Genomic DNA, 64516 nt, shown 5'->3' with positions numbered 1-64516 from the left:
TGGACAGACTGCGACCCCGCTCAGGCCCGCCCCGGACCGGGCGCATGACAGCAGCGCCCTGGGAGCAGTCCTGGGCTGGCGGGCACATCCCCCGCTGTGGCCGTCCCTCGGGCGCCCGTCGGTGTGAGCCCTGGCGCCGCGCCCGCCTGGGGGCCCAGTGAGGTGTCCGCCCACGCTCCCGGCCAGGGGTCTGGCACCAGGCGGCCGCTCCTGGGGGGGGGCTGCGCCCCCCGCCCTCCCCGCTTCCCCTGCAGCTCCTGCCTTGGCGGGTCCCGGGGTCTGGCTGCCCAGCGAGCTAATCTCCAGGGTCCTGAGCCCCGCTGGGGAGCCCATGTCCCCCGGGGCCTCCCCGCCGCAGGCCTCCTCCCGCCTCTCCCACCTGCCTCTGACGGGACCTGGGTGCTGCAGGCGGGCGAAGGCCAGCCCAGCCCCTTCCCCAGCCCTCTGGCCTGGCGTCCTCGCCCCCAGCGCTGAGACGGTCGCGGGCGTCCCTGGCACGGCTGAGGCCCCTGCCCCCGTGTGTTGCAGGAGTACATGGACCCCATGAATGAGTACAGCGCCCTCAACGAGGCCAAGCAGATGATCGCCATCGCCGACGAGAACCAGAACCAGCACCTGGAGCCCGAGGAGGTGCTGAGGTACAGCGAGTTCTTCACCGGCAGCAAGCTGGTGGACTATGCCCGCAACGTGCACGAGGAGTTCTGAGCCCGCCGCCCACCGCTTCCTCGAAGACTGAGATCGCGGCGAGATTAGGCTTTGCTGGAAGCCGGGGCCCTGCGGGGCGGCCCCTGGGGCCGGTAGCCGCGGTCGGGCTCCAGAAAGTGAGATGCTTGTGACGAGAATCGCGTTCATTTACTTTAAAATATAGCCGCTGCCTTCTTCCAGCTTCACTCTCTGGGGGAAACCACTTCACCTGAATGTTGGGGACAGATGGTGGCCGGGAGGTTTCCCTGGACGCGTCCAGGCCGGCCATCTGGCCACGGGGCCTGGCCTGCGGCGCAGGGAGGTCTGCGGGTGCCTGCCAGGCTGTGCTGGGGGGTGAGGGGAAGGGCCCCGGGGGCCTGTGTTCTCTGCTGACCACAGGCCTGACCGGCGGGTGGCACATGGGCCAAGCTGCGAGGGTCCACGCAACCTGACCGCCGACCCCGCGCCTGCCTGCCTGCTGCCCCCCTGCTGGCCCCGGGACCCCAAGGTGCGGCCTGTGGTACCGCCATGGACACAGCCATTGCCAGAGGAGGGGGCCCCAGAGGCCGGGGGTCCTGCGTGGGCACCAGGCCCCGAGCCACCCGTCTCAGGCTGCCGTTGACTTCGATGCAAGCGTGTGGCATTGGGTGGGCTGTGCTGGCCAGGCCGTCCCGTGCAGCCACCGGGCGGGCAGAGCTGGGTGGAATTTCCCGCAGGTGGGCCTGCGGTGCCGCCTCCTACCTGAGTGCCTGGGCGGCGGGGGATTTCCACGCACCCGTTCCGCCCGGGAGGCCCCTCCCCGGGGCTAAGGTATGAGGCACGGCCGTGAGGCCAGGCCTGCACGCAGGCGTGTGCAGGCGTGAGCGCCGTGGACCTGCGTGCCCCATCCCCGCTCACGACCGCCGCCCCGCCCCAGGGCCTGGTGCTGTGGGAAGAGACGCGGGCCCTACCCAGACCAGGCAGCCGGGCTGCGGGGCCAGGCCAGACCCTGGTTGAGCTAAGCTGATCGCTCATCCTCTCGAGTCTCCTGCCTCTGCCCAGGGCGCCCCGGGCAGGCGGGTGCCCAGGCCTGGACAAGCAGGTGCGGGCAGGCTGGGCCCTGCAGGCCGCTCCACTTGGGGTGCAGGAGGTGCCTTCTCTGCCTGGCAGGGTTGTCCCTCTGCTGCTGTAGCCTCAGACCCCTGCTGCGGGGCTGTCTGCGGCCACACGCTGCTTCAGTTGCTCCCTGGAGGCCCCCCCTTCCAAGCAGCCATTTGGTGGGCAGGGCTTCCACCGGGAACCTGGGCTGTGTGGGAGCCCCAGTGCCTGCCATGCCTGCCACGCGCTGCGTCCATCACAGCTGCTGCCCCCTTCACAGCTGCTGCCCATGTGCGGGGCCGCCCTGTCTGGGCCTGAGAACAGGCCCTGGAGCCCGGCCGGCGCCTGGGCAGGGTCCTGCTGCGGGTGCTGGCCTCCACACACGCTGGCCTCCGCATGCGCTGGCCTCCATGGGTGCTGTGCCCCAGCCGAGGGCTGAGGCAGCCCCTGCAAGACCCTTGGGACAGAGGGTGGGGCCAGGCTGTGAGGAGGGTGTCTGGGGCCCGGCCACAGGGCTGCCCTCTGGGCAGCGGAGCAGGGATCTGCTGGGGGCCAGGTGGGGCCCTGGGGATTGGCCCCGCGGCTGGGACTCTGCGTTGGTGCTGTGGGACTGAACCTGAGGTCAGAGGCCATGGCCGAGGGACAGGGTAACCGTCAACCTGGGTTGGTGGTCAGTCTGCAGCTCTTTCTGGGGCCCCTTTTCTTTTGGTCCCACCTCCTGCCCTCCCCGCCCCTTCCCTGCAACCCTTATAGCCACATCCTGCAAGAAAACCCCAGACTCCCGCACCAGCCAGAGGAGGGAGGATGCACGTGGGCAGGAGACAGCCCGGGCCCTGGGGCCCCGGCGCCACCCTCCACCTGCTGGCGCTCCTGCCGCTGGCGCTCCTGCTGGGCTCTGCGGAGGCCCCAGTGCCCCAGTGCCCGGAGCACACATATCCCCAGGGTGGCCGGTGCTGCAAGGACTGCCCTCCAGGTGAGTCTAGCACGGGCGGGCGGGCGGGCGGGCAGCTTGGTGGGTGATCAGGTGCGGGGCTGGGGTGGCCGGCCGGGGTCTGGTCAGGCCAGGGAGCCCAGACGACCTCTCCCGCAGGCCACGGGATGGAGAGTCGCTGCAGCCTGGACCAGGACACCGTGTGCAGCCCCTGCCAGACCGGCTTCTACAATGAGGCCCACAACTACGCGCACTGCAAGCCCTGCACACAGTGCAACCTGCGTACGCCCCCCATCCCGCCCCGCCCCTGCCCCACACGTGCCCCCTGCACACGGCGCTGTGTACACCCCCATCCCCCCCACCTGTGGCCACAGAAACACCCCAAACCCCAAACCACAGGGGTCCCCGGAGGCGGCCCCGGCACCCCCCTCCCGCCCTGCCACGTGGCGTCGGGGCTGCCGGTGGGTCACGTGGGCTTCGTGGTGACACCCGGCACCAGGGCCCGGAGGGTCCCTTGTAGGCCAGGGTGGTGGGAGGGGGGAGCAGAGCCAACCTGGGCCTCCCTGCGGCGAGGCGGGGCCTCTGGCCTGGGTGCCAGGCTGGGCGGGGCCCTGCGCCTGCAGCCGCAGCCCCAGCGTCCTGCGATGGTGCCCCCACAGGCAGCGGGAGCGAGCCCAGGAAGACGTGCACCCCCGAGCAGGACACTGTCTGCGTCTGCAAGGCCGGCACCCAGCCCCAGGGCGGCTACAAGCTGGGAGTGGGTGAGCCCAGGTGTACCCCCCGGGCAGCCGACAATCCGCACCCCACGGGGCCTCAGGCTGAGCCTATCCCCTGGTCTCTTGCAGACTGTGTTCCGTGCCCAGCCGGACACTTCTCCAGGGGCGATGGCCAAGCCTGCAGACCCTGGACCAAGTGAGGGCTGTGGGCTGGCGTGGGCTGGGGCTCCGGCGGGGCCCAGAGCTGTGGGGCTGGGGCCTGTGAGCCAGGCTGGCTGGGGTGTCCCCCAGGGCCTGCCTGCCGGGGCGCCAGGAAGAGGGGGGAGGGCTCGGGGTGCAGGGCGCAGGCCAGCGCGGGGGCGGCGGGAGTGAAGGGCAGGCGGCAAGGGTCCGGGCAGTGCTGGCCGCAGGCCAGGCGGGCCCTATTCGGTCACTCGGTCTGGGGGCTCTCCTTCCCTGGCCTCCCGGCCTGGCCAGGCTGGGGCCTCTGGCCTGACCGCTCCTACCCCCCAGCTGCACCCTGGCGGGGAAGCGCACCCAGCGGCCGGCCAACAGCAGCGCGGACAGTGTCTGCGAGAGCGGGCGCCCCCCGCCCACGCTGGCCTGGGAGACCCAGGCCACCCCAGCTGAGGCCACCACTGCCAGCCCCACCACTGTCCAGCCCAGGGCCTCCTCAGAGCCCCCCCCGGGTAAGGGGGCCTGGCCTCGCCTCACAGGACCCACCCCTAAGTCAAGAGAGGTGGAGGGAGGAGGTGCTACCCTGTGACTTCGCTGGGGCCTCCCTGGGGTAGCCCGTCCTCTGGTGAACCCCATTCCCTCAGGCTTGCCTCCCCACAGGCCCTGAACTGGCCACCATCCTGGGCCTGGGCCTGGGCCTGGGCCTGCTGGGCCCCGTGGCTGCCCTGCTGGTCCTGCTCCTGTGTCCCAGGGCCTGGAGGCTGCTGCACAGCGCCCCCAAGCTCCCGGGTGAGTGCCCTCGCGCGGACAGCCGCCTGGGGTGGGGGGCGAGATCCCGCCCCCTCACGCTCCTCTCTTCAGGGGCCAGCGTCTTCCGGACCCCCATCCAAGAGGAGCACGCGGATGCAGACTCCCCGCTGGCCAAGATCTGAGCAGCGCCCAGTGGCGGGAGCTGCTGCCCCCCAGGCTGGGCCCAGACGGTCTGCACCCTGGGGGCCGCGGGGCCCACTGCCCGACACCCTGCGTCCTGCCCTGTGCCGTTCTAGGTGCTCACGGGCCGGCCCCGGGCCCTATGTATGCTGTGTGTACGCCCTGCCTGGGCGCCCCAATAAACCGTGTTGGCCAACGTGGTCCCTGACTGGGCACCAGTGGGTGGGGCGGGCCTGGCCCGGCTGGGGTGCGGGGCGGCGGCTTGGCTGGGCGGGGTCTCTGGGGTCATGGGCCCCGGTTGCCACTGAGGCCCCCGACTTCCCAGGGGGCCAGTCTGGAGGGGCTGGCCAGGCTCCTGGGCTTGGCACCCATGGGAGCAGGAGGGCCCGAGCGTCCTCTGGAGCCCCTTGGGGTGGCGTGGGGCCCAGTCTCCTGGGAGGCAGGACTCTGGTCTCGTCTTCCTCCCGGGGCCCTCGCACCCCACACCTTGCTGGACCCGTGTGCGGCGGTGACCCGGGACCACCTCCACGCGTGCTGGACCCCCTGGCCTCCGGCGGGACTCTGCAGGACTGGCTCGCGCCCCTGGACAGAGACGTGCCGGCCGACGGTGCCCGGCAGCGGCGGGGCGGGAGCAGCCACTGGCCGGGGCAGAGGCACCGGTGGGGGCTGTCCACTCCCGGGGCCCGCAGGTCAGGGGCCCTGGCGGGCCAAGGAGGGCCCTGCCCCCCACCGAGGCAGGCAGGCCCCCACCTCCCCGCGAGCCGCGACCCCCCACGCGGGAGGCGAGGGGTGTGTCGGGGCCGGGGGCTCAGAGGCGCCTCCGGGGCTCCTGCAGCCCCTGGCGCGAGCTCGGGCTCCTTCCTCCCGCGCGGGCCCCACTCGGCCTCCGGCCCCGCCCCGCGGGGGGGGTCAGGCCCCGGGCCAGGCCTGGGGCCCCAGCCCCCCAGGTGGGCGGGGGTGGGCAGCGCCCCCGGCCCCGCCGCCTGCCCCCTCCCCGCGGTCTGCTGGGCTCTTCGGAAGGTTTTGAAAAATCCACTTTGTTTTGCACAGCGGCGTCGGCGCGCGCGGAGGGGCAGGCGGGGGGGCTTCCCGGCCCTCGGGGCTCCGCGGCCCCAGCACCCCGGCTGCCGGCCAGGGCGGGGCCCGGGCGGGGGGCGCCGGCCACGCACCTGCTAGTCGCTCACCCGGCGGCTTCGCGCCCTCCAGGCCGCGGGGCGGGGCGGGGGCGGGGGGGGGGGCCGGGCGGGGGGGGGGGCCGGGCGGGGGGGCCGGGGGTGCGGGGCGGGGCGGCGGGGGGCCGGGGGGGGGCCGGGCGGGGGGGCCGGGCGGGGAGGGGCGGGGCGGCGGGGGGGCCGGGGGGGGCCGGGCGGGGGGGCCGGGCGGGGAGGGGCGGGGCGGCGGGGCGGCGGGGGGGCCGGGCGGGGCGGCGGGGCGGGCGGGGCGAGCCTCCTAAAACCCGGCGCGGGCGCGGGCGCGGGCGGGCGCGGGGCCATGGGCGCGAGGGCCGCCCTGTGCGCCCTGGCGCTGCTCTGCGCGCTCGGCCGGGCTCAGCGCTGCGGCCCGGGGCGCTGCCTGCTCGGCGCCGGGACGGACGAGCGCTGCTGCCGCTCGCCAGGCCGGGGTAAGGCTCGGCGGGAGCCGCGCCCCGCCCGGACCCCGCGGTCGCCCCCGCGCGCCTGGACCTGGTTCCAGCGCAGCCCTTGGGGGCAGCTGGGGGAGCGGGGAGCGGGACCCCCGCCAGGGTTGGGGTTCCCAAGGTGGAGGGGGCCGCCGCGGAGCCCTGTCCCGCGCCTCCCCCCCCTTGGGCCTGCCCTCGACGAGCCGCTGCACGGCGCCCGCTCGGGCGCAGCTCCCGGGAAAGCAGCCAGAGCATCGCCCCGCAGGGGCCGGGCGGTCCCCACTCAGAGCCGCTGCGGGCCGGCTCCGGAACCGCACGGGGGGGCTGGAGAGGGAAGGCAGGGTCCCTCCTGGGCCCCCGGGTAGGGGCCGCTCCCCAGGAAGGTGGGGGGAGAGCAAGATAGGGCCTGGCACCGCTGGGGGCTCAGGTGCTGGTTTGCCCCACCCAGCCCAGGACTGCGCCTCCGGGGACGCCAAGAACTGCTCCTGCCTGCAGCCCGAGTTCTACTGCGCAGACCCCCAGTGCAGCAGCTGCCGGCACCACCCCTGCCCGCCCGGCCAGAGGGCGCAGGCGCATGGTACGCCTCTGGCCCCAGGCCCCGGCCGACCGCGTGTCCTCTGGGCGCGGGGGCCCAACTGCCTGGTCTGGCGGTGCCCAGATGGGTCGGGCTGTCCTGGGGCTTAGCTCCAGGGCCCACATTTAAGTCCCGAGGCTTTGGGGAGCCCTGCCCTCTCTGTGGGGTTCCTCTGGGCTGGCGCGAGGGCCCGTGGGGAGTCTGGAGCTGGAGCTCAGGCCCCGCACTGCCCGCACCCACGCCCCCTCCAGGAGGCGGCCCCAGCCCCGGAGCCCCCAGCTCAGATCTGGGTCTGCTCACCCGATGGTGGGGCTGGGTCTCGGGTCAGCCGGGTGCCAGCCCCTGCGGCCTGCCCCCGCTCTGCAGCCCCCGCCCTGCAGCCCTGGGGGAGGACAGGCAAGGCCGTCCTGGTGGCCCAGAGCCAGTGCCCAGCCCACCGTCGTCTGTTTGCCAGGGCGATTCCTTTTTAACTTCAACTGCGTGGACTGCGGGCCGGGCACCTTCTCCCTGGGCCAGGAGGACCACTGCAGGCCGTGGACAGAGTGAGTGTGGGGCTGCCCCGAGGCCGCCTGCCCCCTCCGCGGGCGTGCGCCACAGCTCTGTGGGCAGAGTGGGGCAACCGGGCAGGCTGACCGTGGCTCTGTGTCCTTATGTCCAGCTGCTCCCAGTTCGGGTTCTCCACTGTGTTCCCCGGGAATCGGACGCACAACGCGATGTGCAGCCCGGGGCCCCCGCCTGCTGCGCCTGCCATGGCTGCCGACCCCCTGGCCCTGGCCATCCTTGCCATGGCCGCCTGTGCCCTGGCCCTGACCGCCGCCCAGTTGAGTCTGCTCCTGTGGTGGCTGAGGCGGCTGCGGCTCCCGGGTCACTGGAGCCCTGCACCTGTCGGGGAGGCCGGCCCCGGCCTGCTCACGGACGGCAGCCACCCCTCAGGGCCCCTGCTGCCCACCGAGGATGCCTGCAGCTGCCAGTTCCCTGAGGAGGAGCGGGGGGAGCCGCTGGCGGAGGACAAGGGCCAGCCGGCGGACCTGTGCGTATGAGGCAGGTCGGGCACCCCGGCCAGACCACTCAGCTGACCAGAGCCTGCTACAGAGCCAGGACTGCGTGCCAGCCTGCCCCCCCGCAGCGGCCGGAGTGGGGGCGGCCGTGACCCGCCCAGCCCACAGGAGAGGCGGCAGTTGCGGGCCCCGGGAGACAGGGACATGGCTGTGACGGCCCCTCCCAGGCCAGGGTGGGGGGCCCTGCCCGTGGGGGTTCAGACCCAGCACAGGGCCTGGCTGCAGGCCACACTCAATAAACTCCTGTCCAGTGACCTGCGTGGACGTGTGCTGGGAGCTGAGGGGGGCAGCTGAGGAGGGCGGCTGGGAGCTGAGTGTGGAGCCCAAGGTGTCCACCCAGCCTGGGGTGGGGTGCACAGAGGTCACAGAGGCCCTCCAATCCCTGCCCCGGACGTCTGCCCAGTACCCCGGACAGCTGCGTCTTGGCCTGTGTGCAGCCTCCGGGCTGCTGCTCCTGCCCCCATGGCCACCTGTCCTGGCTCCCTTGGGCCTCGAGTCCAGCGTGAGGTGAGTGTCCACTGCTGTCCCCGGGGGCCAGCCCACCGCCTGCTACCCTGGCTTCCAGGCCCTGCCCCTTGGGCAGCCCCCCAGCCGCAGGAGCCCCAATAAGGCCCAACGCAACCAGGCCTGCGTGGCCTTGGGGACTGGTCTCGGCAGGTAAGCTGGCTCCCCGCCTGGCTGCGGCGCCCACGAACCCCTCCCGCGCGGGCTGCCTGGGGGACGGGAGGCCCCAACTCGCCTGCACTGGCCTCAGCCCTGTCCCCAGGGCCTGGCTTACGGGGAGGAGCGGGCGGCTGCGTGGCGCCCGGCCCGGCGGTCCTGCCTGGAGGGGCGCTCTGGGACCACAGCCCATCTGCCCTCTACTCCTGGGGACACCATTTTCTGGGCGCTCACGCCTGTCACCCAGGTCCCCAGCCACCCCCCAGGAGCCAGCTCGGGCCAGGGGCTGGATGGCTCCCCAGGCCCGGGGCGGCGGTGGTCCAAGGACCTGCCCGGAAGCCACAGAGGCTGCCCACGCCCAGGTGTCCAGGGGCCTCTGGCTCAGCGAGCAGGTGGCTGACTCAGCCCGGAAACTCCCCGTGGGCGCCGCGTGGGGCCAGGCACGTCATGCGGGGGCAGGCTGACGCAGGCAGGATGGGGTTCCCGGAGCAGGACCGGACAGGTGTGGGAGAGTGAGCAGGCTGCGGTGGGTGGGGGGATTTGGGCTCGGGAACTCGGGCTCCAGAGGGCTCCCCTCTTCCCTGCACACACCGGCCCCTTCCCCTCATCCGCCTGCCCCGCCTCCCCTCGCCGCCTCCTCCCTGCGCAGTCACCTCTGCTGAAGACACCCAGCCCAGGGCTCGCCCCCCTGCCCGAGTGGGGCCACGGTGGGGCGCTGGCGCGCCGGAGCCCGGTGCAGACACCCCATCAGCGCTTCTGAGCCCCGACCCCGGCAGGGTCAGCCCCAGGGGCGGCGCTGGGGCCGCCATGTGGAGCCCCAGGTGAGCCTCTGCCCAGGCCGGCGCCAGGCCCCTCCACTCCCTCCTGAAGCCCCAGGAGCTGCTCTCCCGCTGGTCCAGAGAACCGCAGCCCCCACCCGTCTCTGTCTGATCAACCTCAGATAAGGACCCAGAAGCCACCTCTGTTCCCAGAAATGCTTCCGGCCACAGCTGCCCTGCCTCCCCCACCCCTCCCCCTGCTGGGAAAGCCCCCCCCAGACCTCCGGTGGGGGCAGGGGGCTCATGGGGCGCCCAGGCCCGGGGCAGGGCTGCTGGTGACAGCTGCGGCGCTGGGGGCGGCTGCCCCACTGGCCCAGCCCTGACCCCGCCTCCAGCCAGCGAGACCCGCGACCCCCGAGGTGGAGGGTCCTGGGGGCGCAGACCCAGCTCACGCTCACGCTCGTCCCTCTGCAGGAAGCCAGGCGGCTTCCGGAGAGCTGGGCGCTCAGATGCCTTCCTGGAGACTCAGTCCAGGGGAGAGGGCTGGGGTGTCCCCCCGGGCCCCGGGCTCTGGCACAGCTCTCGTCTGCCAAGCCTGAGTTGGCCTCGGGTGGGCACCCGCTGCCCCTGGGTGTGGGCAGTGCGGTGGGGTTTTCTGACCCCACCTCCTGCAAAGGGGCAGGACCCACCCCTAGGGGAGAGGGGAAGAGGGGTGGCGGGGAGGCAGGGGCGGGCAGGGCGCCGGTCTGGAGCCCGCCTCACGTTGGCTTGCACGACGGGCCTGGGCAGCCTGTCAAAGCCTGAGGACACCTCCCTGCACCCCCCTGTACCGCCCCGCGCAGGGGTCCCCATGTGCCTGCTGCCTGCCATGTCCCTTGAACATCAGGGTACGCTTCATCTCCAGATGCCTAAGTGCCGCAGTGTGCGGGCGTCCCCTCCGCACAGCCCCCAGCCCACTGAGCCGGGCCCCAGGGGCAGTGCCCATGTCACAGGCCATGCCCAGACCTGAGGCCGCGCAGGGGCTCGCTGGGGGTGGGAGAGGCCAAGGGGGTGACGGGTGCAGAGGCGGGGCTGGGAGCAGAGCGCTGGAGCTGGCCCGGGACGTGGCTGCGTGGTGGCTGCGCAGTGGCCTGGGGCCACGGGCTCAGCCCGCCAGCCAGCTTGCCGGGCACCAAGGCCACGGCCCCTTGAGGAGCGGCTGTCCGCGTGCGGGAGGGGCCTGGGCTGCCCGGCGTCTCTCATCAAGGGGCGGCCGGCGGGTGGTGGCCTGGAGCACACGGGGCGGGGGTGGGGTGTGTGGGGTGCCCGCATGGCTGGCTCTGGGCACGTGTGGAGGGAGCCTGGACACCCAGCCCAGGGCTCGCAACCTCTGCCCGAGTGGCCCGGGCGGCCCCAGGCCTCTGCAGCAGGAGCCGGGTGGGGGCCAGCGGCCGGCAGCTGCTCTCACCTCCCAGGGCGGCGCTGGTCCCTGCGAGGGGCGGGGGTTGGGGCGCCCACTCTGGGGCCGCGCGTGTCTTGTGGTGTGGGACATGGACCATCACGAGCCGGGTCACGTGGGTTGCGACAGGCCAGGCCAGCCGTGGCGGCCTGCGGGTGGTGGCTTCTGCCCCAGGGGTCGCCCTGAGGGCAGCAGGGCAGGGGACGTGGGCCCCACCTGGGCCCAGGCCTCGCCTGCGTCTGCCCTGGACAGGCACTGCCCAGGCTTGGGGGCCTGTGGGGCAAAGGGAAGGGCTGGGGCCTGGCTAAGCGCCGGGAGGGCGTCTTGGGCCCCAGGCGGGCGCCGCGGCGTCCTGGGGGGGCGGCGCGGGGCTGGGGCGGGCGCAGGCCCAGCAGCAGAGGCGGTGCTTGTCACAAAGTAGCCTTTATGCGCGCGGGAAGGCGCGGCCGTGAGGGGGGGCTCGTGGGGCTCGCTGCCTAGGAGCCCCGGTGGTCGCGGGGGCCCGCGCCCTTGCGCTCCCCGGGCGAGGGCTCCTGTGCCAGGTCGCGGCCTCCCGCTCGTGGCCGCTCGGGCCCCGGAGCCTCCCGGTCCCGGGCGCCGTCGGGGCTGGAGACCCGCGGCTGAGGGCGCCGTGGTGCGGGGGGGAGCGGCCCGGGGCCGGGGGCGCGGAGCGGGGCCGGCGCGGGGGCCGCGGCGTCGCAGGGTGGCCGGGGGCGCGGCTGGCAGGGGCCACCGCGCGCTGCCCCCGGGCTGGGCCCCGGGTCCGGCTCGCCGTTGTGCAGGAGCACGAAGCGGCGCTGCGCCAGCAGCGGCAGCATCTTCCTGCCGGTCAGGCTCTTCTGGAAGGTCTCGAGCGCCAGGTCTGGGGGCGGTGGGGACGTTGCGAGGGGCCCGGTGCGGGCGCGAGCGGGCGCGGCCACCCGGGCAGGGAGGGCGGCGCGGCCCGCGCTGGGGAGGGGCTGGAGCCGCCGGCGGGCGCGGGTTGCGGGCCTCACCCAGGGTCTCCACGACCACGCCGGGAATCACCTCCCGCAGGACCTCGCAGTTGGTGTGCAGCGCGGGGTTGGCGTTCATCTCCAGCAGCCACACCTGCCCACACCGTCAGCGTCTGCCAGGGCCCGGGACCCCGCGGGCGTCCTGGGGGCGCCTCCCGTCTGCGGGGCGGGCGGGGTCTGACCGCAGGGGCCAGGCGGGCCAGGCGGCCGCCCTGCCCCACCCGCCCGCCCGCCCCGCCGCCGGGCCCCGCACACCTTGAAGTTCTCGTCGATGAGGAAGTCGCAGCCGATGAGGTCGAAGTAGCCCAGCTTGCACTCCAGCTTGGGCTTGACGGCCAGGAAGCACTGGGCCATGATCTGCTGCATCCTCCTCTGCGGGGGCGCGGGGTGAGGGGGCGCCCCGCCGACAGCCGGCCCCCCGCCGCCCCTGCCCCCGCGCCCGCCGCTGGCGCGGGAGCCTGCGGCCCGGGGAGTCGACCCGCGTGACTCTCACTTGGGGCAGCTTGGAGAGCAGCTCGCCCTGCGGGACCTGGAGGGGCGCGGCTGGGGGGGCGCGGGCTGCACCTTGGGTGGGCTGGAGGGTGCGCGGGTTCCGGCAGGGCCAGCCTGGCGCCCTGCTTGAGTCCCCTGGCAACGCGACTGGCCGCCCGCGGAGAATGCCCCTCGCGCCCGCAGGACGGCCTTCCCGCCACTCCAGAGCCCGGCGGCGTGGGGCGGACGTGGAGGGGCAGCCTAGGCCCTGGAGGCTCCTCCGAAAATGTCAAGGAGATCTGCCCCCGCGGCTCCGTGTCCGGGCCGCTTACCCAAGAGCGTGAAAGTGCTAAGAGGCGCGACCGGGCAGCCCTGTCCCCAGCCGGCAAGACCAGAGGCGCCTGCTGCCGCCGACGGCAGAGACGACGTAGCCACGAGAAGGACGCGCTCGCCATGCGTGGCCAGTGCGTGGGGGGCGATGTGGGGGAAGCAGGTCAGTGGAGAGGGACCACAGGGCTTCGCTCATCCGTGGGGCATGGAGAAAGCAGCAGGACAGGGTCCCGGGGGACGGGCCAAGGGCCCCCCGTGGCCGCACAGAGACAGTGAGATCCTGGAGCCCACGGAGCTGCAAACCTGCGGTGCCTCAAAAAAAGGCCAACGAGCAGCGGCGCAGACGCCCGCCCTACTGGCCGGGGCAGAGCCCATCAGAGCCGTGAGCTGCCTCCCCCGCCCGTGGCTATTTACAGAAGAGACGTGGCAGGTCTGGGGAAGGAGCCTGGGCCAGGCCTTGGAGCGGCGCGTGGACCACGCAGCCCTGTGGGGGGGGCGGCGCCTGCGAACCCCCCCCCCCGGCTCCCCCCCGAGTGCGCTCGGAGACACAGCGAGGGCAGCGGGGCTGTGGCCTGTGGCAGCACGTGCCTGGGCACCCAGAGACAGGCCCCCACAGCCCGGCGGTACAGGGGTGGGCGCGCAAGCGCTTCCCTAGGCAGATGGCGCGGGGCCTGCGCCTCCCCGGTGAAGCCCAGAACCTTCTACCGTTGGACTACGGGGCGGACGGCGGGGCCAACCGCGTGGCAGTGAATCCGCTCGTGGCCGCCCAGCCGTACCCTTCTCGTGGGGTGGTGCCCCCCACCCCGTGGGCCCTGCAGGTGCACGCACCGTGAAGGTGGTGAAGACCCAGTCTCGGGGGAGGCCCTTGGGCTTCCGGAACTTGCTGTTGATGTAGCGGTTGAGCTGGTCCATGCTCCACACCGTGTCCTCCTTGAGCAGCGGGTACAGCGGGCTCTTCTTCTGCATGAACTGAGGGTGTGCAGCGCTGGACACCCCGCCCCGGGCGCCTTCTGCCGCCTGTGCCAACCCTTCCCTCCAGAGGCTCACACAGGGTCCCCCGCTGTTCCCACGGGGAACTTCCCGAAATGTCACAACCATCTGCCCACAGGCTCCTCCCCGTCCCACAGCTCATCCACACCAGAGGCAACGATGCTGGACTGGGGTTCAGGGGTGCTGGGCTCTCGGTCATTTCACCAAGATGCCCTCCTGTTGGCTGAAGCTGACAGACAGCGCTGACTCCAGGCAGGGGCAGCCCAGGTTCCCTCTGAGTCTGGGCCCCCTTGGGGCCTTGGGCAACCTCTGGGCCTGGACCACCTCTGGGTCTGAGGCAAATCTACAGCTGGACCACTCCTCTGCAGCCCCACGCCTGGGCTCACCCGTGGGCCTCCCTTACTTGGTTGGTCAAGTGGCCACTGAGGTCTCTGGAGTGGGGGTTGTACAGGCTGAGGGTGAGCCTAGCGTAGCCGTGGCCAAAGAAGACCATGCAGGGCATGGCGCAGGCGATGAGCAGGTAGGACCGCACGTCAAACTTCTTGCCGTCCAGCAGCAGCGGGTTCTGGATGTACCTGAGGGCGCATGGGGCTGAGCACGTGCGGGGTCTGGCCAGGTGCCCAGCACCCGCTGCCTGCCCCCGCAGTGACCTGGGCTCCTGCCTCGGCCCGAGTGCTGCGTCCACTCGGCAGTTCAGGGTGTTGGCATGGGGCCTGGCCCCCCAGTCCCAGCCCCCGACCCGGTGCGTCCCAGCTTGGCTCTCCCTGGGAGCCAGGCGGAGGCAGCAGATTGGGGCCCTGTGGGCAGGGAGGACTGCCTGGAGGAGGAGGCTGACATCCTGTGGCTCTGGAGAGGCAGGGCCGTTCTGGGGGGTGCTGTCGGTCTGAAGGCCCAGAGGCCGTGGGCAGAGGGTGGGGGAGCAGTGTCGACCCTGTGCCTGCTGCAGGCCGAGGCTGCTGCTGGCTGGGCGCGGGGTGGGGACGGGTGGGTGGTCGGCCTGCAGGACTGACTGAGGGGCGGGCCCAGGCCGAGGGACTTACCCTGTCCAGGAGCCCATCTCCTCGGACCCTGACCCCCACCTCTGAGGGCCGCACGGCGTCCAGCTAGGGACCCCGCACCCCCACAGGCACCAGTAGGGCCCAGGGGCAGCCCCACCCCGAGCGCCACCCCGGGGTGCAGGCCGACACCTCTGCACGACCCGGGCCTGGGGCACCCGAAACCACATCCTGCGGTATATGGGGTCGTCCTCCCAGCTCTGCGTCTTGGTCTGGAGGGCGGCGACTTCCTCCTGGCTCCTGAGCAGAAAGATGCCTTTGCCCTGGTTGGAGGCGGTGGGCTTGCAGATCCACATCTGGGTTTCTGCGGGGAGAGCACCTGAGCCCCAGGCCTGCCCCGCCTGGGGGCGACCCAGCCACAGCCTCCCGCCTCCCAGTGCCGGCGCCTGGCCTCGCCCTCCCCGCCGGCCAGGCCCTGCCGCCATCCTGACCACGCCCCACCCCCCGCCACGCCCCGGACGTCCCTTCCCAGGCACCGTCCCGGCCACGGCCCTGCTGGCCCCTGCCCACCGCGCCCTCACGGGCTGGGGCGCAACCTGCTCCCACCTAGGCTCGGCCTCAACCCCGCCCCCGGGGCGGGCCGCGCTCAGAGCCTCTCACCATCGAACAGGGCGAAGAAAGCCTCTCTCTCGTCCCTGATGTCCAGACGATAGGTCTCTGGGAAAAATTCTTCCATTTTCAGGATCCTGGGGGAGCGGGGAGGAGGAAGGGCACAGGAGGGCCGGCCCCTCCGCCAGGCTCGGCTGGCCACTCCGGGACCTGAGCAGGGAGGGGGTGCCGGCGGCCGCGCCCCGCCGTCCCCGCCCTGCTCCCCACCGCTTGCCCAGCCAGGCCGCACAGCGTGCCGGGAGGGGTCAGCAGGGCCCCTGGGCGCACCCGGCGGTCCCCCGGCCTGGGCCGGCCCCCGCCCTTTCACCCACCTCCGGCTGTTGTTCCACTTGAGGCGGGGCCCTCCCAGGGGCTCCAGCGCCCCTACCTGTGTGGCTCGGGGTGTCCCGGAAAGCTCGTCCACTCTGGCTCCTCAGGGGCGGGCGCGGCGCCCTTCTCGGGGCTGCAGCGGGGGACACGTGGCCTGTCTGAGTGGCTGCCGCACGGTGTGTGGGAACCGGCGGGGTCTGGGGCCGGAGGGGCAAGTGGACTTCGGAGGGAAACGGCGGTCAGTGCGCCGGCGGCGTGAGGAGGGGGAGGTGAGCAGGCGTGGCTGACTCCGCGCGAAGACGCGTGGCGGGGAGGGGAGCGGGCGGTCGGAGGGGCCGGCGGATGGCCGCTGGCCGCGGGATGGGCGAGTGTCCAGGCGGCGGGGCCCCGCGGGCGACCATCGCCCGGAGGGCCGGCATGCTGCGGGCTAGGGGGACCTGGGCGCTGGACAGAGTGGGGAGCGGGGCGGGCTCACTGGGGCCGGGGGCCCAGCTCGGGCCCTGGGGCCGCGGTCAGGACCCGCGAGCTCTCCCGCAGCGCGCTGAGCAGCCCGATCTTGGTGGTGAGGAGCGAGTTGTTGGGCAGCTGGTACAGCAGCTGCTCGCCTGGCAGGACAGAGGGCGCTGAGCGCTGGCCTTGCCCGCCCCGGCCCCCCCGCCGGCCCCCCGCCGGCCCCGCGCCCACCTTCCCGGAAGCTGCAGTAGCTGTCCCTGCTCTTGACCTCGCACCACTTGAGCGCGTAGTCCCCGCGCCGGCCGTCGTGCGTGCGCCGCCAGCCCTTGCTCCTGCAGTAGGAGCTGATTCTGTGGGGGCGCGGGGTGAGGCGCGGCCGGGGCCGGGGCCGGGGGTGGGGGGTGCCTGCGGTACTCACATGGAGGCTCCGTTGGTGCCCCCGATGTAGAAGAAGGGGCCCTGGCCGCTGCTGGGCGGCTGCCTCTCCTCCTCTGGCAGGGGCCCTTCCGGGGAGGCGGCCGGGGGGTCTGTGGGTGGCCAGGTGGTCAGAGGCCTGGTGCTGGCCCCGCCGAGGCTCCCCTCCACCGGCCAGCCCAGATCCCCCCAGAACCTTGGTCTGCCTGGCTGAGCTGGCCGGGTAGCCCCTCCTCTCTGCTGCTCCCCATGGTCTGTCCGGCCCAGCCTGGGAGGGGTCAGGTGGGCGGACTGTGTCTCCTGGAGTCCTGGCCCTGCCCACAGCCCGTGGCGGCTCCTTGGCGAGGCCAGGCCTGGCCGGGGGCCTCAGGCCGCCTTGGGGCGCGCAGGGCCCTCCTTACTCACAAGGCTGGGGTTCCCGGGGGGGGGCAGGGGCGCAGGTGTGAGGCTGGGGCTGGGGCAGACAAGGCAGGGGCTCCTGGGGGCACAGGTCACAATGTCCATGGTGACCTCATGGGTGACCCGAGGGCCAAGGGAGAGGAGCTTGTCCTGGGGGGGCAGGAGCGGCCACCCCAGGGCTGCCCGTAGGGTGCCCTCCCAGAGGGCGGGGAGCAGCGTCCCTCCCGGAGCCCGTCAGCCCGGCTGCGCTGCCCTGGCCCTGTGCTGGGGTCCCTGCGGTGGGGGGCCGCGGGGCCGCATTCACCTGGCCCCTGGGGGCGGCTCCGCCCGCCGGCGGAGATCCTGGGCCACTTGCCTCTCTTGGCTCCCGCCTGCGGCCAAGGGGGCGGCCCCCAGCGGTGGAGAAAGCGGATGCGGCTGCAGGTCACGGGTGTGGGGGCCCCGGGGTGAGGGCTCCCCTGGGGAGACACCACCCCTAGGCCTCCCTGGGACCTGCGGGCCTCCCGGGGCCCCAGCACAGGCTCAGGGCAGGCGCTCAGGCCGGCCCTGCCCCGCCTCCCGGCGTCCTGCGCGAGGGCCTCAGCTGGCGGCCCGCTGCTGCCCGCCAGGCGGCCGAGGGGCCGGGTGCCCCGGGGGGGCGGGGCCATCTCTGCATCTTGTCCGTCCGCGTGGGGCCTCCCCAGCCGACTGCCTGCCTGGCGGGTGGCGGCGGCGCCGGGCTCGGCTGCGGCGGTCTGCAAGGGGGCTGCGGTCAGGCGGGCGCCCCATCCTGGAGGAAACCCCGGGGCCCCCGTCTTGCCCTGTGGCAGCGGGGCCGCTTTGCGGGATTTTTACAAAACCTTTCGAGGGTCTGTCCGGTTTGGGGGCTGCTTGGGAGGGGGGACTTTGTGACAAATAACAGGTGAGAAGCAGCCCTGGCTCCCCTCCTGCGGACCCCGAACCCCACAGCCGGGCTGAGCTAGGCCGCAACTGGCGACCACTGTGGGGGTGCACAGGGCCCCCCTCTGGGCCCCAGCCCCCTCCCACGTGGCCCCCAGCATCCAGCACCAGGTCCAAGGGCTCCTGCGGGGAGTATGGGGCCCCCCAGAATACTGATGGCCCTAAGGACCCCGCGGCAGCCGTGCACCCCGCGCTACACCTGGCGTGAGCACCTGGAGCTGGGGTGCCCCCCCCGCACCCTGCACAGCAGCAGCACCCGCAGCCTGGAGGCCGGGCGAGGGTGGGGTGCGGCCACGCCTGAGTCTGGGCTGGCGTCAGTGTGGGGTCAGGCGCCAGCCTGCGGCCATCTCCCTGGGCGCCGCGACACGCTCAGCTTTGAAGGAAACCTTTTACCTGGTCAGGTGAGAGGCCTGGCGGGAGGCGCACGTCGCGTGTTGCTAGAAGCCCCTCGTGAACCTAGCAAGACCCCCGAGGGATGAGGTGGGGGAGACGAGGTGCTGCTGGCGTGGCCGAGCGGCTCTTCCGCCGGGGCACGTGGCCGGGACCGCAGGGCCACCCCTTGGGAGGGGGATACCCCCCCCACCCCCGCATGTTCTGCCCGCGCCTGGAGGCCCCTCGCCCCGCTTGGAGGCTGGGGTGCCCCCGAGGGCTCGGCCCAGCCCATGCCCCCTTCCCTACCCCCTGCTCCTGGGTGAGAGTCCAGGGCCCATCCCTGGGTCCTGTGGGCAGACGCAGGACAGCAGGCCGGACAGTAGTGCCCAGCCAGGACCCCAGTGGGCCCACCTAACCCTCTGACCTGCCCAGCCAGGTGCTGGGAGCCCTCAGCAGGGACAACAGTGGTGTCCTGGCAACTGGCGCCTGGCAACTGCACGGCCGGAGGGAAGCGCCTTTCAGGTGGTTGAGAGCAGGGGGTGCCTGACTGGCCGGGGCGGGGACAGGGGGTGCCTGACTAGCGGGAGCGGGGCCATCACCCTGGGCCAGGGGCTGGGGTCGCCACCCCCACCTGGGTCCTCCAGGTGCCCGGGATCACCCCGAGCCTCTCAAGGCCCCCAACCCATGCCCGGCGCCGGACCTGAGCCCAGAACACGCTCACGGTTCACCTGCTGAGTCTCGTCTTCCCCCACCAAGCCCAGCATGTGTGCCCTCCGGGTGCAGCAGTGGTGGGGGCTTGCCGTCAGATTTGGGGGAGCACAGGCTCCTCCCGGATTGCCCCAGGCCCTGCCTTCCAACGCAGGGGCCAGCCGAGGAGGGGGCGGGGCGTGCTAGGGCACTCCCGCCTGGGGACCCTGCTCTGGCTGCACCTCCTGGGGGGGCCGGCCCCAGGTGGGGAGTTCTTCTGGAGCCCCAGCTCAATGCGCCCCTAGCCCTTTCCATGCTCTGGAGGCCGCTGAGACCACACAGTGGAGGCTCCAGGGCTGCCTGAGGCCCCGGCTGGACACAGGGGCCTGCTCCACACTGACCAGCCGCCCGGGCCTGCCTGGCATGGGGATGAGTGCCCGGTGCCTGCCCACCCCATCGCGGGCCAGGCCTGGGGGCTCCTCTGCCCTCCGCCAAAGCAGACCCCAGGAGCCCCTCCAGGGACCCCCACTTCAATTTTGGGGGCCCCGCTACCCTGGTCCCCCCAGCGCGATGCCCACCCCTCAGGTTCTGGGAACAGCCCCTGCCTGAGCCCTGACATGCATGCCCAGACACTCCCTGACTGCAGGCCGACCACGGCCACCCCCCGTGCCCAGGGCTGTTCCCGCCTATCAGGGAGCTGCCGGCCTGGCTTATCTCTGGGGCTGGCCTGTGGCTGTGGCCCGGGGAGCCCTCCTCTGGCCGCAGCCCCTGGGCTTTGCTCCTGCGTGTGGTGGGTCCGAGAGGCCCTGGGGCCCGCGGCGGCTGCCCCTACCCCCAGCCCAGCCCAGCCCAGCCCAGCCCGAGACCCCGGTCAGGGCCGGCTCGGGAGGTGGCTGCTCCACCGGTGAAGGGGCCTCGCAGGTCACAGGGCTGCTAGAGGGCTCAGGGCTGCGGGGGGCAACCACGGGCCTGAGGGGGGATCAGCATCGGAAGCTGGGTTTGGAGCTGACTTCAGAAGGGACGGCGTGGGGGCGGGGGGGATGGGCTCCGGGGGGCTGGGACTTAGCACCTGGAGGGCACCCCTGCTGCCCCAGCCCAGGGGGCTCCTCCCTCTGTGATTTGGGGGTTGGCCCCTCCTGCCCGCCTGCCTCCCTGACAGTTCTTGGCAGGCGGGGAGGAGGAGCCTCCTGAGGGTCTGGACCTGCCTGGGGGGTCCCCACACCCAGAGGGGAGGGAAGTGGCACCTCACCCCTGTTGCTCGGCAGCCCCAAGGGTCCCCACGACGGCCCCGGGCCCGCACGCCCTCCCAGGGCCCAGCAGCAGCCTCCTCCCGCGGCGGCCTCCTCCGGCGGCGATGGGGCCGTGGATGGACGGCATTACCAGACAGTATTAGACAGAAGGACCCAGATCTAACCGTGCCTGGTAAGACGCCCACCAGCAGGCCAGCTCTGGGCATCTGTGGGGGCCCGCGGCGCGCCCGGGCAGCCTGGCCCCGCGGATCCCGGGCGCCCTCGCCGTTGCCCGAACGCCCTCAGCTGTTAATGAGTAACAGTGCGGTCGGCAGCCCCTCTGGGAGGCGCCGGCACCGGGTGCGACCGCTGGGCGCGCAGGTCTGGCCCGACATCAAAGAGCTGAGACGGGGCAGCCTGGCCTGGCCGACTGCGCAGTGTCCCCCTCGGGCCTGGCATGGGCTGGGCGGGGGGTGTGTCCCGCGGGGGTTCTGGGGGGCGGCAGGCGCCCAGGCCCACTTTGGCCCGGGGAGGGGCCACATGGCCGTCTGGGTGTGGGTCCCCGACAGCTCCTGTGGCTCCCTGGGACGGTCACACTGGTCACAGGTCCCTGGCGCTGGGTAGGGGCCGCAGAGGGCGGCCTGTGGCAGCTGCAGTGGGTTCTCCCCGGCAGCTGTGGCCCTGCGGGGGCACCAGGGGCACGGCCCGGCTAGCGGCTGTCTCCAGTCCTGGCGTCCTGGCCTGGGTCTCTCTGGGTCTGGTCACCCTGAAGTCCAGCTGGCTTGGGAGTGGGCGGCCGCCTTAGGCCCCTGGGCTCCCAGAGCTCATGCCTGGACGGCTGGGCCCGGCCTCCCGGCGCCTCCCGGCGAGCGGCGACCGCCTTTGAACATCATTACCAGACAGTGTTAGAGCGAGCAGGAATCCAGCACTGTCCGGTAAGATGCCCACAGGGGCCCCTGGCCATGCGAGGACGCACTCTCCCGGCCTCCAGCAGAGCAAGGCCGGGCCTGGCCGCTGCCCAGGCTGGGCCCCGCCCCCACCCCAGTCCCGCTCCGCTGCCCCCGAGCCTGGTCCAGAGGCCCTGGGCTGAGCGGGTCCCACGCAGCGCCCCACCCCCAAGGCCAGCCTGCTGCCTGGAGGGCCCGGTGGGGGGGGGGCGGGGGGGGGACACCGGCGTGGGTGCGGAGGGCCGGTGGGGGGGCCGCGTGGGGGGGTCGGTGGGGGACAGGGGGGCGCCACGGGGGGGGCCTGCTGGGAGTCTGCTGGGAGCTGTGGGGAGTGGGGGGACAGGTGGGGCAGGGGACTGCGAGGGGTGCCCGCGGGCCTGGGGGGCGGTTCGGCGGGGTGGGCCAGGGGTCGGTCGGCAGGGTGGAGGTGGCGGGGGACCAGTGGGATTGGTGGGGCAGGGGGTTCGGAGGGGGGCAGTTCGGCGGGCGAGGCGTGGGGGTGGGGGTGGGGGTTGGGGGACGGGGGTGGGTTGGGGGATGGGCAGGGAGGTCTGCCAGGGAGGTTGGCGGGGCGGGGGCCGGGGGGTTCTGCGCGGCAAGGGGTCAGGTTCAGTAGGGGGCGGCGGGGGCCGGCGGGGGGCAGGAGTTGGTGTGGGGGGCGGGGGGGGCGGGGCAGGGGGTGCGGGCGGCCGTGCTGCGCGCGGGGCCCCGCCGTCATCATTACCAGGCAGTATTAGAGACCACACACCATCCAATGCTGCCCAGTAAGATGGCGATGGCCGCCCCGAATTGGGTTTGGGCCGCCCGCTGGGGCCAGAGGGCGTGTGATGGGTCCGCGGAGCGCAGCAGCCGAGACGGAGCCACATCCTTACCCCGGGCTGGGGGCAGCGGCCCGAGTGAGGGCCGGTGACCCCGAGGCACAGCGCTGGGCAGGTGCCTTTGTGGGCTCGGCGGGGAGGCTGGGTCTCAGGGCCGGTAGGACCACCTGTGGGCTGGCCCCTGGGGGCAGGCCGGGCCACGCAGACTGGTCAGTGTGACAGCCCCTCTGGCCGGCCCGGCGACCGGGTCCTGGGAGTGCGTGGGCAGGCGTGTCCACGTTGTGGCCCTGTCCCCCACGCGCCCGCAGCTGGCTCTAACCCAACCCCCTCCTCCCTTGTCAAGGCGAGGGGGTAGGACAGGGTCTCCCTTGGGCTCTGCAGCCTGGGAGTCCGGCCCCTCAGTGAGGTCAGAGGCTGCCAGGCCCAGAGGGGCATCCTGGCTCCATGGTGCCCGGGGCTGGCACGTGCTGGGCTGAGGCCAATCCCAGGGCAGAGGGGCAGACCCCTACCACAAGATGGGCGGACCCAGGGCCCGCAGGCCTTCCCGGAACAGGGTGCTCAGAGCAGGGAGGCAAGTCAGTGGGCACCTGTGTGGAGCCCCAGCCTGAGCACACAGCCCCACTAGCTGCCCCCACTCCCTGCGGGCAGCCCCTGGGCCGGGCGGCGCGGCCTCCGGCGCCTCCGTTCACAGCGCTACAGGCATGGGCTGCCCAGAGGCCCACAGGAGACCGCGTCCCCCCACCCCGCCAACTGGGCCCACCCGGTCCTCCAGCGTCCAGTGGGGGCTCCACGGAGCCTATACCCGTGTCCAGGTGTGTGTCCAGTGCCGGGGGAGGTGCCGCCCAGCCCCACCTGCGCTGGCTCTCTCTGGCAGCCAGGCAGCCACTGGTCCGTCTGCCTTTCTGAGCCAAGCCTGAGTGGCAGCATCAGGCTCGGGCCGCAAGGGTGCGGGGGCAGGTGCAGCTCTCGGCGCCCCCCAATCAGGATGGCCACCCGCTGCCCGCCAGCCCGTACACTGGCGAGCCCTGGGAGGTGGCCGGTGGGGCAGAGCCCCACCAGCCCCGGGGACGACCAGCGTGGCCTTGAGCGGCTCAGAGCGGCCTAGCCTGAGCGGGGCCCTGGCTGACGGGAGGCGCAGGACCTGGGCGCTGGGGGCAGGGGGGGGGTGGGCGGGGGCCCAGGTGGCAGTGTGAGCCGCAGAACAAAGCGGGAAACCCAACCCGGGCTGGGGGGGGGGGCCCTGGCAGGTGCCGCCCGCGGGGACGCGCCACTGCGACCTTTGACCTTCCACATTCTCCAGAACCAGTGTCGCCAACAGACGCTAACGGCCAAACGGCTGAAAATTAACCGCAGCCGTGCCCCGCCTCGCCCGCCTGGCACGTCCACCACCCAGGGCCTGGGGCCCAGCAGCCTCCTGAGCCTGTCCCTGGGCAGCAGCCTAAGAGCCGAGCAAAACGAGGCCGGGCCGGGCGGCCGACGACAACCCCAGGCCTGGGAAGCCCCGTGGGCCAGTGAGGCCGCCTGGTGCCCTTGGCCGCGCCCCTGCAGACGTCTACCCCCGCCATCCCGCCCCTGCTCGCCCTGGCCGGCCCTCACAGGCCGTCTCGCTGTGCTGCTGACCGCGGGCCTGCCGTCCAGCGGGGCGGGGCGGCCACGTCTTCTCGGGGAGTTCCGGCTCCGCTGGCGCCTCAGAGCGGGTGGGAGGGAGGGCCGGGCTCCGGCAGTGCCCCCGGCACACCCAGTAGCCATGCGCCGGCCGAGGCCGCCCACCCTGTTCTGAGGGACAGCACCCAGCGACTGGGGCCTGGCCGCCAAATCGGGAAGGAACTTTCTGGAAGGCCCTGTGCCAGGCAGGGGCAAGAGCGCTGGGCAGCGTCGGGTGCTGCCCGGGTGGGTGGGCACGCCTGATGGCCAAGGCGCCTGCTTCTGGGGGCTGCCCTCCTGCGGCTCCTGACCCCCCCGCTGGGCCTCCCGGCCAGCAGCCACCCGTCCCTGGGTCCGGCCCTTCCTGCTCCGCCGAGCGGGGCCGCGGCGGCCACCCTGCTCGCCCCACGGCGGCCGCCTCCCTGCTTCCACCGTCCTGCCCCAGCAGGTCCCGCGGGGGTGGGGAGGAGGGGACGGCTCCCGCCCGCGGCCGCGCCCTGCCTGGACCCAGCAGCCTCAGAAGGGACGCGGGGGCAGCCTCGGCCCGGTCACCCCAAATACCTGTCGGCCGAGGTCAGCCGCCTGGGCTGCCCCTGGCCGGCCCGTGTGGGGCGGGCCTGCCTTCTTCAGGGGAGGCCGGGCGGGCGGCTCGGCTGGACGTGCAGGGCCCGGCTCCCGGCCTGGAGCCGCGGGAACAATGGCAGGCCGCGAGGGCAGGCAGGGGAGAGCCGGCGCGGGCCCCCTCCGCCTTACATGTAGGGCCTCACCCCGCCCCACGCAGGTGCCTGCTCCCTGCCGGCCAATCTGTGCGCGGGGCCCGGACAGGTGTGTCCCCCGGGCTCCCATAGGCCGGGAGGGAGGCGGCGAGGTGACGCAGGCGGCGGGCGGGCCCCACACATTCCTGCCCCCCTGCCCGGCTGGCTCAGAAAACCAGGGCGGGAGCTTCTGCGGGAGACTGGGCGCTGGCTGGGTGGCTGGCCCCACTGCCCCCGCTGCCCGGCCCTGGGCTGCCGCCCCCTGCCCGGCTCCTGCGCCTGCTTGGGGGTCTGCCCTGCCCTCCTGCACCCCACCGGGGGCAGGCGCACCCCGGCTCTCACAGAGCCCCCGCCTGCCTGGCAGCTGGGGCTGCAGCCTCCCTAGAGCACCCCCACTTCAGCTCTCGGGGTTCACTTTGGAACCTGGGAGAGAGGGGCGAGGCCCCTACCAGGTGGGGGCCGGGCGGGGCCAGCCCTGGGGAGGAGCCGCTCCCAGCGGAAGGGCCACACCAAGAGCCGCCAATTAGCCTGCACCGCTCCCCCGGGCCGTTTCCATAACAAGCAGCTGATGACAAAGGCTGCCTGAGCTGGGCCCCCCAGGGCCATGGGGGCTAAGCGCTGGCCTCCGGGGCACCCTGCCTGCCCCAGAGCGGCTCCCGGGGCACAGCACCCCAGGGCACCGTCCAGGAGGGTCCCCAAGTCCTGGGGTCCCATGCTGGGGCCCTGCAGCCCCTCTGGGCCCTTTGGGGCGGGGCCCTGAGTCCACTGCTCTGTGGACACCCCTGCTGGCCCATTCCCCACTGAGCCTCTCACCCCAAAGGGCTGTGGGAGGCCTGGGCCTGCCCTGTGGGGCGCCCTCCCCCACCGCACCCACAGAGCGCACACCTGAGGCGGGTGGGGTGGGGGGGCGGCCTCCTGCACCCCCACCCGCAGGGCAGCTGTGCTGGGCTGGGGAACCGCAGCTGCCGGCCCTCCCTGGCCCCGCCTCGCAGGTGAGAGCTGTGACCCCTGTGACCCTGGTCTTTGGGGTGCTACCCTGGAACACAGCCTCACGCAAGAATGTGGGGGAGCTGGAACGTGGGGGTCAGGCTTGGAGGCGCCCCTGCTGGGGCTCAGCGCTGCCTCCTCTGGGCCTCCCAGCCTTGTCTTTCCTGGCCCCTCTGGCCCAGCCTCCCTGGCCAGACCCCTCCCACCCGCCCTGGGGGGCGCCGGGCCTCCCCCACCATGGCTTGCTTCCTGCCCTGATCCTCTGGCCAGCTGCTGCCCTGCCGGCCCCTCCCTTCTGCAGGCAGGTGAGCCGCCGGCACCCGAGAGGGAGCCAGCTGTGGCCAGACACTGCACGCAGCAGGCACCTCCTTTGCCTGCTTCTGTGCCATCCACCACCCCTCCTGCCCAGCAACACCCCCAACCCCAGGCCCCTGCCAGGCCCCGCAGGGCTGCCCTGCCCTCCGGGACGAGACCTGCCTGGACGGAGCCCCTGGGCCCTGCGTCCGAGACCCAGAAGGCCCGTGTCTTCCCGGCCCTGTCCCGGGACCCTGCAACCCCTGCATGCCCTGTTCCTGCTCCCTGGGAGCTCGGGCCGCCTGGTCCCCCCAGCGCCGCCTCTGCACCTCCTGGCGGTCAGCCCTTGGCCACCCGTAGGCAGCTGGTCACTGTGTGCTCCTCTCCACGCCACGGCCATGGCCCTGAGCCTTCCCACGTCTGGGACTCAGGGGCCCGGGCGCAGGGTGCAGGAATGGAGGGGTGCTGGGGCCCAGGGTGGCCAGGGTGACTGCTGGCTGGCAGCCTGCGAGGGCCTGGAGACGGGGCAGCAGGCATAAGCCCCGACAGCCAAGGAGAGGGTGCAGAGGGCCAGCTGGCCAGCAGGGGCCCTGGTGCTTGGTGGGGACACCAGGACGAGTCCCAGGGTCAGCAGTGAGGTGTGCGGGCGGGGGCGGGGCAGGAGCCCCCGGCCCGGGGGGTGGGGTGCAGCCTGCACTCGCCTCGGTCAGGCTGCCAACGGGGTGGGGCCCAGAGGGAGGCGGATGGCGGCCACTCGGAAGGGCCCAGGCTGCGACCAGCGCGGGAGGGTCAGCCAGCAGGACAGGCTGGAGGGAGGCTCGGGCGGGGTCCGCGGCCTGTTAACATGATAGGATAGATTTGAAAAACATTAGGAATGAAAACAATAACCACGATTCAAAACTCAACGGATGGGGTTAACCGGAAAGCGGGGAGCAGGTGGCAGGTCGGGGCACTGGCCAGGGCCGGCTGGAGGACGGGCGGAGCGGCTGGGCCGGCAGGGCCGGTGGCAAGGAGCAGCCGTGAAAGGGCTGGTCTGAGAATTTTCTGGAACTGTTGAGAGACAGGGAGCACAGATCGGGAAGCCCAGAGAGCTCCGAGCAGGGTGCAGGCCGCCCCCGTGGAGGCCACGCTCGGGGCGAGGGGGCTGCTGTGTCCGCTGGGCGGGGGGCTCTGGGCAGGCCTGGAGGCCTTGGCCAGTGCCAGCGTGTCCTGGCCGCAGGGTTATGGGTCCCGGCTGGAGGCAGCCGTGGGGGCCAGGCAGGGAGATTGCGGCCTCTGCCAGGTGTCCTCACGGCAGGCAAATGAGGGTGCACAGGCCGGGGTGGGGGATGTGGCGCTGGAGGCAGCAGACGTGGGGTCTCCGGGCCGCCCGGCCCCATGGGGCCAGCAGCTGCCGCTGTCCTCGCGTGCAGCCCCAGGTTGACCCCTGACTGCCCCTCCCATGAGAGCAGGTCTCAGCCTCAGGCTCCGCCGCCCCAGCGCCCACCTCTCACCCCAAGACTAGCATCTCAGGCACACCCCACTGCCTCTGCTTCCTCCCCGCAGAGACCCTAGTTCTCCACCCCCAAACTAGCCTCCCCAGTAACCCCAGCCCCCCTCAGTCAGGACCCCCAGTCACAGACCCCCCCAGAGTCATAGCCCCCCCGTCACAGATGCCCCCTCCTGGAGGCTGGGTCCCCTTCGGCCCCAGCACAACCCCCTAACTTGCCTGCAATTGGGGGTTGGGTCTTTGCGAGGTGGGGGGTCCGCGCTGTGCTCCTGTCTGGGGTCTGTACGTGGGCAGGCCCCACAGGGCCGCCTGGGGCTGGGGACGGCGCCTCCAGGGCTCAGCTGAGGCCCACGGGCCTTCCCCACCCATGCGAGCAGGTGGACGCAGCCCTGGACGCGGCCCTGGGCCCACAGCCCTCCCTGCCGGTGCCGCGAGGGCTGCTGAGGGCTGCTGGGACCCGCGGTCGTGGGGAGACGCAGCCAGAGGGGTGGCCCAGCTCACGGCAGGGGCCAGCGTTTGCGCTTCCACGGCCACTTTCCTTCCCCCTTCAGGTGAGAATTGTCTCTCCCACGGGCAGCGTCCGGCACATCGAGGAGCAGCCTGGCCCTGCGGCCCCCCGTGCGCGCCCGTCCTCGGCCCAGTGGATCGGGCGTGGCCCCTGTGGACGCTGCAGCAGGCTGCCCACCGGCCCCTGCCCCGACCCCGGTGTTGCTCTGGGTGGACCCTGGTCTCCCGTGGCTGGGCGCGTCCACGTGGGCCGGGCTGGTTGTCGCAGGCGAGGCTATGGGAAGGTCGGGGGCCGCATGGGGGGCTGCGTGGGGGGTAGGGTGGGGCGGGTGCTCCTGGCCTCGGCCCTTCCAAGGCGGGTCTGGAGTGCTTGGGGGGCGGCTGCTCCACCCTCAGGCCTCTCACGTGGTCTCCTGGGCGCCCTGCGAACGCGTCTGCTGGGCAGCAGCTGCCTGTGGCAAGCGAGGGTGAGTGGCCCACTGTCTTCGTGACCTGCCGCTGTCTCCTCGTAGAAGCTCGGATGAGGCGGCCTAGGAGTGCTCGCTTGTCCCCGGCCGTGGGCCCGGGTCTGCAGGCCACCTCTGCCGTCGGGCCGTGGGACGCGCTGTCTTCTCCGCGTCCCGCTACGGGCCTGCCACCGCAGCCGCGTGGGGTGGTTTTGTGCGTGGAGCTGGACAGCGGCGCCAGCCATTCCTCACGGCATGCCGGCCCAGCACTGCCGGCAGAGGGGCACCTCCCCGGGCTGGCGGGCTGTCCTGCCGGCTGTCGTCCATCCACGGCCGCGCCCTGTGGTCTGAGTCGCTGCTGCTCCACGGACGGTCCGGACCCAGGCCGGACACCTCGGCCTGTGTCCTGTCCGCAGCTGCTCTGGGCCTGTGGTCTCTGTGCACAGTGTTTTGGGGGGCGCCGTGGATGCTGCACCTCTCCTGGCAGAGCTCCCCACAGGTCCTACACCCCCCTCGGGTCTCTACGCCTCGTCCCCCTGCACTCGGACCTCGGGGCCTCAGCATCCACAGACACGCCCTGGCCGGGCCAGGCCGGCGCAGAGTCTCTGGGCAGCTGCAGATGGCGTCACCTGTGCGTTTAGCTGCAGGCCTGAGCCCCATGCTTTCTGGGGGGCTCACGCGCCTCAGGCTCCTCAGCCACGCTGCAGTAAGGACCAGGCGTCTTGCCTCCCGCAGGGGCTCCGGCAGGGGCCCTGTCCCCAAGGGAGTGTCTCATCCTCCACACCCTGCGGCCCCGGCCCCCCAGAGGCTGATGTCTCCCGTGCCCAGTTGGGGTTTCCACCATAAGTGGGTGCCGGCCTGCACCTGGCGTCACCTGGACTGACCTGTGTGCTGGCCACCCCGTGTTGGGGGAGCCCTGCTGGGCCCCACAACACCACGGGGAGCAGCCTTGGCTGGTCTGGGGGGCTGGTCTGTGAGCTGGTCTGGGGGTGCTGGTCCGGGGGCTGGTGGGGGGGGCCTTTCTGGGGCTGGTGTGGTGCGGTGGGCCCGACTGTGTGATGGTGTAGGTGTGTCAGGACATCTGTCCACAGATTTGGAGGCGTCGGAGTGGAGCAGCCGAGCCCCTCTGACGGTGGATCAAACGTGCTGCTCTGTCCTCTGGCCCTGGGCATTGTTTTGGGGGTTCTCGATTCTCTGAGACACGTGGGGTCATGTCTTCCTCCTGTCGCGTCCTGGCGCTGTAGTGTTCCAGAAGCCGGCCGCGCTCGGCCATTGGCCTGCTGGGCTGTCCTGCCGTCTCGGGGGTCTCCGCCTCCACCTGGCACCCCGTCCACTCTTCACCAGGCCAACGGATGCAACAGGGCGGTGTCTTCTTGGGCAACCGCTCTTGGTTTTGTTGATTTTTGCCTTTCGATTTATGTGTGTTTCTGCTGACCGTCCCTCCGCCTGCGGCTCTGGGTTTTGTCTGCCCCTTTTAAGCTGCTCTAGATGTAGGGTTAGAGCTTTATTTGGGGCTCTAATAAAGGACGGAGGCCTGCGTCGCCATCAGCTGCCCCCGTAGCAAGGCTCTTGCTGCGCCCGGCTCCGACTGGGCCTGGCCTTGGCTGGACTGGCCAGTGGGGAGGCAGCGTCCTCACCAGGGCCGCAGGGGCCACTGGCACCACAGGATGAGCGGGTGCAGGTGCTGGGGCCTCCCTGGGCGGACCCACCTGACCGGAGCTGGGCAGGTGTGGGCCAGGGTTTGCCTTCCAAATCAGTGCTGCCACCCGATTAGCATCTGATTTGAGTGAAAATCCTGAGATTCGGGAGGAGGGCAGGATTTGAGGGACAGTCAGAGCCAGGCTGGGTGGGGAGGGCCTGCCCAGGGCCCTGGCAGTGCAGGGCTGCTGGCCTCCCAGCATGTCCTCTTCTCCCTCACACCCCCAAGCCCTGGCTGGGTCCTGGGCTGGCCAGAGGCCCCGGGGAAGGGGTGGGTGGCCCATGCCCACTGTGCCTGCCTGCCCACGGGCCTCCCCTCCCCCTCAGGACGCAGATGGCACCCCCCGCCCAAGTCCCTGGGGCTGTGGGGTGATGACACAGCGGGCACTGGCCCCCGGCCCCTTTCCGGCTCCACGTGACCCTCACGTCTCCGCCTGCTGCAGTCACACCCCTCTCAGGAGGCTCCCATTCTCTCTTCTCTCCACCCCATGTGCCCCCCAGACTGGCAGAAATGAGTACTGGGGAGATCCTGGTCAGAGGCGGGGCGTCAGGAGGGCCCTGGGCTGAGTGGCCCCCTGGCTCCGTGGTGGCTTCTGTGCTGTTTCCCTGCGGGGTCCTGGGGAGAGGCTGGCCTAAGTACACCCAGGTGGCACCGTGGGGTGGGTGCTGTCTGGGGTGCTGGCGGTGCTCGAGGGCAGCGAGGGTGTGGGCGCTGTGGGTGAGGCCTGGACGCTGGTGTGTTCCGGGCACCCTGGCGGGGAGGGCCTGGGAGCCGGCGCAGAGGGCAGCCTGGGGGTCGGCCAGGGCGGGTGTGGGGCAGGGCAGTGCCCCTCCCGCCACAGGAGCTTGCGGCGCCTATGGGCAGCGGCCTGTGGAGAAGTGGTCCTAGGGCCAAGCTCCAGGGGTGCTGCTCCCATCCGCCTCATGGAGGGGCAGGCGGGCCCCGACCCTGCACAGGCAGCTGGGGGACAGCCCCTGAGCCCCGAGCCAGGGCGGAGGGGCCCGGCCTCCTGCTGGGAGCCGGCGCAGGTGCCGTGGGGACCTCCTGGGCCGCTGCTGATGCAACCGGGTGCCAGGCAGGGGGGATGGGCCCGCTCTGGCCTCGGCCCAGGGGGCCCCTCAGCTCCGGGGCAGGGCCTGAGCCCCCCACAGCCCCGGGCAAGGCCGGGCTCCTCAGGTCCCCGGCGGCCAGCCATGGCCAGGCCCGGCGCCCAGGCCCCCGCCCCCGCCGCGAGTGCTAACAAGGCCGCGGCCGCCCGCCCGGTAATTGGTCTCCCGAGGCGGTGTCCGCCGGGGGTGGCGGGCCTGTGCGGGGACGGGCTTGAGAAAATTACCAGCCTTTTCCACACGCTGCGCTAATTGTGCTCTGGGGCCGCCCGCCAGGCACCGGCGGTTTTGTTTTTCAGGTGCTGCCCGGGAAGATGGGTCCCCAGTTCCCAACGCCGCCCCACAGCCCGGAGCAGGGCTCCGGGGACCGAGGGCGGGCGGGGCCGCGCAGGGGCCAGCGGGCGGGTGCCTGGGCCGCCCGACGGGGCGCGAGGGGGCTCCAGCCCGGGACCCCACGAGCCCACGCAACAGCGGAGCCGGCGCCTTAAAACGCGGTCGGGGTGTCCGAGCCAGCTCCGGCCTGGCCGCTGCCCGCAGGGGCCCCCAGCCCCGGACGTCCGCCTGGACGCTGTCAGTGGCCGCCTCCTCCCGCCGACCCTGCCGCGGGGCCGCCTCCTCGCCGTGGCCCTTCCGTCGGGCAGCAGGTCCGAGGCCCAGTCCCTGGGCTCAGGCCTCGCTGACGCCCTCAGGAGGCAGGGGCCGGGCCGAGGGTGGGCTGGGGGCCCCAGAGGGCGGGGGTGCGGTGGTCATGCCTCAGGCGTGGAGGGCCGCGGTCAGGTCTGGGCCAGGGGCAGCCTGGGGCCACAGAGCAGGGAGCTGGTGGCCCAGACCCCGGCGTCCCTGGGCCAGGCCCCGAGGCCAGCCCCACGTGCCTGGACGGTGGTGTGAGCGCAGCCTGGGCACTGGGCGCAGGGCTCCCCGCAGCCCCGGCTCGCTCAGGACGTGAGGACGGCAGCCGGACAAGACCACTGGCTGACGTTTTATTGTCCCCCCCACGCCTTATTCGGTTCCCGTATTCCTCCTGCAAGCGACCCATCCGGTGTTTTATTTTTCCTTCTGAGCATTGTCCCTTCTGGGGATATTTTCAAAGACGCTGAGAGCTTTGGACTGCTGAGGCCGGGGGTGGGGGCGGGAATCTGGGGGTGCGGGGAGACACGGATGGGGTGCGGGGCAGGGCCCTAGGACAGTGTCTGGGCCGTGCTGGGCAGTCCTGTCCCTGCCCAGCCGCTCGGAGGAGCCGGGCGAGCCCCGGGGGTGGTAGCTGGAAGGGAAGCGCAGGGGTGAGGAGATGGGGAGCTGGCCACGCCCCCCACTCCCTGCCACCTGTATTGGGGTGCCTGGAGGGCAGCGGGGAGGTCTGAGGCGAGGCCAGGCTGGGCACGGAGCGTGGAGGTCACGGCAATCTTGACGGGAGAGCTGCTGGGGCAGCGGGGAGGTGCGGACAGAGGGTGCTGGGTGGGCGGGCGGCGGTCAGCCTCGCCTCTGGGGTCTGGGACCCCACGCGGCAGAAAGGGCTGGTCCACGGAGCCAGCAGTGGCCTCCCCACTGGATCTGGCCCAGGGGCTCTCGCTGGCCAAGCCAGACTGCCCTGGGCCAGGCGGGGCCGTGCAGCAGGAGCCCCGAGCGCACTGGCGAGACCTGCCTCCCCTGCCTGAATCCTCGTGCCTCCCCCAGGCTCAGCAGCGTTGAGGGGCGAGGCGGCTTCGCCCAGACACCGCCAGGGAGGGGAGCTGGGCGTGGGCTGCCTAGACTGACCCGGAGGCCCTCACTTGGGCGTGAGGGGAGGGCTCAGGCCCCCGGGTGAGAGGCGAGGACGCGGCCAGAGAAGGCCAAGGGTGGGCGGCCAGGGACAACTGCCTGACCACTCAGCTCCTGCCCGAGCCCCCCGCCTGGGTCCTTCCAACCCTCCCGGCTGTGCTGACCCGGCTGCCGCTGCGCTCCCTCTGTCCTGAGGCGAATCCTGGGGGAGCAGGCCGGGCGCGGGACCGTCCAGGTGTCCTGGAGCCCAGCGGGCGTGGCCCTGCCGCCTTGGGGACTGCGTGGACACAGGCCGGGCTGCGCCGGGAGAGCCATGGGACCCGTGGGGCCAGGGGCCAGCCCGCCCCGCCCGCAGCGCCCCGAGGCCTGTTGTGCCCTCAAACCTTCAAAGCCACTCACTGACCCCGGCTTCAGGGCAGCGGGGGGTGTGGGGGACTCGCCTCGCAGGCCCAGGAGCGCAGCTGCCGCCACTTCTCACAGAGGCAGCACCCAGCGCCCGACAGGGGAGGCTTCTCCAAAATTCTCTGCTTTCCAGCCCCAGGGGAGGCCGGGCGGGCTGGAGGGTCCCCCTCACCGCCCCCCGCAGGGGCCCAGGCCCCCTCCCGAGGCCTCGCCCCGCTGGGGGGCCCCTCAGGAGCAGTCAGGGCGGGCTCCCTGGAGGAGGGCCCACGGGGGGGGCAGGTACTGCGGGTTGGGGGCGGGGCCGGGGGCGCCCCTGAGCCCTGCCCCGCCCCGGCTGCCCCGCCCCTTCGGGCTCCGTCGCGGCAGCGCCGGCCCCAGCCCTGGAGCCCCCGGGCCGCAGGCTCAGCCGCCGGCGCCAAAGGCCTCGCGGGCGCCGAAGCGCACCTGGGCCTCCCCGGTCGCGGGTCCCCGAGCCCGGCCCGGGTCTGAGCAGAGCCCGCCCGGGGCGCCTGGGGCGGGGGCGCCTCTCTCCTGAGGCCCGAGGGGGCCCGGCCGCCGCCGGCGCGGGAGCGGGTGGGGCCCCCGGCGGGCTGCGGCCGGGGAGGGGCGCGGGCGACCGGGCCGGACGCGGAGCGCCAGCAGAACCGGCCCGGCAGGGCTTGGGCCCGGCCCGGGAGCCCGGGAGCCCGGGAGGGGCGTGGAGACGCACAAAGGACGTGCGCCCGGCGGCCCCGACGCCCCCGACGCCCCCGGGGGGCAGGTGCGCGGCCCGCGCCTCTGGGGAGCGGCCGCGGATGTGGGGGCAGGGGGCGGCCCCGGCGCCCCCAACGGCTGCTCACCGCCCGGCCCGGCCCCTCCCTCCCGCGCCCCCCGCGCCCCCCGCGCCCCCCCACGCACAGGCCGCGGGCGGGAGCGCGGAGACCCCGCCCGTCGGGGCCGCCCCAGAGCCCGCGCGGGCGGAGCGGGTGGCGCCGCCTTTGTCTGCGCGCACCTGGCGCAGCTCGGGTTTCCCGGGGCGCGGCGGGGGCGGGGGGGGGGCGGGGGGGGCGGGCACCCGGCCGCGCCCTCCCGGGGCCGGGCCCGTGGTCCGCCGGGAGAGCCCGAGGGGCGGGCCGCCCAGCCGCGACAGGTGCGCGCGGGGCCCAGTCCCTGCCCGGTGCCGACCCGGCCGGCCCGCGGGCTGCGGGCCCCGCCACCCCACCAGGGCGCGGGGACAGGTGCCCGGTCGCCCCCCCAGCCTCCCGCCCGGCCGGCCGCGCCCTGTGGGGACGGGGAAGCGCTGGGCGCGCCTTTGTTTGCTGGAGACCTGCACCTGCCCCGACGGAGCAGCCAGATTGCGGGGCGCCCTGCCGGCCCCGGCCTCCCCAGGCCCAGCCCCGCCCTCACCTGGCAGCCGCAGCCTCCGGCCCACACCGGTGCAGGTGGGCGTGCTGCTTGGGGGCCACCTTGCCGGGGAGTTTTAGGGTGCTGGCCCAGCGACCCCGGCCGGGCCGCTCAGCCCCCACCCTTGGGCTGCTGTGGGGTCTGCCGCCTGGGTGCGGCCCCTTGAGCCTCCTGGAAGTGATGGAGCTGCCCCCGGGGCCACAGGTGGGACTCAGCGGCCTGCAGGCGCCACCCAGTGGCCATCCCAGGCCTCCCCGAAGCCCCCCACTCACCTCTGACCCCACAGGGCTGGCCCTGCTGCCCAACACCCCAGCCCCTCTCCAGCAGCCAGAGGCCCTGGGGCACGTGGACCAGAGGCGGGGGTTCCCTGAGCCCGTCCGGGCCTAGTGGCTGCCTCAGCACAGGCTTGTCCCCCAGGCCACAGGCTGCTGGAGGCAAAGGTGGAGCTGGGACCTCTGGGGGCGGGGGGGTGCACCCATAGGGGTCACCCCTCTTGCCAGCTCAGTGCCCATCAGTGCGCCTGGCTTGGCACTGGAGGTGGGGCTGTCCCAAGGGTCTGGGGCCTCCCAGACCCTTGGGAGGTGGCTGGTGTCCCCGCAGCACAGGCCTTAGCCTGGGCCCAGGCAGGTGGTGGCACTGCCTGTTGCTGCGTGGGCTGGACTTCCAGGAGTGAGGAAGGACACGGGCCAGGGGTCCCCGCACGCCCCTCCGGGACTGGGTGGCCAGTGGACCTGCCCGCTGCCCCGAGGCCTCCCTAGGGCACACGTGGCCCCTCAGGCCTGCGGCTCCGTGTGCTGCCAGGAGGGCACGGAAGCCTGGGGATGCCAGGGGATGGGGCTCCACGCCCCCCACCCCGGTGCCCAGGTGTGCGGCAGGCTGGGGGGCTCAGATGCCCCAGGCAGGAGCAGCCCCCCTAAGCTTGTGGTCCCAGCTGAGGGGGAGGTGGGAGGGAGGGGCTGGCCTGAGGGGGAGGCCCCAGGGAGGGGAGGGTGTGGAAGGTGCAGTGGCTGGGCCGCGCTGGGGGCCCCTCTCGGGGGTGGACACCCCCACAGTGCCCGGGACACTGGCAGGAAAGCCCCAGTTTCACCAAGTCCTGCTGGTTTTAAGAAACAAAACACAGTTCCAATCTAGGCGCGGCCCTCCCCACATGGCCCTCGGGGTCCAGGCCCGAGCCAGGCTGAGCTGGACCGTGCTGTGGACGGACAGACAGACAGGCTGGGCGTCCCGGAAGCTCCCAGCACTGACCTGCACGGCTCGCAGGTCTGGGGGCTGGAAGAGTTCAGGCCCCTGCACTTGCCGGACTTTGGCCGGCCAGGACCTGTGCCTGGTGGGGGGGCCGGGCCCTGACCCGCTCCTGGCCCATGCTCTGTCCACAGAGCCCCCCCCAGTGCTGGGCTTGGGATGGCCCGCCAGGGCCAAAGACAGGAGGCCGGACCCCGCCAGACAGGGGATGGCCCGGGCCTGGTCCCGACCTGACAGGCAGCCCCCAGGGGTGACCTCGTGGGCTCCAGTCAGCTTTTCTGTACGAGGGGCCTTCACGCGTTTGTCCTGGTGACACACTCGTGCTCACACGCCCTTGCACGCGTGCTGCCTGCTGGCCCGCGGGCGGCTTCTCCACCTCAGCAGCTCCCGGGGGGCGTCCTCCCCCAGCCTCGCCCTGGTGCGGCGGTGACTCGCGCGGGGCCCACGTGTCTGCACCGGGACGAGACTCTGGAAACCACATTTTAATGTCCCCCGAGATCAGGGAAGCGCCGCGACCGCGTCGAGCAGGCGCGCGGGCGCCGGGGTCCTGGGCACCCTCACCCGCAGGACGGCGGCGGGGCGCGGGGGCGGGGGCGCGCCAACACGCAGACTTGGGAACCTTTCCAGAACGGCCAGGCAGGCCTTGCCGGGGCACGGGCGGGCCGGCGTGAGGGTGGACACAGGAGTTTTCAGAACCGCTGGACACTGAGGAAGCCTCAACTCAGACCAGGTCAGCAGCGGCACCTTGTGCTGTGGGAGACGCCTCCAGCCGCGGGGCGCTCCCCCTGCACCTTCGAGTCCCGAGCGGGGAGCCCGAGGCTGGCGGGGCCGCAGGCAGGATCCACCTGCCCTCAGTGGATCCAGGCCCAGCTGCAGAGGCGGACAGCGGGCGCCACGAGGACAGTGCGGGAAGTCAGATGCCACCGCGGCCCTGCCAGCGCCTGGGCTCCCGGGAGAGCCGTCCACAACTGCCCCCAGGACAGACACGGCCCCCCTCGGCCGCAGCTGAGCCCCCAGGTCTTGAGGGCGTCACTGTCCCTCGGCTGGAGGCTACAGCTGCCTCGACCCAAGCCGCACTGCCCCTGCCCCCCAGCCCTAACCCTGACTAGCCCCTGAGACGGGGCGGACAGGACAAAGGGCAACAAGGCAGGATGGGAAGACAGCGCTGCGGCCACCTGCCCAGGCTCTGAGACCAGAGCCGCCAAAAAGCCCCGAAAGGCCGAAACCCGAAACCAAGGACTTAAGCCTAAGGAAGGACAGGGCCCGACGGGGCACAGGTCGGTCTGTGGGTCTCCCCGCGCACAACTACAGGAAGCCCTGGGCTCCGGGAACAGCCACCCGGGGTTTGTTCTACAGACAGAAGACGAAGCGCTCGCTGTGGCCACGGGTGGCGGCCCCCTCACCCAGGTGGCATCAGTGCTGGGCAGCGCCGGCCAGTAGTGACGGTCACCAGGGTGCTGGGCAGCCCTGGCCGGCAGGGATGGTCGCTGCGGGCCCCCCCGGGGCGGTGTCAGACACCCCCAGTGTGAGGAGCTCCTGGCAGTTGTTGGGTGACGCCGGCGACGAGCAGCTCTTGGAGACCCAGGCCCGGGCCTCGGGGTCCCTTCAGGCCCTGGGGAGACGGGATGGAGGCCCCGTCCCCGCGAAGGTCTTCGGCCCCTGGACGGCTCTTTCTCTTTCTCTGGAGGCCAGGAGCGGAGCCTTCCCTGCCTCCTCCCCCGGAGGCTGGCACCGCGCGTCCTCCTCGGGGCTGGCATCGAGCCGGAGCCTCTGCTCAGGGCTGGGGTCTCCTCAGCGCCCACCGACCCTGATTTATATCTGCTTTCCGGGAGCCCCACCCCGCAGTCTGATCGGGCCGCTTTGCAATCCTGTGGCTGATTGGGCCAGTTGGCACCAACCGGCTCGCGGCTGGCACCTGATGGGCGCTTTCCACAGGCCTGGCCTGCCCTGCCCCGCGAGGCCTCGGAGGCGCGACAGCCGAGGGGCAGTTGCTGGGCTCCGCGGAGCCGGCGCCGCGGGAGCTGCAGGGCGAGCGATGACGCTTCCCCCGCCGCGCCTGTCCCCGAAGCCAGCGGCCTCTGTGGGGGGCCGGCAGGCGCGCGCGGGGGGCATTGCTCGCCCTGCGGCCGGAGCCCATGGTCGCTGGCGGCCGTGGCGCCTCAGAGGCCTCTCGGGTAACGGGCGCCTCCCGGGCGGCGGCCTGGGCCGGCCAGGTGCTGCGAGCGGGCGGGCGCGGGGTCCGTCAGCCACCGGCTTGAAGAGTGGCCCCGGCCGACGCAGGCAGCCGCCCCAGGGAGGGTGTGCGCCGGGCGCGGTTCTGAGGAGGCTGCGCCAGCCGGGGGCGAGGACCGGCCTCGGAAGGAAGCGGGAGGGCTGTGCCTGGCCTCGGAAGGACGAGGAAGAGCAGCGTCCGGCGGCTGCCGTCCGCGTAGGGAGAGAAGCCGAGTCTCTGCAGGGACGGGGCCTCCGTCCCGTCTCCCCGTGGCCTGAAGGTGTTGTAGGACAGGGAGGGGGGCAGCCCAAGCCCCGCAAACCTGCCTGGTCTACATGGGTTCTGCCATCCGCCGCAGCCACACAAAACACAGGAGACTTTAATGGGAAGGAACTTTAATACAACTAGGAAACAACACAGGGAAGGCCAAGAGTCTAGTTTCTAAGTGAAGCACCCAAAGCGACCCGTCCCCTCGTGGGTGAAAGTCCATCCAGATGGGATCGGCCCAGAGCAAGGCCCCAAGGCCTGCCACAGTCTAAAGCACCTTCCAGTGGGGACCCCCGGAAAAGGGTCAGAAACAACCAGACAAGTCTGGGAGTTAAAGAGCAAAATCAACATCAAGATAAAAGCTGCCATGGTCCCCTCCCCACGGGTCTCACCCACATCTGGGTCACCCCGTCCACGACCAAAAAGACAAGCGCAGTTTCTTCACGTGTCTCTAGGCTCCACGCGCCTCCTCCAGGTCTCCTGGCTCCATCCTGTTTTTTTCCTCCGTCTCTTCTGCAGCTTCTCCTCTTCCTGCTCAGCTCCACCCTTCCTTGGGTGGGGCAGGGAACCTCCCCCTTTCCTGGGGACCACCCTGTTACAATCCCCCCTTTTAATTTTTGTGCCACCATATCTATGGTGGCACAGATCTCAGGGTGCAATCTTAGGAGACAGTCTTTTTTCAGGGTTACAATGTGTGTAAGAGAAGCAACAAGTAGTCAGCAGCATTGTCCATGAATGTCCAGTCTGACAGTTTCATTACTTAAAAATAGTCCATCATCCAAGCCAAAAGAAAAAAATTTGGAGCATTGGTTAAAACAAGATAGAAAATTGGGCCTCCCCGGTGGCGCAGCGGTAGAGCGCTGGGTTGCGAAGCTGCCCGTGGCCTCTGCGGCGCCGGTTCAATCCCCGGCTGCTCCCCGGCCACCAGAGGAGGGTCCCACATGGCGCGCAGACCTCTCCTGCCGCCCGCTGCTCCCCTCAGCAGTGTCCTTCGGTCCTTCTGCCTGCTCTGCTCCCCGCTCTGGCTCTGGTGAATTCTCTCACCCTCCCGCGCTTCTGACTGTACCCAGTGCATGTGTAAACAAAAAACAAACAAACAAGCAAACAAATAAAGAAAAACATGCCTCTATTAAAAAAAATAAATAAATAAATCCCTTTAAAAAAAAAAAAACAAGATAGAAAATATATCAAAATCACAGGGAAAAAAATGTTAAAATGGTTCAAGTTATGCAAAAACGAATTCTCTCAACCTTGATCCCAAACTTTAACAGCATAGCAAAAGTTTGCAAACTAAATCTACTTTTTAACCATTTTTCCTATTTTTGCATAAAATCACAGGGCAGAAATAACTAACAGCAATTTTTAGCTGGCTTTGTTGAAATACTCCACACAGGATCAGAGCGAACCGGTGGCATCCGGTCGATGTGGGCTTCTGGTACAAAGTTGGTCTCATCAGACTCCACCTGGGCTTTCCTCTTCTCGAGGGTACCAGGGCATTTTCGTTGGCCGGGTTGTCCAGTCCTGCCCATGGCGGGTCTCACCCACATCTGTGTCACCCAGTCCACCACCAAAAGACAAGCGCAGTTTCTTCACGTGTCTCCTGGCTCCATCCTGCTTCCTTCCTCAGTCTCTTCTGCAGCTTCTCCTCTTCCTGCTCAGCTCCACCCTCCCTTGGGTGGGGCAGGGAACCTCCCCCTTTCCTGGGGACCACCCTGTTACAAAGGGACCCCGAGGCCTGGGCCTGGGTCTCCAAGAGCTGCTCGTCGCCGGTGTCACCCAACAACTGCCAGGAGCTCCTCACACTGGGGGTGTCTGACACCGCCCCGGGGGGCCCGCAGCGACCATCCCTGCCGGCCAGGGCTGCCCAGCACCCCTGGTGACCGGTGGGGACCAGCACGGACGCTCTCCGGGTGGGGCAGCCGCCACCGGGGCCACAGTGCCTCTTTGTCTCCCTGTTTGTAAGAGACACCCCGAGGTGCTGGAGCCCGGGGCCCCTTGCAGCTGCGCGCGTCACGAGACCCGCAGTGACCTGCCCTGTTCCCAGCCACTGTCCTTATTAGGCTCGAGCCCTTAGTTTTGGTTTATGGCCCTTTGGGGCTTTTTGGCGCCTCTGGTCTCAGAGCCTGGGCAGGTGGGCCGCCGTCCTGCCCTCCCATCTGGCCTCCCGCCTCGCTGCCCCTTTGCGCTGCTGTCCACCCCTACTGGGCCCTGCGGAGCAGCTGCACAACTGACCCGTGGAGCAGCAGGAGAGGCCTTCGGGGCACTCTCCCGGGAAGAGCGGGGCCAGGCCTGCGCTGGCTCTACTGGAAGCCGTGTGGGTCCCCAGGGTGGGGACGTCTGTGCAGGAGGAAGGCTGTGCCTGTCATCAGACACCCGGGTGCAGGCGGTGGTGGTGCCCCAGGCCACTGAGGCCGGCACAGCCAGGGCAGGGCCCAGCCATGCTGCGGGGGGGGGGGGGGGGTTGAGGGGGGGCGGGTGTGGATCTGCTGCCAGTTAGGAGCCATGGGTCTGCGCGAGGGTGCCCCATCCAGCAGTGCCCAAAGGGGGAAGGAGCCCAAGACTGGCGCCCTGCACCCGCCTCTCTCAGAAGCCCAGGCCGCTTGATGAGCAGCGTTGGAGCCTTGGAAAGCATTTCAGGGGCCACGGGCTTGGGGCCCCACCCTGCTGCTGCCGGGGCCAGAGTGGGCCAGGCGGGAGGGGGACGCTGGGGTGGGAGGGGGGCCCGCTGGCCCTTCAGCTCCTCCCCTGCAGGGGCACGGGCCAGGGTGGGGCTTGGGCCAGGACCGGTCTGACTGGATTCCCGGCTCTGGGGAACCTGAGCTCCCCCTCTCCGCCCCGCCCCCAGCAGCCCCCCCCCCCAGCAGCCAGAGCACAGTGCGGGGGGGGGGGGGGGGGGGGCCTCGCGAGGCGGGAAGCCAGTCTGCTCCCCTCCTGCTCCCCCTGGCTCCAGTCGCATCTGGCAGGTGTGAGGGGAGGGCGGGGTGCCCTGACCCCCTAGGACGGAGGTCGGGTGGGGAACCGATGGACACGGTCGTCGGCCACACTGTAGGGGTGTCGGGGCTCAGACCAGAGTGGACTGTGGAGGTGGGGCCCCTGCAGGGCCTTCACGGGTCAGCCGCTCCCCAACGTGCTCAGCGATCAGCAGACACAGCGTGGGGAGCCCCCCGCGGAGGCCGCCCCAACCTCGCCGCCCCGCCGGGCGCCCTCCCCACGCCCCTGCCCCGCGGCGCCCGCTCTTGTGGCCTCCGCCTGCCTCGGCCGCCGGGTGGAGCCCCCTCAGAGGGAGCCCCACAGCGACCCCAACACCCTGCTTCTCCCTGACGCCGCGGGGCCCCACTCCCCGCAGGACTGCGCCCCGGGAGCGGGCAGAGGGCCGGGGGCCAGAGCCAGACCCCGACTCCAGGGCCTCTCGGGCCGGCCCTAGCGGAGCAGCGGGGGGCGGGGCCCGAGGGGGGCCGGGAACCGGGGTGCGGGAGCGGGCGGAGCCTGGGGGCGGGGCCCGAGGGGGGCCGGGAACCGGGGTGCGGGAGCGGGCGGAGCCTGGGGGCGGGTCCCGAGGGGGGCCGGGAAACGGGGTGCGGGAGCGGGCGGAGCCTGGGGGCGGGGCCCGGGGGGGGCCGGGAACCGGGGTGCGGGAGCGGGCGCAGCCTGGGGGCGGGGCCCGAGGGGGGCCGGGAACCGGGGTGCGGGAGCGGGCGCAGCCTGGGGGCGGGGCCCGGGGGGGGCGGGCCCGGAGCCGCCCGGCCCAGCCTCGCGCCCCGCAGCCCCGTCGGGACACGCTCGTGTCACCAGCTCGCGGGGCGGGGCCGGCGCTGCGGTCCTCGCTGCGCCGCCCGAGTAAAGCCGCGGCGACCACGCCGCCAGCGCTGCCCGCCACGAAGGTCGCAGCTCGCAGGCCGTCGCCGCGCCCGCCCACCGGACCCCGCCGGGCCCTCCAGGCCCTCGAGGGTGCGGCGGCCGCTCCCCGCGGCGCGTCGCTGGCGCCTCCTCGTGACGGCCGCCTGTCCCGCTTCCGTGTCCCCTAGCAACGCCCAAGATGGCCGCCGCGCGAGGCCGTCTGGGGAGTGTAGTCCCGTCCTTCCCGCGTCCCCTTCAGGGCCTGGCGACTGGAACCCAGGCGCCCGGGACTACATTTCCCGGTGGTTCCGCGCGCCCCTCCCACGGCATCGCGAGAGCCCGGGAGGGCAGCCCTCGGCGGGGGCGGGCTCTCACGGAGACTGTCGGGAGTTGTAGTTTGGGGCAGGGGCTCGCGCTCCCTGACACCCGGGCTGGGGCGGCGGAGGAACTACAAGTCCCAGGGGGCGCGACGCGACCGCCCGGAGGGCGGGGGGTATGAAAGAAGAACCGAAGGGCGCTGGGGTGAGTGAGGGGCCGGGGGCGCGCGGGGCCCGGGGGCTGGGGGGGGCCGGGCCGGCCCGGCCCGGGGCCCGTGGGGACTCCGCCTGGCGAGCTCGCGGCCCGGCGCCCCGAGGGCGGAGCGCCCCTTCCCGCGGCGGGTCCCCGGAGCGCCGGGCGAGGCCTGCCTGCCGGGGTGCCGGCGCCGGGTGCTTCCCGGAGCTCCTGGAAGGAAATGAAGTGGGTTTCCGGGAAGTGGCTGCCCGGCGCGCCGCGCCCCCCGCGGACAGGGGCGGCCCGGAGGGGCCCCCCGCCGCGTGCGGGCTGGACCGGCCTCTGGGCGGGCCGCGCCCCCGACCTGCGCGCGGGTGGGAGCCGGGCCGTCCCGCGGCGCCCCGAGAGCGCGGCCGCGCCCGCCCCGGCCCCGAGCGCCGGCCTCCGGGGACAGGAGCCGGGAGCCCCGAGCGCCGTCGTCTCGCTCCGCGTTGCGCGACCTTGCGGCTTATTTTTTTCCTGATTGTTTAGCTTTTTGGCCCCAATAAGGTTTTCAAAACGGGAAACACTTCATTTCGTCGGGAGGCCCCGGGGAGCGGGAGGCTGTGCCCGCCCGCCCTGGTGGGGCTCCCGGCTGCCCTGCCCCCCAGGCCCGCAGGGGGCGCCCCGGCCCTCCCCACCCTGACGGGGGTGACCCTAGAGGCGGGCCTGGGGGTCCCCGGGACTCAGCCCTCCGGGAGGACCCGGCCCCCCTCTGCTCACAAGACCCTGGCCCCGAAGCTCGGGCAGGAGGCAGCTGTGGCGGCCCTGGCTGGACACCCACCCACTCCTGGCCTTCGACCTCTCGGTCCCGCGACCGCCAGACGGACGTCTAAGCCACGGGCCTGCCCAGCGCCCGGGGCCCCTTGGACCTGCCAGACCTTGCTCCTGGGAGCAGGCGGCTGTGCTGGGCCTGGGTGTCCCTCGCGCCATCCCCTGCCTGTCGCCGACCCCTGTCCTTTCGTCTGCCCGCTCCAGGCGTCCGAGCCAGAGCTCCTGAGTTGTCAGGGTCCCTCAGAGCGTCCCCGGCACAAACGGGAGTTAGGCTCCGGGAGAGGGCCACGCAGCCCAGCGTCCGCCCCGTGCGGACAGCTGCCGTCAGCCACCCCGAGCCCTGCTGGTGAGCAGATGGCCTGTCTGGCCGGCGGAGGGGATGGGCCTGTGAGGCCCTGGCGGCAGGGCCCGGCCGGTGGGTCCAGAAAGGAGCCCGAAGACATTCAGAACCTTTTATGGTCACAGACCAGCAATTTACCGCCAAGGGAGCCCACAGGGAGATGCGCCGGGGAGGCGCCCCGAGCCTGGGAGGGCAGCCGCTGCCTGGGGCCCAGTGGGGCCACCGGTCTGCATGGACCTGCAGGTAGAAAATCCGGGAAATCCATCCCCGAAGCAGCTGGGCCGGGGAGTGGACTTCGCCAGGCCCAGAGCCCGCAGACAACCGGGGATGGACCCAGAAACTGGTTCCATTCACAAAAACACCAAAAAAAAGGAACACAGGTATCAAAGCTGTCGCTGCCGGGCCCGCCCACACTGAAAGCCACGGGACTGTAGAGGGTAGGGCCTGCGGACAGGCGCGGGCAGGGAGGCCTGGCTGCGGGAGCCCCGTTGGCCCCAGCTTTCTGGACACGGGCAGCCCCCTGGTTTGCCCGCGCCTACCTGGGGGGAGCTGCTGGCCCCGGGGTGGCGCCTTCCCAGCCAATGGCCCTGCCTGCAGCTCTGCTAGGGCGTGTCTGGGTGCCCAGAGAATCCCGGCCCACGTGTGGCAAAGGGCCACACACCTGCGCCAGCCTGCTGTGGGGCGCCAGGCTCTGAGCTCTGCCCCTGCTCCGTGTCTGCCCCCAGAGGGCTCCTCTGCCCTGTGCTGCCTCCATGCGCCCCAGGACAGGCAGGCTGAGCTACCCCGGGCACCCGCAGCCGTGGGGGCAGGCTCCTGGCCACCTCCTGGCCACCTCCTGGCTGCGCTGGGGCTGGAAGCTGGGCGGGGAGGGGTCAGTCCCAAGCCCAAGTCCCATGGCCGCGCCTCACCTGACCGCCTGGATTGCAGGCCTTGCACCCCAGGGCTTTGCGACGCAGCGGGAGACTCCTGGGCACACAGTGGCCCCACCCTGACCGCTGACCGCAGGCGGGAGGACCTGGATGTCGGTGGCTGGAGCCCTGGAGGGTCAGGTAAGGGTCCTCCACTGGGCTGCCAGGCCTACGAGGTGGCACCGGCCCCCACAGCAGTCCCTCTGTTGCAGACCCCAGGTCCAGGACCATGGCCCTGCCGCGTGCTGTCCTGCTGGCCGGGCTCCTGGCGGAAGTTGCCAGCAAGGCCTCAGAGCGTGCGGTAGGTGCTGGCGGCCGGCGCCTGGGTCAGGCAGCTTCCGGCCAGCCCCGAACCCTCGGGAGGACCTTTGACCCAGAGGGTCCCCCGTTGACCTTTATGGGTCAACGATGCCTGCTGTCGGGTTGGTCCCACCCCTGGCGCCCGCTGGGCCTACCTCTGTAGCTGAAGCGGGGTCACTACTCAAGGGAACAGAGCCCCTGGCACCCATGTCTGGGGCCAGCACTTGGGGGGTTGCAGGGGCTTGCCTCCAGGGCTCAGCCTGCAGAAGTGCCTGGCTCTGGGGTCACACCCACGTCTCCACCACTTGCGGGGACACCGAGCTGGCCCAGGGGGCATGCATGCGACATGGCCCCCGTCCTCCCTCCTCGGGTGAGACTGGGCCAGGCGCAGGACTGACCACGCTCCCCTCCAGGGCCCGCAGCCCCAGTGCTGTGTGGATGGGGCGGACACCAATGCCACCTGCCCGGGCGCAGGCCTGTGCGGCCCAGGTAAGCGCTGCGGCCCCACTCTCCTGGGTGTGCGTGTCCGTGTGGGAGCGGTGACTGGTCGGCGTGTTTTGGGGTGGCCATTCCGCTGCCCATTGTGTAAAAACTTGGATGAAAACCCAGATGGCAGCTGTGGCAAGAGGCGGGTTGGACGTTTTCTGGCGAGGGGTCAGCAGAGGGGACCGGCCATCACGACGAGCAAGCGGGATGCCTGGGTGGGGCCGCCGCCCGTGCAGCCTGTGATCCTGACCCTGTCCCTCCTGCTCCGTTGGCACAGCCGGCCTTCCCTGCGCGGCGGGCACTGCCTGGCCCGGGCGGGCTCTCCCGTGGGACCTTGGAGATTTGCTGTCTGGGGCTGGTCGTGGACCCGACTCCGTCTGGGCAGCGCAATCTGGGGCGTAGGGGAGGTGGGGCTCGTGTGTGGGGAGCCCGCGGGGTAGGGAAACGGGCGGCCAATCCCGAGTGGCCCCAGAGCCAGGCGGCCAGCGCAGACCTCTCCCGAAAGACAGTGTCTCTGCCACCCCTGCTCCATCCAAGAGTGCGCAGAGGGATTTGTCTCTGGTGTGTCTGTGCCCTGCCCATGGCTTGGGGCGCCTCGCATGGCAGGAGTCCCTGGGCCAACCCGCCCTCCTGGCTCCAGCCTGAGGGGAAATGACCGTCTCCTCCTACCCTTGGAGGCGGGGCCCACCTGGGGAGCAGGTGTCTCTGCTCCGCCCCTTGTCCAGCACCCCCCCCCAGTAAAGCTCTCTGGCCCCACACTCCCTCCTGGTGGCCAGCGGCCCCCCCGGAGCTCAGCGTGCGGAGGGCCGCGCCCCTTGCCCTCCTGGTTTGGACCCCGCCTGACTGAGGGGGTTCCCAGGCACCAGGCGGCTCCTGCCTTCTCGCGAGTTGGGTCTGGACAGGCCTGGGGTGGTCTTCAAGGGACGCTGGTCCACAGCCCTCCCTGGAGCGGGCAGCAGGTCTCACTCTGGCTGATCCGCCCGCCCGCCCGCCCACCTGCCAGGCTGCTACAGGCTCCAGAATGAGGACGGCACCACCAGCTGTGTCCGCTGCGGGAATGGCACCTTCCCGGCCCCCCGCAATGCCTCTGAGTGCAGACACCGTGAGTCCAGCCCCGCATCCACCGCCTCCCGCCCTCCACACTGCGGGGCCCCTCCAGGCTGCGGGCCTGGCTCACTGGGGTCAGGGCAGGACCCCTCGGCGTGCCCAGGTACGCCGTGGAGCCCGAGCACTGACCGGCCAGCATGGCCCCTGTGGCCAAGTCTCAGGAGCCTCTGGGCTGGGCCTGTGGCTCCCCAGGGTGGAAAGCTTGAGGGGATGGCTGGGCACACTCAACTGTGCAGAACCCCCAGCCACAGTGGCCCCACTCACGGGCCAGCCCCAGTGCCAGTCAGGGGCGGGCCAACGATGGTCAGCTGCCCCTGAGCCGGGTCACCAGCCCAGTGGGCCCATGGCTTCACCCCACCCCTGCACCCTACCCCTGCATGCCCAGCCCTGTACCCCTGCACCCCATCCCTGTAACCCTGCACCCCCATTTCTGCACCACTCCCTGCACCCCACTCTTGCATGCCCACCACTGCATACACAACCCTGTACCCCTGCACCCCAGCACAGCCCAGCTGGGCTAAGTCCTGCCCTGCACGCCCACCTGGCCCCTCAACCCCTGGGACTGAGGCCGTGCAGCGCGCAGCACACTCCGGGGTCCGCATGCCCCCAGCCCGCAGCTCTCGGGGGTGGAAGTCTCGAGGGGATGGCCAGCACACCTCCCGGCCTGTTTTGGATGCACAGGCCTCCCATCCTCGGGATGCCGGGCGCCGTCGTGACTCCGCCTGGCCCCTCCACAGGAGACGTGCTGGCCCGGCGCAGGCTCAGGCTCAGGCTCAGGCTCAGGCCCGGGGAGGGCGCGGGCTGGGCCGGGCGCAGGCAGGGTTGTAGGCCCACCGCTCCCCACTCTGCCCGCAGACGGCCCCCGGGTGGCAGCCTCCCTCTTCCTGGGGACCTTCTTCGTCAGCTCGGGGCTCATTCTCTCTGTGGCCTGCTTCTTCTACCTCAAGCGAGCCAGCAGGCTCCCCACGGTCTTCTATGGCAGGAGCAAAGGTGACCCTCGTGCTGCTGCGGACCCTGGCAGCCCTGGGCCTGACCTCTGCCCTGCGGGGCTTGTGGGGGGCCGGGCTCCAGTGAGGGAGGGTGCGTGGGGCCCCCTGGGCAACCAGGTTGGGCAGGGCCGCGGCTCCTGCTGCCCCAGCTGGATGCCAGCCTGGCAGTGGATCTGGCCCTGGTCAGCGCGGGGCCGGCCTTACCCAGGTCCGGGCTGCCTGGGCAGCAGGCAACTCGTGGGGCCGCTTGCCCTGGGGGGTCTGTGGTGTCTCCTCCCACTGCCCAGTTGGGCACACAGCCTCCATGGGAATGGGTCTGGGCATCTGCCGCACCCCGTGGGCACCTCATGTGAGGCGTCCGCACAGACGGTGCCGGCAGCCTGGGCAGCTGGAGAGGGTGGTGCGTGGGGTATGGGGGGCCGGTGAGGGCCCCCAGTGACAGCCCTGTGCTCCCCGCAGCCACCGCCCTGCAGCCTGCAGAAGCCGTGAGTACCAGGGCCAGCCGTGTCCGTGTGTCCACGTGTGCATGCCTCCATCTGTCCAGACGGGGCCTGGGTCCATGTGTGCCTCCGCCCGTGTCCATGTGTCTGGGCGGGGCCTGTGTCTGTGTGTTTGTCTGTCCGGACGGGGCCTGGGTCCGTGTGTCTGGGCGGGGCCTGGGTCCGTGTGTCTGTGGTCCGCCTGGGGCTGCGGTCCTCACTCTCCTCTCCTCCCCTCAGGCCGCCATGATCCCCCCACCCCAGTCCTCAGGTACATGGACCCGTCCGCCCAGCCCCGGGAGGGCCCTGCTGGCCAAGAACCCACTGGCCTTGGTCTGCACCACCTGCACCCCAGCCCGGCCTCTCCTGAGACGTGGGCCCTGCCCTGCCCGAGTCCCAGCCCCGAGAGGGGCGCAGGCCAGGGACGGCCTCTGCGGCCCTCCTGAGCGGCTCCCGCAGGGCGGGAGGTGCGGGACCCCGTGGGGCCCAGGGACGGGGCGGGCAGCCTGTGCCGTGGCCGCGGCTTTTTGTGTCCTGGCGGCAGCCGGGAGCGTAGCTCCTCACTGCTCACGCCCCAGTCCCAGGTCAGGAGAGGCCGCCCGCCTGCTGCTGACCCCCGCCCCCCCCCCTGCCCTGGCCCCTTGCAGTGCGGAAGCCGCGATACGTGAGGCGGGAGCGGCCTTCGGAGGGGCCCGGGGGTCCCGCCAGCCCCTCCCCGGCGGGGACCCGGGTCAGCCATGTCTGACACAGCCGCAGCTCTGCATCCTGCCCCGAGGCCCACAGCCCTGCGGGTACTGCGGGCGAGTCGGGCCAGCCCTGGACACGCCGCCAGCGTGGCTGCGGTGCCCTAGCCTGGGCCTGCCTTGGGGACAGAGGGGCCCATCGAGAACCGCTGGCGCCCTCCGGAGCACGCGTGTGGCACCCCTCAGGGGAGGCATTTGGCATCTCTGCTGGCGGCTTCACATGGCAGCCAGGCCGAGGTGCCCGCAGCGCTGACCTGCTGTGACCGGGACCCAAGCCCATGACTCCTGTGTCCGGGACTGTGGCGCGTGTCCACTTCCTGCCCCCTCAACTGTTTTCAGCGGAAATGCATTTTATAGAAAAGTCGAGAAGCACCTGCTGTCCTCACTGCGCCCCGCTCCACCTGCGGGCCATTTTCTCCAGGGACAGCCGGTCTGAGGCTGCTGGGTCAAGGCCAGTCTCAGGCGATGCAACCAGTCCGGGGGGCACGGCACCCCCACTTGGGGCTCCATTCTCACAGTAAAGGGCGTTTCTCCCTGAGCTTCCTGCTGGGTCCCGCCCCAGGCACCACTGGTGGCCAGCATGGGCCTGCCCTGGGATGGCAGCCAGGGACCATCAGTGTGCCCGCAGGCTGCCCTGTGCCGAGTGGGAGCTGCTGCCCGTGGGGAGGGGGTGTGGGGCCCCTCAGCAGGGACCCCCGTGCCTGCTCCTGGCCTGAAGGCCTGTGCCCCTGCGGCGCATGCCCCACAGCATCCCGAGCTGCCTCCCGCTGGCCGGGCAGCCTGGCTTTCCTGTAAGTCAGACAGGCCGGCCCCCGGACAGCTGCCAAGGGCCTGGGTCACAGCCCCGGGAGGGCATTCCCAGGGGCCTGGAGGCTGCCGGGCGTCAGCAGAGATGAGGGCCGCGCAGCTCCGCAGGGTGGGCAGGTGGCCCCTGCAGACAGCCGGGCTCCCGCAAGGGCAGCAGGGGCCCAAGGCCCTGCTCTTAGCGCAGCGGCCGAGTGGGCAGCTCCTTGTGGGCTGGCGCTTCTGAACGGTGCGGAGGGAGGGTGCTGGGCCTGCCTTCGTGCTCTCACGCTGGCCGCAGCCAGGCTGGCAGGGCGTCCTCCGCGCCGACGGGGCTGGGCTGTGTATTCCCCAGCCATTGCTTGAGGAAGACCCCCTCCCTGCCTCGCCTGGGGTGCGAGGGGTAGGGGCTGCTGCTTAGAGCTGACCCGCGCTGGCAGCACGCAGGCGGGGGGTTGGGGTGGGGGAGCGCGTGCCCTGGCGGGGCCTCCCCACCCGGGGTCCCTTCCTGGCATTGGCGCCAAGCAAGGTCTCGAGCAGGGGCGGAGCCAAAACAGCACCTTGCTGGCCTGTGGTCCATGGTGGAGCCTTGTGTCCGGATGGCAGTGGCCAGCTTGCCGGCCCCTGTTGGAGGCCGGGCCTTCGCACCCACGGTCCCCGCTGCGGGGCCAGGAACCAGGCAGCAGCGGGCTGGCTGATGCGCTGGCACCGGACAGGAGGAGCCCGTGCACCGGCCCTGGGGTGCGGGCGCGGCAGGAGCAGCTGGGGGGCCATGCCTCTCCTCGCCTGGCCGGGACAGCTGCTGTGTCCAGCCTGGGGGGCCCGCACTGAGGCCCGCGCCCTCAGGCACCGCAGGACGTTAGAGCCCTGCCAGCTGCCCCTCTGGCCCGCGCGGCCCCGCCCCCCAACCCGGTTCGGCCCCGGGGCCTGCGGTGCTGACTGTCCCGCAGCTGCTGGCCACAGGCGCACGGCCAAGTCCCTCGGGCCAGCCATCTCCTCTGGTGCCCCGGCTTCCTGCTGCTTTCTGAGGCCTGTCCTCTGAGCCCCCTCTCAGCGGCCCCTCCCCTCAGGGATGTCTCCCCAGTGGTGCCCCGCTGGGCCAGGACGCTCTTTTCCGGCCCTCCAAGTCGCCACACTCAGCCTCCCCCAGGGGCCTGCTGGCCGCTCCCCCCCAGGTCCTGGCAGTGTGCCTGCTCCCAGGGACCTGCTGACCTCTGACCCAGGGTAAGCCTAACCCCCAGCCCCACCTCCCCTACACAGAGGGCTGAGGCGGGGCGACAGGATAGCTCAGGAAACGGGGTGGGGGCACATGGTGCCTCTGACGCACCAGTTCCCTCAGCGTGACCCCACCCCCTCCTGGTCTCATAGTCCCCCAGCCCCGCCCCCTGCCCCTTCCTGGCCTCAGCCCCCCAATCTCAGCCCCGCCCCCTCTCTCTGCCCAGCCTCAGACCCCCGTCCCAGCCCCACCTCCTGCCCGGCCTCAGCCCCCCAGTCTCAGGCCCCCTTCTGTCCCCACCTGGTCCCTGGCCTCTTCCCAGCTGGCCCTCTGTCGCCAGCGCGCTCGCTGACTGGCTGGAAGCTGCTTCCCTCGCCGGTTCCAGATGCAGGGCCAGGGTCCCCCCCTATGAGACCCAGGGGCCGCCCGCAGGCACCCCCAGCTGAAGCCAGTCCTGATGGCTGCTCTTGCCCGGACCCATCCTCACCCTGACCAGGCTCCCGAGGATGCCCCTGCCGTGGCCCCCGCTCCTGACCCAGAGCAGCAGTCTGCTGCACCTCCCCCTGCAGTGACCTTTAGGGCTAACCGTCCCTAGGTCCGGCTGGGCGACCAGCGCGCAGGGGAGAACAGCAAAACCCCCTGAAGCAGAGGAAGCTCAGCGAAGTTCCCTGAAAAGACAGAAGCTTATCAAAAGATAAGGACCACCAGGAACCACTACAAGAATGCTCAAAACCTTATCCCGTCTTTCTAGAACTACCAACTTTAATCCCTTATTGTCTTTCCAAACTTCCTTCTTTCTTCTTCTATAAAGGTCACTGCTTGTTATGTAGATCACCGCCCTGATGGTGACCGGCTGAGCCCATGAGCAAGCTGATTTCATTGATATTCATCGTCCCTGTGCTTTTGGAAAACATACATATAGGGTCACAAACTCAAAGAAAATGACACTCAGATTTTCACTCTTGAAGTGTGTCTGTGTGTCATTTCTTTCGCCGACGCCCTGACCACCCTGCACGCTTCTCTCAACCCTGAGGTGGCCTCATCGTCTACTGCTGTGCTGGTCCGCGGCACCTGCCGGCGGGGGCGCGGGGCAGCAGGGGGTGTGGTCGTGCTGGCCTGGTCAGTGGCGCGGAGGGGGCCGCCCAGGGGCTCTGCTGCCCCAGGGCTGGCCTGGCTGGTGAGCGAGTCCACGTGGGGAGCACTGCCCAGCACCTCGGGGCGCGGGGCCGGTTACCCCAGTCCCAGCCCCACAGGCGCTGACCACGCCCCCCACCGCGGGCCTGCCAGGGGGACCGGCCAATCCCGCACCGGGCCCGCCACGGCCCGCCCCTGCCAGTGTGACCTGGAGCTTATAAATGCACCTGCCGGGGCCCAGGCCTCCGAACCCACAGCTGCTCAGAAGGCACCCACTTGGAGCAGGAGGACACCCGCCTGCCGGGACAGCCGAGGGCCACTGCCAGGCCAGCTGCCAGCGGGGCCGCCCGGAGCTCCAGCCCCACCGCAGCCCGGCCCCCGCCACCCCTGCAGGTAAGGCGCACCCCTTGCCTGGCCCACTGGGTGGGAGCTCCTGAGGCCAAGGAACCGGTTTTGTGGGGAGTCCCAGCAAGGGGAGCACAGCCCGTGGCCCCCCAGGCCCCACTGTTGACAGTTTCAGGCAGTCTCTTGCCTCCTTGCGTCTCTTGCCTCACGATGACATCACAGCGAGTCACGATGGTCACGGTCATGCGGTGGCAGCTGAGAGCCGTGGGTGCATCACCGTGAGGTCACCCTCCTGGACCTGCCAGCCCATCGGGACCAGGTCACCTCTGGGGCCTCCTGGGCGCTGTGGGGTCACACGACCGGGGTGTCCCCACAGGTCCTGGCCACGTGTGTCCATCGTGGAGGTGACAGGGCATCACCCCTGAGCTGCGGGGCAGCCTGGTGGGGACGGGGGCTCAGCTGCGGGCGGCCGTGGCCCTGGGGAGGGCGGCCCGGCCAAGGGTGCGTTTCTGGTGGAGGCCACCAGGACGCAGGCCTGTTCACAACACACAGCGGCTTCTGGGAGGCTGACCCTTCCCAGCCCCGGCCAGTCCGGGGCCCCGGGGCCTGTGGGCAAACCCACATCTGTCGGAGCCCCGACCCTGAGCCCCGTCCCTGAGCCCTGTCAGTAGCCGCGGGCACCCTGGCGCAGGACCCGATGCCCCTGGGCTGCTGTCACCTGCCTTGCCAGGGGGGCGGCCAGCAGGATGCCCCCTCCATTCTCAAGCCCCTCTGGGCTGGCCAGGCCTGGACCTGGGGAGGGAGGGCCACTTGCCCAGGACCTGCGGTTGGGCTTTCTGGAGGTGCCCAGGGGTGTCCATGTCCTTCCTGGGGTTTCAGGCTGGCGCTGGACGGGAGAGAGGAAAGGGGCTGTGGTCCCTCACAGTGGCCTGTTTGTCCCACAGCCGAGAGCCATGTCGTCAGGCCAGCAGGTGCGGCCCCTGGCCCCACCGGCCCCCCATCAAAGCAGCCCCACAGCCACGTTGCCCAACACCCCCAGCCCGGCCAGCAGCCCCCGCACCCCCGGCTCAGCCAGCAGCCCCCGCACCCCCGGCCCGGCCAGCAGCCCCCGCACTCCCTGCACCCCCGGCCTGGCTGGCAGCCCCCGCACCCCTGGCACCCCCAGCTCCGAGAAGGTGGCTTCCCCGCTGGAGTGTTCCATCTGCTTCGTGGCCTACGATAACACCTTCAAGACGCCCAAGCAGCTGTCCTGCGCCCATGTCTTCTGCCTCGAGTGCCTGGCCCGGCTGGCGGCCGCCCAGCCCACAAGCCGCCCTGGCAGCGAGGCAGTGCCCTGCCCCTTTTGCCGGCAGCCCACGCCCATGCCCGCCGCGGGGGCCCCTGCGCTGCGCACCAGCCGCCAGCTGCAGGCCCGGATGCCGGTGCACCTGCGGCGGGAGGCCCCCGTGTGGCTGGAGGGCACCAAGCTGTGCTGCCGGCCCCCGGCCCCCGCGCCCGGCCTGGTGAGTGTGGAGGTGGGCCTGAGCAAGCCCCCTGAGGCCCCTGCGCCGTTGCCTGGCCCCGGCCCCGCCCGCCACCCCCAGGGCCGCTTGGCCCGCTGTAGGGCCTGCTGCAGGGCCCGCTGTGGGGACTGGCGGCGCATGACCCTGGTTGTGGCCCTGCTGCTGGTGCTGTTCTGTGTGGCACTCTGGCCCGTGCAGTGTGCCTTCCGGACGGGCAGCCTGCGCTGCCTGCCCCGGGCACCTCCCGCCGCCCCTGCCCCCGTGGCTCCTGCGGAGTCGGCCCTGCCCCTAGGGGTCCTGGCCACCCTCTAGGGCTCGGCTGCACCCCACAGGCCTGCGGCCGCCACAGTGCCACACATGGGCACAGCCACCACCAGGGACCCCACCCAGGGAGCCTGGCTCTCTGAGGACCCTGTGCCCCGCCCTGAAGCCGGGGTCCAAGGACTGGACAACAGGGGCCCACATCCCTCACAGCCACAGACTCCCTGGAGCCCAGGGCTGTGGAGGCTGAGGAGGGTGGCACAGGCCGAGGGCCAAGATCGGGGCTGGCCCTGCCCTCCTGCCCAGGGGCGAGGCTGGGAGGCAGGGGCGCGCCCTCCCTCCTGAACTGCACATTTCTGAATAAATGATTTTGTACCCACTTTTTGTAAGGGGTCCTGAAGGGTGCACACCCCTCCCTCCAGACAAGTTTCCCCTCCTGCCCCAGGAAACCTGGCTTCCGGGGTCTACTCCTGTCCCCTCTGGGCTGCAGATGGGCTAGAGCTGCCCCAGGACCATGAAACAGCCCCAAGAGACTCGGCCAGAACAGGACAGGGCTTGTCCTCGTCCAGCGCTGGCCTCCCCCAACCATGGCCACACAGGGCTGTGCCCCTAGGAGGCTGCAGGGGGCTGGCCCCCTGCCTGGAGTCCCGGCTGTGCGGGGCACAGAGCCCTGAGGCCCTGGGCAGGGGTGTCCTGCGCAGATGTGGGGGTCCCTCTGAAAGCCTCCTCTGGCCTCAGGGCTGAGGCTGGGGCCTCCTGTCCCAGAAGCCCTGCAGCCCTGGGCTGGCACCCAGGAGATGCCAGGCTGGTTCTGCTGGCAGGGCTGGGCCCTTCCCCCACGGCCCGGAAGCCCTGCTGGGCAGAGGCTCGGGACTCCTGGGGAGGCTGGGCACACCCACCCTTGCCCCAGGCCCTGGTGAGCCGAGGGCCGTCATGAGGGAGGGAGGTGCCACCCGGCCGCATGCCAATGCCATCACGCTGGTCAGTCACGCACTCGCCAGTCAAGCGCACGTCATGGCGGGTGAGGCAGCAGCCGCAGGAGCACCCCACACCCCTCATCCAGCAGGCATGGCCGGCATGGCGGTGGCGGGCGGGCGGGCTGCCTGGGACTGGCTCAGCCTGGCATGGTGGCTCTGCTACGGGCCCTGGGGTGACAGTGACGCCACACAAAGGCTGGTCACTTGCTGGCCACTCATGTCACGTACAGGTGGACACACATGGGGTCCAGTGTAGGCGGTCATAGTGGCCTGGGACCCCGGCAGGGGCGGGGATACTTGGGCTCCTACTGCCCCTCTGCGCGCACAGCGGCGGCCAGGGAGCGCCGGCCAGCCCCGCGCTGCCCTGCACTCGTCCCCGAGCGTGGCCGGCAGCCTTGCGTGGACTCCGGCCCGCACCCCCGGGTGCACCTGGGGCACCCTCTGCGAGGCCCCGCGGGTTCCCGCGCTGCCACCGTTGGCCTCCGGGTCCTGCGGGTGGGCGCCGGGTTCGGGCCCCACGGCGGTGACCTCTGCTCCGGACCCCGCTGCCGCCGGCCCAGCTCGCGGCTTGCGCTGGGGGAGGGGCCTTCGGTGGGGGGGGCCGTCCCACCCCCTTGTCCGGGCGGGCGCCGGTGACACCTGCGCTGCCCCCGGGCTGTGCCCGAGAGTCCCCGGGAGGCTGGACCGTCTTTCCAAGCCCCAGGTCAGCCCCGGGGCCCGGCGGGGGCGGGGCCACGACGGCGGGAGGCGGGGCTAGCGGACGGGGCGGGGCCATACAGATGGGCGGGGCTACGGGAGGCCCGGGTGGTGGGCGTGGCTGTGCGGGTGGGCGCGGCCGCGGTGGAGGGTCGGGCTGTGTGGGCGGGGCTACTATGGCGGGCGGGGCTCCGCGGGTGGGCGGGGCCGCGGGCGGGGGGCGGGGCCGCGGGCGGGGGGCGGGGCCGCGGGCGGGGGGCGGGGCAGCGGGCGGGTGGGCGGGGCCGCGGGCGGGCGGGCGGGGCCGCGGGCGGGGGGCGGGGCCGCGGGCGGGGGGGGCGGGGCGGGCTCTGCGGGGGGCGGGCTCCTCGGGGCCGCGTCCACGCGTGTCCGGCTCGGCCAGGGCCGGCGCGCCTGTGGCCCGCGCTGTGCCCTCGGGCCGGAGGCCTGTGCTCCAAGGACCGGCCCGGCCGCATCGCCGACCCGTCCCGGTCACACCTGCCGCGCCGCCGCCCGCAGCTCCGTGCCGGACCGGCCTTCCCCGCGCTGCCCCGGGACCCGGGCGGGCCGGCCGGGCCTCGCGTCTGGGGCGCCGCCGGGGGCCGGGGACCGCAGCGGCGGGTGCGGGGGCGCAGCCCCTGCGAGAGAAGGGCTCGGGGACGCAGGGCACAGGGACTTCCCGCCGGCACCCACCCCCCAGGAGCTCCTCAGGGCTCCCCTGAAAGGGGACACGCAGAGTAGCCCCGGCCCCCCGAGCCCCTCCACTCTAGGTTTTAGTCAGGGCAGCTCTGCGGCCCCTGGGGGGGCCCCAGCCGCGCCCCCCAGCGGAGTCCTGGCCCCCAGGACCCTGGCCCTCCCTGGCACCTCGGGGGCCCTGAGGGACAGACAGCGGCCCTGGCGCCCCAAACCCAGTGCTGCCAGCTCGTGGTCACCCGGTGGCACATGGGGCTCGGGGACATGGCAGTGTCACCTGTGGGGGGTGCGGTGAGGGTCTCCAGGGCAGCTGGGAGGGCACAATCGTGGACCCCGCAGGCCTGGCACCCACCTGCATGCAGCCAAAGGCCCCAAACAGAGGGGGACAGGCCCGGAGCCCCGGGCTGGGAACACAGCCGCCTGCCCCGACCCCGAGCCCGCTGCGGTGTGGGGTGGAGGTGACCCTGCCCAGAGCCCCCAGCGCCCTCACCACCTCTGGCCTGTCTTCTCTGCCGCCAGCTGCCCAGGCCACTGACGCTCCCCACCCCCAGGTCACCCTGCGGTGGGGCGGGCAGCTCAGACTCCCTTCCCCACCAGCACATCTTCTGCCTCCTTACTGGAGGAGGGGCAGGCAAAGGTGGGACAGGAACCGTACCTGGCCAGAGCACCCGCCCACGTGCAGCTGAAGGCTCCAGAGAGACAGCACCCGGGGACCCCTGGATCAGACCTGCTGCCCTCAGGGAGCCGCCAGAGGCGGGGCAGGCCGGTGCTGTGGCACTCGCTATGGCCACCAGGGGGCAGCCTGGTCCTCAGCGAGGAGGAGCAGGCACCGGTGGCCCAGACCAGCCCACTCAGGTCCGCAGCCTTGGCTGTGCATATGGGGAAACTGAGGCTGGTGGGACCTGATCACCCCGTGTGGGTGTAGCGGACAAAGCTCCTTTCAAGTCAGACAAGAGCAGGACGCCTGATGGTCCTGGGGCAACACTGATGGGCTTGGCGCCCAGGGACTGGCCAGTGGGTGCTTGTTGAAAAAATTGGAGCCAGGGGTGGGGGTTGGTGTAGACTCAGCTCCCTAAAGCTCCAACTCCACTGTCCAGTGTGACCCACCATCCTCTATCAATAAAGGGTGGGTCCTGCACCCTCCAGCCTGCGCCCCAACTCCTGCCCCTTCTGATCACTGCGGCTCTGCGCAACCACCCAGGCCATCCTCCAGGCCAGCGGGCAGGTGGGCCCAGCTCGGCTGCCCTCCCTCACTGCTGTGTCTGGCACCTGGGTCCGGAGGAGGGAGGGGGCTGCCGCTGGCCCTAGGCGCAGGGGCAGGATGCCAGGCGCCTTGCCCAGGGGCCCCCGCACAGACACGCGGCTCTGCTGCCGGCCAGGTCCTGAGCTCGGTGGGACCCCCTGTCCGGCAGCACCCACGGCTCCCACATCCTCTGGCCTCGCATCCCGCCCCGCACGCAGCCTCTCCCAGCCCGGCCCTACATAGGTCGCCTCGCCGTCCTGGGAGACCAGTGCCAGGCCCGGCCTGCAGCCCCTGCCAACCCTCTGACTCCAGAACTGCCCATGCTTCCTGCCCTTGTAGAGGGCAGGGGGAGGGGCACCCCAGAGCCCCCAAACCGGCCGGCACTAAGTAGGTTCTGCCATCTGCCGCATCAAGACAAAACATATAGACCTTTAATGGAAAGGAAATTTAATACAATTAGTGAATAGGACAGAGAGGACACAGAATATAGTTTCCAAATCCAGCACCCACAGTCACCCATCCCCTTGAGGGTAAGTGCCCACCCAGACAGGGCTGGCCCAGAGCAAGGCCCGAGAGCTGCCACAGTCTAAGCACTTTCTGGTGGGGACTCACAGGAAAGGGTCAGAAACAGACAGACAAGTCTGGGAGGAAAAGCAACATCAAAACCGAGAGAGAAGCTGCCCTGGTCACCTCCCCACGGGCTCTCACCCGTGTCTGTCCAACCTGTCCAGGACCGAGGAGCCAGCGAGTGCCAGTGCCCTTTCTCCACGGGTCTCTGCTCTGGGTCCTCCTCAGGCTCCTCCCTCCCCAGGCTCCTCTCCCGCCTCCCTCCTCCCTGCTCAGCTCCACCCTCCTTTGGGTGGGCCAGGGACCTGGAACCTCCCCTTTCCCTGGGGACACTCCCCACCCCCCCACCCCCTCACTGTCTGACTCTCCCTAGGCCCTTCCCTTGCCAAGACCCGACACCGCGGAAGCCACCCCAGCCCTTCAGCTCCCATCCACAGTGTCCGGACCACACTGACCCTGGGCAGCAGGACGGGGCTGGTGGCCGGGCCTCACTCCCCCTGCGGGCGGGGGCCCTGGCAGCCCCCCAGCGCCCGCACTGGCCTCCACAGCCCCAGGGTCAGTGGCTGCCCCGGGTGAGGGGTGCCATCCTCACTGATCTAGGGGTCACTCAGGGTCGTTCCTGGGACCTCTGGTCTCGGGAGGGTGCAGGGGGGAAGGGCCCCCTCCTTCTGGCGTGGCGGCTGGGGCTGGGCCCCAGACCCGGCCCTGGGGTGGGGGCGGACCCCTGCAGGCAGGTGGGCAGGGCCCGCCTAGTGCGGGACACCAGGCCAGGGCCAAGGCCTCTCTGGGGGCCTGGGGGAAGGAACCAGATGGCCTCCCGCTGCAGGCGACCTCTGACCTCTGACGCTGAGCGGAAGTGTGGGCGTCGGCAGGGATCTGGGAGGCTCAAGTGGCCACTTGGGGTGGGCCCCGCCCAGAGGGACCCCAGGGGCGTCCCACCCCCTCCTGAGTGACCCTGCCCCGAGGGCATCCCGGGGCCCTGCCCACCAGGACCCCCATCCCCAGGACTCCTTAAAGGGGAGGCACCTGGGACGCTGGGATTAAAGGCCCCAGGAGGGGTGGCAGGATCCCCCGAACCCGCTCTGCCTTGGGCTGCACCCCAGCCCAGGCTCTGCCCCCCACTGGCGTCGGGCCTGTGAGTCCACGGCCCTGCCCCTGCCCCCAGAGGCCCACCGGACAGGCCCTGGCCGCTCCGGCCAGCACAGCCCCTGGTCGTGTCCTGGGCTCTCAACCCACATGCCCCTCCCCTGCTGGCCCCTCACCACACCCCTTTTCCAGGAAGGGTATCTGGGGCTTCTAGGCCCTGCTGTGACAGGGCCCTTCCCTCCTGCTCCCCCAGGCGACCCCTCCCTCCTGGCACCTGGGAGGCCACCCCCGGCGCTAGAACCCCTCTGCCTGCTGGGCTCTGCCTCTAGGCGCCCTCGTCCCCCACGCGCAGGCTCTGGGCCCCGGCCTCCCCTGGCCCCCGCCAGCCAACCACCCCGCCCGCCCTGGGGCTCCCGGGCCTCCCTTCACCTCCCCCCCTGCTCCCAGCTCGGCTCTTCCCAGGTCAGTGCCTCAGGACCTTTCTGAAGGTGCGGTGACCCCGCTGTGCCCTGCCTGAGCCCGGCACCCCGCACACCCCGCCAGAGGGCCAGAGCCTGGCCTCCTCCATCTGCTCCCATCCTGCCACAGTGCAAGCGCACGGCTGCTCCGCCAGCGGGCCTCGGGGTCCCGCTGGGGTCAAGGCCAAGGCCACCCCACTCAGGTCAGGGAGGGGCCCAGCCAGTCGCCCCACCCCCCTGACTCCCCAAGCTCACCCCCCACTCACCTGGCCCCCAAGGCCCACCCTGACCAGCTCTCCTTACAGGCCTCCCCTGTGCTCACAGGCTGATCCTGACCTTGTGCAAATGCTGCATGGGGGTGCATGAGCTGCCACCCTACAGGGGCCACCTGGGTGGCCCGTCTCCTTGGGGGCCCCCACATGCACGCCCCCCCCCCCAAGCATCAGCTGCCCAGAGGCTCCTGGGTAGGGGCAGCCCCACCCTGCGAGGCCAGAGCCCGGGCGGGCGCGGCGTGTGGTGTAGACAGACCCAAGCACCCTCTTTGTCGTGTTCAGCTTTATTTCACAGGACTGACATGGACACAGACTGGGGTTAGTAGGAGGACACTGGGCTCCCAGCTTGCGCCTGGTGTGGGGGGACAGTGGGAGGGTCAGGGCGGCCACCGGAACCGGGAGGGGCGACCAGGCCCAAGCGCAGGTTAAGGCGTTTCTGGGTTCATGGCTGTCTCTGCCACCTCCACCCCGGCCCTGCCCTACATCCTCAGAGGGCCCCGGTCACTCCTGGACCAAGCAGCAGCCTCGCCGGCCCACACCAGTGCCGCTGGGGCCAGGCAAGCCGGCCCACCCCTCCGGGCCCCCGAGACTCTGGCTGCCAGCCAGCCCCGGGCTCCGGCCTTGAGGGTGACGGGGCATCCAGGCAACCCTGTCATGCTGTGGCCCACACCCTCGCAGTGCCTGGGGGTCAGGGAGGGCGGGCGGAGGGCATGGGCAGCCACGCAGGCCTGAGCCTGCTCTTGCCCCAGCAGTTGGGCCCTGGTCATGGCCCTGGCCTGGGAGCCCCGGGGCCGGCCACAGGAGGCCCTGAGAGGCCAGCGCCGCAGCACCATAGGGGGAGAGGCCCGCTGGGGGACCTGGGCTGGCCCAGAGGAAGGGTACCCTGCTGCTCCAGGGGTGGGGCACACAGATGGGGTGGGGGACGCAGGTGTGGGAGGCGGCCCTGGGGACCTGGCCCTGGGGAGACGGCACGAGGTGGCACAGGCAGCTGCTGTCCAGGCCAGGGCCCCACGTCCCTCAGCAGCCCCATGTGCTGCCGCCGCCCACCTAGAGGGACAGACAGCGGGAGGTCGGGCCGGCGGTACCTCCAGCCAATGCATGGGCAAGAAAATTATATCAAAAAGGCAACAGGTTTACAAAAATAGAAAGTAGCTACAGCAAGGCGAGGCGCAGGCTCACGGGGCGGGGCACGGCCGCAGCACGGGCTTCGCCACTGCGTCCTCCAGCAGGTGCAGTGGCCGCCGGCCCACCACCACGTCCCGCAGGCAGCCCACAAAGCCTGTGCCATAGGCCTTGGGCAGGGCCTGCCCCACCGGCAGCTTCTCCAGGCCACCTGCAGACAGAGGACGGTGGGCTGCGCCTGGTCCGGGCAGGTGGGCGACCCGGGCTCCAGCCTCCAGACCACCCTGGGACCAGCCGGGGCGAGGACAGGAGGGGACGGCTCCTGCCTGGGCCTGCCCGTCTGAGTCCCCATGGGGCTGACTCAGGTGCTGGCCAGTGTGGCTGAGACCCAGGGGTTCCCTGCTGTCCGGACACCCCCACACTCACCCAGCCACAGGGCTCCGTCTGTGTCCAGCTGCGTGGCGCCCAGCGGGGATGAGCCGGTCACCGGGGCCTCGTTGCCCACCTGGAGGGAGCCTGCTCTCTGCTCCCTGGCGGGGAAGTGGGGGTGAGATGCTGCCTTCAAGTCCAGCGCCCCCATCCCTTTCACCCCGATGCCTACAGGTGCCAGCCCCAAGGACACCAGTCTCCTGGGGCTGAGCCAAGGGACGCCGACCCCAGAGTGTACCTGGGCAGGTGCTCATGTGGGTCAAAGGGGTGGCCAGGCCCAGCCCAGAGGCCATGCACCACCCAGGCCTTCCTTTTCAGGTGCCCTGGCTGCGACCTCGGGTCCGGTGGCTGGCCCTGTGCCCTGGAATCCTGCCCTGGCCCGGTAGCCTGCTCACCTGTGTGCCTGCACCCGCAGCCAGCGGCCGGTGTTGACGGGCACAGAGGACCGCAGCGTCACCGGCCGGGAGCCCAGGTCGTAGGTCAGCTGCAGGCGGCCGTCCACGATGGCCAGCGCCATGTAGTCTGCCCGCTCGGTCGCCCTGCCGCTCCACAGCACCAGCCCCTGCGTGGCCTCCGTGCGCAGGCTCAGCTCAAAGTGGTCGCTCTGCAGAGCCTTCTCCCTGTGGGCAGGGGCCAGTCAGGGGGGCCGTGGCGCTGGGCAGAGGCCCCGAGGGCTGGCCCCGGCCTGGCAGCCAGACCGCAGAGGGGCAGACACCGAGCAGGGCAGTAGGCAGGTGGCCCGAGGGCCTCTGGCAGAGACCAGCAGAGCAGGGGCTGGGCTCACCTGTGGTGGGGCCCCGAATCCGGAGCTTCCGGACTTAGAAGCAGGAAGAGAGGGAGGCAGGTAAGCCGGGGACGAGGGCCGCGGGGCCGCGCAGCCCCTCCCCACCCCGCAATGGTGGAGGGGCCGAGACCTGTGGGTGGGGTGGCACCCCGGGCCCTGGCAGGGCGTGTGCAGATGAGGGGCCAGCAGGCGCGGCATTCAGTGGCAGGCGGGTGGCCACGGCCGGGAGGGGGCGCGGGCTGGAGGGGTGTGGGGTGCAGCCGGGAGGGCCCCATACTCAGGGCCACAGGCGCTCTCGGGGCTCGCACCCCCAGCCAGGCGCGGCGGGGAGCCCGCCTTTGGCACGGGGCCTGGGGAGGCATGACCCCACTCGCCACTTAGGAATGTGAGCCTCATGCAGCACGGACAGTCCCCCCCGCCCCGCCGGCGCAGGCCACGGGGGCAGGGCCCGGCGCTACTTACGCGGGGATCTCATTGGTCAGTTCGCTTGGAAACAAAGAGACAGGCGTGAGCGGGGCTGCGGGGCGGGTGGGGTGGGCCGCGGGTGCGGCCGGCGGGCCCGGACAGCAAGGGGAGCCTGGCTCCCGCGGGGGTTACCTCTCTGTCACGGCGTTGAGGTACTCGACGTAGGTCCGTCCGTCAAATGCCAGGGCGTCCAGGTCCCCGGCCGCCTTCTCGATCAGTCCTGGGGAGAGTGGGGTGAGGCCAGCCGGCCGGGTCCAGCCTGCGCGCCCCGCCCCGCGCGCCCCGCGGCCACGCTCACCCTTCTCGCAGTGGGGCCCCGAGAAGCCCCCGGGGCACAGGCACTCGTAGGCGGCCCCCTGCGGGAGGCAGACGGCCCCGTGCAGGCAGGGCTGTCCCGAGGCCCGCGCGCAGGGGTGGTCGGGGAAGGAGCCCGTGCCCACCGACCGCACCACGTGCTCCTGGGTCAGCAGCTGCCGGCCGTTCAGAGAGACCTGGGTGGGGGAGAGCTGAGTCCTGCCGCCGTCCATCCTGCCGGGGGGGGGGGGGCCCTCTGGCGAGGAGAGACCCCACCCAGGTGGAGCACCCAGGCCGGGCGGCCGGCCCGTGTCCGCCGGCAACACCCCCCCACAGGTGCTGGACCCGGCCCTTGCCCCGCGCCACGTACCCGCTGGATGGCGCCATCGAAGCCCGAGGCCACCGCGGCCGCCCGGGCCAGCTTGCTGAAGTCAGGGGCGCCACCGACGTACAGCGGCTCCTTCAGGTTGAGGACGGTGTGCGGCACCTGGGGGCGGCAGCGGGTGATGGCACTGGCGGGGCTGCCCACGGCAGGACGGGCGCACCCCAGCCCCACCCCGTCTATCTAGGGGCAGTTAGTCTAATCGCAGACACGGCCGAGGGGGGGCCGGCGGGGCAGGAGCTACTCTAGGGCCGGAGCACAGAAGACGAAGAGCAGCGAGGAGCCGGTACCTTGCGGGATTTCTGACATCCGAAGAGCGGGGTGGGGGTGCAGAGCAAGAGCCAGAGAGCGGGGCAGAGAGGGAGAGAGCCCAGGGCAGGCGGGAGAGAAAACAGTTCACTGAGAGGCAGCCTGGGGCTGAGAGCAGAGGGGTGGGCCCAGCCCCTTCGGCAGCCACTCACCGGGGACTCCCCCAGCACTCGCAGCCCGTCGCCCACGCGCAGGGACCCCTTGCGGCCGTTCCGCTCCACGGCCACCTGGGTCCAGGCGCCCAGGGCCACCGACTCCTGGCTCCTGCGGCAGAGGGTGCTGTGAGCGGCAGGGCCTGCCCACGGCGGCCTGGGTGTCAGCCCCGTCCCAGCCTCGCCACGCCCAGGCCTGCCCGCCGGGCACCTGATGGCCACCGTCCCCGCCCAGCCTCGCCCCCCCGGGCCGCCCCCCGGGCACCTGATGACCGCCGTCCCTTTGCCCAGGTCGTAGCGGAATTCCAGGCGGCCGTCCTGCAGCGCCAGTGACACGAAGTCTCCCCTGCCGTCCGTCTTCTGCCCGTTGTAGAGGATCAAGCCGCTGGGGCCACGGGCCAGGAACACCACCTCCAGGGCCATCTTCTCCCTGGGGCCGTGCGGGGTCAGTGCCCGCCGGGCGGCCGCCCCCCCCTTCCCACCTGTGTCCCACTGACCCCAGGTCCCGGTCGAAGGTGTGCAGGCCCTTCAGCTCCAGGAAGGAGAAGCCGCTGAAGTCGGCCAGTAAGGGCCGGGGGTCGTCATGCTCCAAGACTGTGAGGGACAGAGGGGTCACAGGGTGCCAGGCCCTGACCACAGTGTCCCCTGGCCCCATCCCCGCTGCTTGGCAGGCCCCGGGACCAACACAAGCCACGATGGGACCCTGCACCCCACCTCTAACCCACTGGCACCCAACCCCAGGCAGAAGCCCGTGGCCCACCTGTCTGGCAGAGGGGGCCCCCATGCCCCGGGGGACACTCGCACTTGGCCTCGCCCTCAGGCAGCACGTGGCACGGGGCTGCCCCATGGCAGGGGTTCGGCTCACAGGGGTTCTTCTCCTCAGCGCAGGTGGGGCCTGGAGGGGGAAGGGATGAGCCCCGCCACAGCCGCCTCCACGCCCAGCCCAGGCCCCCCCACCCCGGCCACAGCCCCTCACCAAACCGGGCCGGCGGGCACTGGCAGTGGAACTGGCCGGCCTCCAGG

At 71.7% G+C, this 64516-nt stretch overlaps 7 protein-coding genes across 8 annotated transcripts in view; 5 read left to right on the top strand and 2 right to left on the bottom strand.

Moving 5' to 3' along the window:
- Nucleotides 1-852, top strand: part of SDF4 (stromal cell derived factor 4) — a 5386-nt gene extending 4534 nt beyond the window's left edge. The window contains exon 6 of the mRNA XM_084241510.1: nt 529-852. Within this exon, the coding sequence (XP_084097636.1) occupies nt 529-705 (177 nt within the window). The 3' untranslated portion in view covers nt 706-852. The remainder of the gene's footprint in view (nt 1-528) is intronic.
- A 1713-nt stretch (nt 853-2565) lies between these two features.
- On the top strand, nt 2566-4697 carry TNFRSF4 (TNF receptor superfamily member 4; the record flags this gene model as incomplete). Its single annotated transcript, XM_084244026.1, is given in 9 exon segments — nt 2566-2734; nt 2852-2974; nt 3352-3453; nt 3538-3604; nt 3922-4097; nt 4230-4243; nt 4245-4374; nt 4454-4527; nt 4632-4697. Coding segments are annotated over 9 exon segments (921 nt in total).
- A 1309-nt stretch (nt 4698-6006) lies between these two features.
- Nucleotides 6007-7747, top strand: TNFRSF18 (TNF receptor superfamily member 18; the record flags this gene model as incomplete). Its single annotated transcript, XM_084244025.1, has 4 exons — nt 6007-6136; nt 6582-6710; nt 7162-7249; nt 7366-7747. The coding sequence occupies 4 exons, from the start codon at nt 6007-6009 to the stop codon at nt 7745-7747; spliced, it is 729 nt and encodes a 242-aa protein (XP_084100151.1).
- A 3350-nt stretch (nt 7748-11097) lies between these two features.
- On the bottom strand, nt 11098-20021 carry TTLL10 (tubulin tyrosine ligase like 10; the record flags this gene model as incomplete). Its single annotated transcript, XM_084244024.1, has 16 exons — nt 11098-11483; nt 11617-11710; nt 11872-11988; nt 13246-13386; nt 13811-13982; nt 14595-14766; nt 15063-15148; nt 15439-15513; nt 15856-15985; nt 16065-16183; nt 16252-16501; nt 17002-17415; nt 17588-17708; nt 18264-18304; nt 19477-19613; nt 19894-20021. 16 exons carry the CDS (start codon nt 20019-20021, stop codon nt 11098-11100), a joined length of 2583 nt encoding a protein of 860 aa, XP_084100150.1.
- Nucleotides 20022-44448: 24427 nt separating this feature from the next.
- Nucleotides 44449-48395, top strand: LOC311177785 (uncharacterized protein C1orf159; the record flags this gene model as incomplete). Its single annotated transcript, XM_084244023.1, has 7 exons — nt 44449-44520; nt 44933-45008; nt 46009-46107; nt 46968-47102; nt 47561-47586; nt 47821-47851; nt 48228-48395. The coding sequence occupies 7 exons, from the start codon at nt 44449-44451 to the stop codon at nt 48323-48325; spliced, it is 537 nt and encodes a 178-aa protein (XP_084100149.1). The 3' UTR covers nt 48326-48395.
- A 4359-nt stretch (nt 48396-52754) lies between these two features.
- RNF223 (ring finger protein 223) lies at nt 52755-53615 on the top strand (the record flags this gene model as incomplete). Its single annotated transcript, XM_084244022.1, has 1 exon — nt 52755-53615. One exon carries the CDS (start codon nt 52755-52757, stop codon nt 53613-53615), a length of 861 nt encoding a protein of 286 aa, XP_084100148.1.
- A 6239-nt stretch (nt 53616-59854) lies between these two features.
- The window catches only part of AGRN (agrin), a gene marked incomplete at both ends in the record, with an annotated part of 33290 nt that continues 28628 nt past the window's right edge, over nt 59855-64516 (bottom strand). The window contains 14 exons of one of the 2 annotated variants that reach the window (XM_084243840.1): nt 59855-60603; nt 60736-60889; nt 61105-61208; nt 61503-61727; nt 62354-62377; nt 62489-62576; nt 62655-62847; nt 63021-63137; nt 63323-63334; nt 63494-63605; nt 63759-63919; nt 63987-64087; nt 64254-64388; nt 64470-64516. The exon at nt 64470-64516 is cut by the window's right edge and continues 183 nt beyond it. In XM_084243840.1, the coding sequence (XP_084099966.1) occupies nt 60036-60603; nt 60736-60889; nt 61105-61208; nt 61503-61727; nt 62354-62377; nt 62489-62576; nt 62655-62847; nt 63021-63137; nt 63323-63334; nt 63494-63605; nt 63759-63919; nt 63987-64087; nt 64254-64388; nt 64470-64516 (2041 nt within the window). Of the gene's footprint in view, nt 60604-60731; nt 60890-61104; nt 61209-61502; nt 61728-61891; nt 61925-62353; nt 62378-62488; nt 62577-62654; nt 62848-63020; nt 63138-63322; nt 63335-63493; nt 63606-63758; nt 63920-63986; nt 64088-64253; nt 64389-64469 lie in introns of those variants that run through there. The other variant, XM_084243841.1, reaches the window with a different exon arrangement.

Source organism: Talpa europaea (genome assembly GCF_964194135.1).
Source record: "Talpa europaea genome assembly, chromosome: 9".
Lineage (NCBI taxonomy): Eukaryota > Metazoa > Chordata > Mammalia > Eulipotyphla > Talpidae > Talpa > Talpa europaea.
This window is presented reverse-complemented; position numbering and strand designations above follow the sequence as displayed.